General features: G+C 46.4%; 2 protein-coding genes across 3 annotated transcripts in view; one reads left to right on the top strand and one right to left on the bottom strand.

The window, feature by feature from the left end:
- Window positions 1–3,164: 3,164 nt before the first annotated feature.
- Window positions 3,165–25,832, top strand: TNFRSF13B (TNF receptor superfamily member 13B). The gene is made up of 5 exons (XM_066640877.1): window positions 3,165–3,201; window positions 19,358–19,501; window positions 22,096–22,212; window positions 24,410–24,646; window positions 25,561–25,832. Exons 1-5 carry the CDS (start codon window positions 3,165–3,167, stop codon window positions 25,830–25,832), a joined length of 807 nt encoding a protein of 268 aa, XP_066496974.1.
- Window positions 25,833–34,157: 8,325 nt separating this feature from the next.
- The window catches only part of USP22 (ubiquitin specific peptidase 22), a 91,725-nt gene continuing 64,934 nt past the window's right edge, over window positions 34,158–60,948 (bottom strand). For both annotated transcript variants that reach the window (XM_066640485.1, XM_066640486.1), the window contains 8 exons: window positions 54,917–55,064; window positions 49,872–49,977; window positions 47,184–47,342; window positions 44,345–44,471; window positions 42,286–42,377; window positions 38,811–38,873; window positions 36,673–36,822; window positions 34,158–35,200 (listed from right to left, as the gene is read on the bottom strand). In XM_066640485.1, coding sequence (XP_066496582.1) covers window positions 35,158–35,200; window positions 36,673–36,822; window positions 38,811–38,873; window positions 42,286–42,377; window positions 44,345–44,471; window positions 47,184–47,342; window positions 49,872–49,977; window positions 54,917–55,064 — 888 coding nt within the window. In that variant the 3' untranslated portion in view covers window positions 34,158–35,157. The remainder of the gene's footprint in view (window positions 35,201–36,672; window positions 36,823–38,810; window positions 38,874–42,285; window positions 42,378–44,344; window positions 44,472–47,183; window positions 47,343–49,871; window positions 49,978–54,916; window positions 55,065–60,948) is intronic.

Raw genomic sequence — 60,948 nt, 5'->3', positions numbered from 1 at the left:
ATGCCTGCAGTCCTGGGCTGACCCTAACTTGCATGACAGAGACTGCAATTTGTGACCAATCTTGAAAGGCTCTTGATCATCATTCAGTGACCAGAAAACCCCAAATCTGTTAAGGGAGATGGAAAAACCAGGAGGGGACAATATCAGCACAGAAATGCAAATGATAACCTTCTTGTCTCCCCCCCCTCCCCCCGGCACCTGGGCACAGAGTATCATTGCCGGCAGAGCATTAAGGTGAGCCGGGACCAGATTAAGTCCATCCCTGGGATGTCCTCTTTGCAACATTATAGAAAACAGGGCTGGAGGAGTAAAAAGGAACAGACCGGGTTCTTGATTACTGTTGCTCCTTAACACCTAAACCTATTGACCATGAACTGAACACCATGCTTATATCCCACTCCAAAATATTTTTTATTCAGGAGCAAGTTCCACTGATTTTGGTAGAACTCTTTCCAGGACCCTCTTTGGTCAGAGGGTGCCAGTGTTCACTGGTGAGTTCCAATCACAGCAGAGAGGCTTGCAGTGCCTTTCTTTTTTCCCCCATTCACCTTTTTCCCCCCATTCACAGTCCTATCCAGTGCATTCAGCTCTCTGGCCTGCTGTTGACTGAGAATCATTTTCTCAATTATAGACACAGGACCTTTTCACTGATGGCATCACATCTTTGGAATGCCCTCTGTAAAGGAAGACAGAGGGAAGGTGGACATAGCACCTAGGAGTTAGTGGCTGGCAACCACCTCCCTGTGTCGCCTTTTTTTTTTTAAACTGGATAAACTGGGATTGGACTGGGGAAAGGTCACTTTCTCTGCCACCATACAGAGCTAGAGAGTCCAGGCAAGAGAAGGAAGAGAAGGATGCAGGGGATGGAAAACAAGGCACTAATCCCCTAGCAAAAAGAGGGGGAAAAGCCAAGGACCCACAAAGATTGCCAAGGATGTGAAAAGGCAAGTAGCAAACAGAATAAACATCTGGACAACTTTCCTACCCATACTTACCAGGCAGTATTGCAGATTAATGGTCCTGGTGTTCACATGCCCAGCAAGGCAAGCAGACAAGCTTTTCCTCGGAAGCACCATTCTCTTCTAATGTCAGACCTGCACAAATGAGCAAAGGAGCCATGCGCAACCCTGCCTTTTATCAGCAGTGGTGTTTGTTTCTGGTGAGTAAGATAGGATGACAGCCTAAGTCTCACTGAACACAATGGGCTTACTTCAGAGAAAGGTAAACACCACCATTTTCAAAAAATACTTCTATGAGCTGTGGGGGTTAACCAGGTTTCACCTGTAGGTACAGGGAAGGGTCACCTGAGTTCCGAATTTCCTGATCTTGAAAATGGGAGGGGGGGAGTCTTCATAGTCCAGTGAGCTGACTCAAAGCCAAGTGTTATATCAGTCAGGGAAGATGATGCTCCAGCAAGGATAATGGATACTGCACCTGGATGACTCAGCAACTCTAAGAACATAAGAACAGCCCCACTGGATCAGGCCAGAGGCCCATCTCGTCCAGCTTCCTGCATCTCACAGCGGCCCACCAAATGCCCAGGGAGCACACCAGATAACAAGAGACCTCATCCTGGTGCCCTCCCTTGCAACTGACATAACCCATTTTTAAAATCAGGAGGTTGTACATACACATCATGGCTTGTAACCCGTAATGGATTTTTCCTCCAGAAACTTGTCCAATCCCCTTTTAAAGGCATCCAGGCCAGACGCCATCACCACATCCTGTGGCAAGGAGTTCCACAGACCAACCACACGCTGAGTAAAGAGATATTTTCTTTTGTCTGTTCTAACTCTCCCAGCACTCAATTTTAGTGGCTGTCCCCTGGTTCTGGTATTATGTGAGAGTGTAAAGAGCATCTCCCTATCCACTCTGTCCATCCCCTGCATAATTTTGTATGTCTCAATCATGTCCCCCCTCAGGCGTCTCTTTTCTAGGCTGAAGAGGCCCAAACGCCGTAGCCTTTCCTCATAAGGAAGGTGCCCCAGCCCAGCAATCATCTTAGTCGCTCTCTTTTGCACCTTTTCCATTTCCACTATGTCTTTTTTGAGATGCGGCGACCAGAACTGGACACAATACTCCATGTGTGGCCTTACCATCGATTTGTACAACAGCATTATAATACTAGCCGTTTTGTTCTCAATACCCTTCCTAATGATCCCAAGCATAGAATTGGCCTTCTTCACTGCCGCCGCACATTGGGTCGACACTTTCATCGACCTGTCCACCACCACCCCAAGATCTCTCTCCTGATCTGTCATAGGCAGCTCAGAACCCATCAGCCTATATGTGAAGTTCTGATTTTTTGCCCCAATGTGCATGACTTTACACTTACTGACACTGAAGTGCATCTGCCATTTTGCTGCCCCTTCTGCCAGTCTGGAGAGATCCTTCAGAATGCCAGAAAATGGTGGAAAAAAAGAGACTAATATGGGGAGGGGGTTGAAATCATGGTTCTTCATCACACTTCCCCATAGAAACACAATAGGCTTCCCTCCTACCCAATTTGTAAGCATTAAAAAATGTTTCTGGGATGGTTGCTGCTTGATCAACTATGGCTGTTGATTCTGAGATCCTGATGTTTTAAATTTGTCAATTGTTTTTCTCCGATTGATTTTATTATCAGCCCCTTGGAATATGTTTTATTCAGGGAAGGCAGGGTGTAAATCTTGGCAATAACATATCAAGAAGCTCAGGCTGCATCTTTGAGCTCCCAAACCACCCCACAAAGGTGTCCTATATGGAGTGGGACTGCAGTGGGAGGGGCTCTCCAGGAGCAGTGAAAAAGACCCAGTGATTCTACCCCGAGCTCCTGGATACAAGAATAGGAATTAAAAATGTAACTGACAATATAGACTACCAGATTTTTTTAAAATTGTATTTGAATTATTGAACCATTTGATTTATTTTACTATGTAAACTGCTTTGTGAACTACACTTGTTCAAAAGCAGTATATAAGTATTCTTAATAAAAATAATATGTTACAATCAATCTGTTCATTTTTAAGGAGTCATCTTGTGCCTTGCCCTCAGGTTATGGTGCCAGTCTTATATGCACTTGCCCAGGAGTAAGTCTCATTGAAGTTGATGGGGCTTACTTCCAAGTAGGCACACCTAGGGCTGTAACACCACTACTATCTCCTCTTCTGGAAATCCCACCGAACATGACTCGACTGGTGGTACCAGTCAACAAACTGGCAGGTGGGCAATCCTAACCACATGTATGAAAAGTGGAAGGACCACCCCACGACTTGTCTACACAGGGCTTTTCCCGTGTCTGCCCATTAATATGTCCACCATCTGGTTCCTGTAAGTAACTCTGGCCATGTGAATCATGTCATATTTGCAGCCATCTTCCCCCCCCCCCCCCCCGCCTGCTTGACTAGGCTGAATTTCAGCCACAGGAGTTTCCATCTCTCTCAGGGGCTGCCTCAATGCTCTGGGGGTTTCAGTCAACATTTTTAGAGCCCCAGCTTCCCTGACACGGCCGATTGCCTTCCGCAGTTGACTCAGAAATCTGTACAGTCTCCTCCTGTCAAAACCTTGGGGCCTCCATGGTGGAAAGGAGCCTGTGAACCGCGCCACGGCTTTTCATGCTTCTCAAAGATGGAGAGAGGTCCGCAGAACAGGCCTGAACCCCATGTCCCCAAATCTGTTTCCAAAACTGGAAATCAGGCTCCAGCACACCCTCTGTCAGGGGTGCTCAATAGGTGGATCGCGATCTACCGGTAGATCGCGAGGCAAAATGAGTAGATCGCGGAGTGCCGAACCCCCCCTTCAGGTGCCTCTGGGAGGAAACGCCAGGAGTAAGGCCCATTATACTCAATGGGGCTCAATCCCAGGTAAGTGTGGCTAGGATTGCAGCCTCACAGCCTAATCCTAGGCATGTCTACTCAGGAGTAAGTCCTGTTATACTCAGTGGGGCTCAAGGTACACCAACATACATTGTAGACATAAATGTTATATGTTATGATGGCGCGAACATTGTAAAAAAAGCTCTGGTAGATCTCCGGGCCTTGCTGGGTTTCAAAGTAGCTCTTGAGCCAAAAAAGTGTGAGCACCCCTGCCCTCTGTGTACTGAATGAACACACTGGAGGGAAGGTGCAACACAGACCTCTCCATGATTTGCAGGGTTGTTTTTTTGTTTGTTTGTTTCTTTGTTTGTGTTTTGCAGTGTGGGGGGCGGGAGGTGGGTGGATTTGAACCTGTGACTCCCCACATGAGACGTAACAAGCCAGAATTCTACCACTTCCACGCAATGTGAATAGTGCCGTTTGGTTCTCATAGTCCCAAACAATCATAATATCTGGTATTCACAGGCATACAGTCTCCACAGCAAAGACAAAATTGTCAAGTCCTTGTTAAAAGCTAGGAAGGCTTATGAACTTTTGGTCCAACAATGGGGGCCATGCCCCCATTTCAGAACGTGACTCCAAAGCTGGGATTTCCCAGCACCCACTGCTCCTTGACAGTGGTGAAAGGGGAACCACCGTCTTGCCAGTGATGCTGTATTCAAGCCTATTTCGGTGTTAAAAGTGACATCCATGCTGGTCATACTCAGAACTGAAAATTCACCTAAAGGACTTTTCATGGCAGATGAAGCTACTGTTCGGAGGAAGGAAGGAAGGGGCAAAGTGGTGCTTACTCTGTGTTGAACCTTTAAAGCTTAGGAAAATGCGACGCTGCCGTACCGAGTCAAGCAGTCAGACCACACAGTTCAGCATTGCCAACACTGGCTGGCAGCTCCAGACCAGTTTTCCAACAGGTTTCACTGAGCCTTGCTGCATGAGCTACAGGCCCTCCTGCCCACAGGAAAGAAGGAATTTCCTGTGCTGCGTAGCCCCTTCCTTCTAGGGTTCATCCTTCCGCCAGGTTTTGTCGATACTAGAAGACAGCTGCCCAAGAGAGCGGGGCGCTTCAAGGTGTCAACTCTCAGCAAAACAACTAACCTGCCAGTTTCAAGTCCGGTGATGCGGTGAAGCTAAACAGAGAAAAGAAATCCTCCGGCCTGCACAGATGATAGTTTCATAACCCCAAAGAAGTGCCTTTTCTCTTCTCTGCCCCCCCACCCCGCTCACTGCTGCACCAGAAACCACTGCCGTAGCCAAAAACAGCAGTGCTGACAGATGCCCAGCAGACTCACTGGGTGTGTCGTTCCACCAAGAAAATCTTGGGTGCTTCTTGGAGGGAAAGGCAGAGACAAGAGACCTTTCCTACAAAAGGCCTTCAAAACAAACAGCATGCACTGATAGGGTTAATTATGCATGTCACCGATGCAGGCCCTCCAAGGCAGAGCAGAAAGGTGGCCTTAGGGCAGTGTTATTCAAACTGTGCTCCTTAGGGAGGCGCCAGGAACTCAAAGTGGGATGTCCTCGCCCAGCATACAGTCACACCCCTGGGCAGAATAGAGCCCATCTTCTGTGCTGCTGCCACCCTGCCCTCTTCTCCCTCCACTCTGACTGTGTTCGCTGCATGTTGATTCCAAAGTTCTTCGACTCCAACCCCCATCTGGCCAGTATCGAGCATGCTCAGTTTGCAGTCCTTAACCCTCGCAGATCCTCGTCTGGTTGGGTCCTTGTTCTCAGCCTGGGATCGCTTCTCATCAAAGCGAAATCTCTCTTTTCAACCCGCTCCCTCTTCCACTCTTCCCTTTCAATCTCCAAACCTTCCCGCTTTCCTCCCCCTCCCCAAATAAAACGCTTCTTATTTTACCAGTCACCAGGGGTCTTAAAGTTGTTTCCATGCAGTTGGCAAAGGGGGGGGGGCAGAGAGAGAGAAGCACACACTTTACTTGGCCAGGAGCAGAAAAAGGGGACTGTTTTGAAAGTGATTTATTAACCTTGTTGTTTGACTGAAGAGGAGAGGCTGTATTTTTAAAGTGATGAATCTTGCTATTTGAAGGGAATACTTATCAGCCATTGATGAAGTGATTGCCAGCCCAATCCTATCCACACTTTCCTGGGAGAAAGCCCCATTGACTCTGATGGGATTTACTTCTGAGTAGGCATGCGTAGGATTGGGCTGTGCATCTCCTAGTATAGGAGACAAATCAGCTTCCTAACCAAACCCTTATCAGCTCTGATATATTTTCATGGCCTATTTTTGTTTTCCCCACCAGCTGCTGGAAAAATTTAATTAAACTAAATTAATAAAGGGTTCAATCCTCTCCACGGAGAATGGGAGAAATGACTAGTTGGATTGGGGTCCACAGGGGTGTGTGTGTGTGTAATGTTGGTCAGACTAGTTGTTCACAAAGTTCATTTGATAAAACAATTCTATTGGTATGCTTACAAAGTTAAAAAAAATGAGTCTTCCTGGACCAGACAAAATCTACCTACTGCAGCCTCCTGTCTCCAACAATGATCAGCAGCTGATCATTTATAAAGCATGTATATTGCTGTGTATTAATAATATATTTTTAAGATCTGCATTTAATTAATGATATGATTGATATAATTAATATTAATACAGTTAATATTTCTGGCCACTTCCTGTTTAATGACGTCACTTCCAACCCTCAGGAACATGATGGGGAGTCTTGGCCAACAGCCACGGGGGTGTCAAGGGAGCCACTGGCCGGAAATGTTTGAGTACCACTGCCTTAGGGTGTCACCGGTCCTGTGTGCTTGAGTACTCAGTGGTTGTCTTTCATGCAGGTGACCTAAATTTTGATGGAAACGAAGTGAGAGAAAGCCCACAGTAGGCATAGAAAGGGAGAACCCTAAAACATCTTCAGTTGTGGCACAGGGACCAAGATCCAGCTGGTGGGCACAAGACAGACGGGGCCTTCTCAGTGGTGGCCCTGCTGTTGTGGAACTCTCTTTCTTGGAGAGACCTGCAACTGCTCCCCTACCCTGCAATTTTAGGGAGAATCTGAAACTGTTTTAATTTGGCAAGGACTTTCCAACTCTGTTAACCGTTGTTGGTTTTAACGCTGTTCTTAGTCTTTATAGATACTGATGGTTTCTGGTCATTATTGTTCTCAACGTTCTGTAAACTGCTTTGGTTGCTTGGAAAAGCTGTCTAACAATTGAGTAAAACAAAAGAAAAGGAACTCTAAAGGCTTACTTCCTCTGAAACCAAGTTCCCGGGGTCAGAGTATACAACAGAATGAGGGCACAAGCCTATCCATGTCTACTCAAAAGTACGTTCTATTGTGTTCAACAGGGCTTACGCCCAAGAAAGTGTTGATAGGATTGCAGCCAAAGAATAATACTCCTACCATGAATTGGGCTTCTTGTGGTTGTTTGGGAGGGTGAGGGCTAAAAGGAACACTTCCAGCTCAGCTCCCTTCTGGTTTTAAGCCCACTAACAGGTTTAAAGCAACATGAAGTTTATCTGATCAGTTAGGCTGCCACAAGTTGGCAGTCCAAGACTTTTGGGTTTTGGAGGGCGGGAGGCTTACATTAGAGGGGGGACGACCCTCCATTGCCTCCCCCTTCCATTCAAAATGTATTGTGCACTGCTCCATCTCTTCCTGTTGACTTGGACAATGCTCCACTGTTGACCTGCTACAATGCTCCTGGGCTAAAACCAGGCAACTCTGGCTTTTGGGAAATGAGTCCTTCATTGCAGCTCTTCTTGCTAATGAACATAAGAACAGCCCCACTGGATCAGGCCATAGGCCCATCTAGTCCAGCTTCCTGTATCTCACAGCGGCCCACCAAATGCCCCGGGGAGCACACCAGATAACAAGAGACCTGCAAGGCCTCCTGGGAATTGTAGTTGAGAACATAAGAACAGCCCCACTGGATCAGGCCATAGGCCCATCTAGTCCAGCTTCCTGTATCTCACAGCGGCCCACCAAATGCCCCGGGGAGCACACCAGATAACAAGAGACCTGCAAGGCCTCCTGGGAATTGTAGTTGAGAACATAAGAACAGCCCCACTGGATCAGGCCATAGGCCCATCTAGTCCAGCTTCCTGTATCTCACAGCGGCCCACCAAATGCCCCAGGGAGCACACCAGATAACAAGAGACCTGCAAGGCCTCCTGGGAATTGTAGTTAAGAACATAAGAACAGCCCCACTGGATCACGCCATAGGCCCATCTAGTCCAGCTTCCTGTATCTTGCAGCGGCCCACCAAACGCCCCAGGGAGCACACCAGATAACAAGAGACCTCATCCTGGTGCCCTCCCCTACATCTGGCATTCTGACTTAACCCATTTCTAAAATCAGGAGGTTGCGCATACACATCATGGCTTGTACCCCATAATGGATTTTTCCTCCAGAAACTCGTCCAATCCCCTTTTAAAGGTGTCTAGGCTAGACGCCAGCACCACATCCTGTGGCAAGGAGTTCCACAGACCAACCACACGCTGAGTAAAGAAATATTTTCTTTTGTCTGTCCTAACCCGCCCAACACTCAATTTTAGTGGATGTCCCCTGGTTCTGGTATTATGTGAGAGTGTAAAGAGCATCTCCCTATCCACTCTGTCCATTCCCTGCATAATTTTGTATGTCTCAATCATGTCCCCCCTCAGGCGTCTCTTTTCTAGGCTGAAGAGGCCCAAACACCGCAGCCTTTCCTCATAAGGAAGGTGCCCCAGCCCCGTAATCATCTTAGTCGCTCTCTTTTGCACCTTTTCCATTTCCACTATGTCTTTTTTGAGATGTGGCGACCAGAACTGGACACAGTACTCCAGGTGTGGCCTTACCATCGATTTGTACAACGGCATTATAATACTAGCCGTTTTGTTCTCAATACCCTTCCTGATGATCCCAAGCATAGAATTGGCCTTCTTCACTGCCGCCGCACATTGGGTCGACACTTTCATCGACCTGTCCACCACCACCCCAAGATCTCTCTCCTGATCTGTCACAGACAGCTCAGAACCCATCAGCCTATATCTAAAGTTTTGATTTTTTGCCCCAATGTGCATGACTTTACACTTACTGACATTGAAGCGCATCTGCCATTTTGCTGCCCATTCTTCCAGTCTGGAGAGATCCTTCTGGAGCTCCTCACAATCACTTCTGGTCTTTACCACTCGGAAAAGTTTGGTGTCGTCTGCAAACTTAGCCACTTCACTGCTCAACCCTGTCTCCAGGTCATTTATGAAGAGGTTGAAAAGCACCGGTCCCAGGACAGATCCTTGGGGCACACCGCTTTTCACCTCTCTCCATTGTGAAAATTGCCCATTGACACCCACTCTCTGCTTCCTGGCCTCCAACCAGTTCTCAATCCACGAGAGGACCTGTCCTCTAATTCCCTGACTGTGGAGTTTTTTCAGTAGCCTTTGGTGAGGGACCGTGTCAAACGCCTTCTGAAAGTCCAGATATATAATGTCCACGGGTTCTCCCGCATCCACATGCCTGTTGATCTTTTCAAAGAATTCTATAAGGTTCATGAGGCAAGACTTACCCTTACAGAAGCCATGCTGACTCTCCCTCAGCAAGGCCTGTTCGTCTATGTGTTTTGAGATCCTATCTTTGATGAGGCATTCCACCATCTTACCCGGTATGGATGTTAGGCTGACCGGCCTATAGTTTCCCGGGTCCCCCCTCTTTCCCTTTTTAAAAATAGGCGTGACATTTGCTATCCTCCAATCTTCTGGCACCGTGGCCGTTTTGAGGGACAAGTTGCATACCTTAGTCAAGAGATCTGCAACTTCATTCTTCAATTCCTTAATAACCCTTGGGTGGATGCCATCAGGGCCCGGTGACTTATTGATCTTTAATTTATCAATGAGGTCTGAAACATCTTCTCTTTTAACCTCTATCTGACTTAACTCCTCGGTCAGGAGGGGCCGTTCGGGCAGCGGTATCTGCCCGAGGTCTTCTGCCGTGAAGACAGATGCAAAGAACTCATTTAATTTCTCTGCCATCTCTAAGTCTCCTTTTATCTCCCCTTTTATCTTAATGGAACTTCCTTACTCAGAAAGGGAAACTCAGGGCTCCCGCGGATTATACTGCTGCCTGAATTAAGCATTTAATCCGTCTGTTCCAGAGATCTCAGTCTGTCCCCCAGTCCTGTCCTGTCCCCCCGCCACAAGGTTTCCTGCTGTTTCAGTGGCCATCTCACTTGGACCGGAAAGACAGCAAGCTCCACTCTTACGGCCTGGCTGGGTCCACCAACCGCCACTTGCCTCTTCCAGCAAGCCCCATCCTTCCATCTGGCTGTTCTGTAACTTCACTATATCACAGTGCAAAATACGCAATACCCTAATTTGCTTATTTTCCTCTAGCCTCCCTTCTTTTTTCCACCCTTTGTAAAGTTTTTCTTAGACTCTGTGGTTGTCTGTAATGACAAACCGCCTTAGGTGCTTCGGAAGACAGACAGCAGATAACGGACCCTCCACCTGTTTATTTATACCAGAGGCAGCCCTTGTTTTTGGATACCTGCTCCCAATAAATCACTGACCTCATTTGGCCTTTTCCAGGTGCCTGGTTCAAAAGTTTTCAGTGCAATTTGCCGGAGATGTTGTTGGGCAGGAGGTCTGGTCTAGAGGGTAGAGCCTCCGTTTGCCTGAAGATAACATCCGAAGGTCGCCAGTTCGAGGCCACCGGCACTGTGAACGGTGAGACCTTGAAGCAGCTGACAAGCCAAGCCGAGTTATTCCACCTGCTGTTTGGCCGCCCTTCAAGTGAGATTGAAGGATTGTCAGCCTGTGTGGGAGGAAATTGGAGGCCAGAATGTGATACCAGATCATAAAAGGATCCATCTGAAATGTTGTAGTTCTTGAAAGACAGAACCTTCTTCAATTGTAAAAATCCCTTTAGGGATTTATTATAGCCTGCCTATGTAAAGCATCTTGAATTAAAGTCTGAGGAGAAATCTGACGACCAAGAAAGGTGGTATAAAAATACCTGAATTATTATTATTATTATTATTGTCCTTTATGGTTCCGTCCCCTCTTCAGGTTAAATTTTGGTGTGGTGAGTAGCTGCAGCTCCTTGAGCATCAACGCCATGTGCAGGGACTTTAAGGCATCCTGCAGTGCTCAGTTTCTAGATACAAATAATTTGATTATAAGATAATTCTGTTTTACTAGTCAGTCTTCGGCCAAAAGAATATGCACGTCCCTGGCTTTTAAGAGCAGTGGGAGATGAGACCTTCGCTCTGCCAGGGCCTAACCACATCATGAAGTGCTACTTTGGCTCAAGTTTTTTTCCTTAAAAAAAAAATAGCATAAAGTACAAAACGCTGCATAGTGAAGTGGGGACTTAGGAGGGTTTTAGCACTTAGTCCCCTTTGCCCCATGCGTTATTTACAGTTATAAAAAAACCCAAACTAACCCAAAGCTTCAACTGAAAAGGAAATGGAGGATGAGAGGAAGTGCGAAGAGAACAGAGGCCTAGATCAAGGTGTCGCTTTGCGGCAGAAGCAGCACTGCTGAAAGGGCAGCCCCTGTGATCATTGTCTCTCCGATATCTTGAAAACACAACTAAGATTTGCACATTTTCTATTCTGTCATTTGCAGCTAATGAGTTTCTAGGAGTGCTTCTTTCTGGTCATCACCTGCTTAATGATGTCACTTCCTACTTAATGACATCACTTCCAGTCCTCAGCGGGCATCATGAATGCTATTCGACCCACTATATGATGCAAGTGTGACAACCCTGCTCTAGGGAATTGGAGATAGTTTCCTCTACCTCTCCCACCACATTTACTTCTCTCTTCTTAATTCAGGGGACAGGAAGAGAAGGGCATCCCTTCTGCCACTTGCAGCAACTGCCTCTCAGTCTGTCTCACAGTTTAGGCCGGCCCCAAAAAGAAATAAGGAAGAGGCAGGATAGTGCGGGGAGAGGCCCCCTTGGAAAGCATTGCCCCTTCTAAACACATCTTGAGTGTCCAAGAGCCCTCACTTGGTTTAAGCTGGGCAGCTCTACCTTAGGACATTTACAAACCAAATTGGACATGATGCTTTTTAGAAGAAGCTCTACAAAAGATGAATCAGGAGAAGTTTCTGTGTCCCTCTGGGGGCAGCTCAGGAAAGGACCTCCCCTCTAGTTCAAGAGTTTGTTCTGTGAGGTTCATTTGCATCAAAAGAATGCAAGGGGAAACCCCCAGGAAACACAAGGTGAAGGCTCTAATCAAATCGAGGACTAATAATACACCACTCGAGTCAGGACAAGAGTGCGCAAGGCTCAAAGGGAGATGCTCCACTGTAGGGTGAGATGAGCTGCGACCGCGGGAGAGGAAGGCGTAAGTAGAACAGCCGTCTCTTTTCTTAGAGGGGTCAGGTTTGGATGAGAAAGTTGGCGGGGACTGAATTATATGTTGCTATTCACTTGAACCCCCTAGAAGGAGTGCGAGGATCAGAACTGAAAGTGCTTGCACCTTTGGGAGTTGCACAGATGTGGGAATGTCATTCAGCCTGGCTTTTCCTATTATGTTCTAAGCATCCCTGTGCAGCTTTCCCAAATGCGACAAAAAGTTTTTTTTAACAAAAAGCATGACTTAATCAAGGGGTATCAAGCAACTATATTTGAAAGATGCAGGTCTCTGGTTCCTTCAAAAGCTACATGGAAGGCAGAAGTCCCACAGGGGTGGCTGTTTTGGTTGCTGTGATGGGAAAGACGGAGTCCAATCCATGCTGAACTTTTGTCAAAAAGAAGTCATTTCAAGGGGGAAGGACTCAGACCAACAGCCAACTCCAGATCCTTCAAAACACCCCCCCCCCCCGCCACAATCCCAGGCATGTGATTTAGCAGCACGAGGCCACCTTTTTTCCTGACAGGGCTTCTGTGCATCTTTAAAAACGACAGTGTAACAGGCAGGAATTCAACAGGGCACCACTTTCTCATAGCTGCCTGGAAGCCCTATTGATTTTGCCTGCCATCTGACTGACCTGAAACAACCCCCACCCCCTCAAACCCCAAAGTGATAAGGTTGTACTTTTTAGGCTGGGGTTAAGTCATAGGAAAGACATCGTCATTTCTTTCAGGGTACATCTCATGTTTCTATCTCATGCAATTTCAATGGCACCCAACCTCCCCACCACCAGGCACTGGAATCAGGACCACAGCACAGGAGGACGGGGGAATTTTTGTGGAGAACTTGGGCTGGTGTAAAAGGTTATTATTATTATTATTAACAGTATTTATATACCGCTTTTCAACTAAAAGTTCACAAAGCGGTTTACAGCGAAAAATCAAATAACTAAATGGCTCAACATTTAACTAACATTTAACCTTTTAATCAACTAAAAGGTTCAACATTGCATTGTAGTCTTAATAGCAGGGGGTGAAAATTTTTGTGAAGGGCTGAAGGAGGTTAACCCCATCTCCCCTTACTGGGTTCCTCCCCCCCCCGGCCTGGTTTCAAGCTTTAACCTATTTCTGCCCAGCCCACAGGTGTACACATTTGATCCACATATTTGGTGCATATATGCAACTTCAGGCAGAAATGGCTTAGAGAGACAGAGATGGAAAGGTGATAAAACACATTTCACATCAAACTGAGCGACAGAAAAATGACCGAAAACCCCACTGAAATAGCCACACAGTACAACATTTTGTATTTTTGCTGAGTGCCTTACAATTCTTAAGAGTTCTCAGGTCCTCTTTCAAACTACAATGCTCAGGATTCTCTGCGGGGAAGCTGCCAAGTTTACAGCGGGATAAAACTATAAAGCATGACTTTTGCAACCATGTCCACACAGCTTCCATGTGGCAGGGGAAGAACGACAGTCTTGCCACAAAGGTGACAAAAAGTCAGTGAGAACAAGGGGGTGCTGTGCAGGAACCAGGAAATACAAAGTTGCAATGTTAGAGAATTCAACAGACAAGGAGAGACACACAAGGCTCTGAAAACCATGTGAAAAGTCCAAGTTTAACAGGGGTAGAGGGTTTTCCCCCCCAAAAGCCCCATAGCCCTGTCAGGTTGCAGGTCAATGAGGGTAACTGGGTTTAGCCCTGTTAGAGACCATCCAGCTATGAGGGCAACACCACATAAATTTCAAACCCCCCAACTCCCCAAAATCGCCTCATATTCTACTTTTTTGGTTTTGACCAAAACCTAATTTGGAGAGACCAAGATAATAAGAGATTTTTCCAGTCCACAGTGGGACCAGGCAGTCAAACATTGCATATTCGAGAAGGCCAGTGTCTCCCATTAACCCAAGGATTCGCTTTCCTTTCCCCTCTTGACACAGCTCCAAGACTCGACACGCGATTCAGCCTGCCCCCCCTCAGCAAATATGCATGCAGAACTGGGGTTCATTGGCTACGTGCGAGGTGGCCTGATCCACCAATGACGCAGCGTCGGGCCGACATCCTCCTAGAGGAGATTTTTACCATTATTTGTTTTGCATGGTGAATATGACAACACCGCCTTTAGTCAAAATGGCCACCCTTGAGGAAATTCTTCCATTCTCCATTTTATCATGCCGTGTCATCTCTGTATGTGGCACTCGGCTCAGAGCGAGAGCTCAGGGCCCTGCCCCAAAGGGCTCGCCGTCTGTTGGTTTATCCAAGGAATTTCCATCAGGCCTTTCAGTTTTGAAAGGGGTGCGGGACAATGTGGCGCCCCAAACACATTTGCAAGACACGCATGTACACACAAGAGACAAGAGAGGAAGGAATGGAGGCAGAGAATAGATAAGGTGGAGGGATGCTCTTTATCCTCTGACACAACACCAGACCCAGGGGACATCCACTAAAATTGAATGTCGAGAGAGTTAGGACAAAAGGAAATATTTGTTTACCCAGCATGTAATAGATCTGTGGAACTCCTTGCCACAAGATGTCACGATGGCACCTGAAGGCCTGGATGCCTTTAAAAAGGGTTTGGACACATTTATGGAGGAAAAGCCCATCGCGGGTTAGAAGCCATGAAGTTTATGTGCAACCTCCTGGTCCTAGAAGTAGGCTACCTCAGAATGTCAGGTGCAAGGAGGTGGCATCAGGATGTAGGTGTCTTGAGTGCTCCCCTGAGGCAACTAGTGGGCCACAGGGGGATCCAGGAAGCTGGACCCTTGGCCTGATCCAGCAGGGGTCTTCTTATGGCTGGGGGAGCACGAGACTGTCACACAGCTGAAGGGCATGGCACTCGAACTCACGGGGGGAGCAATGGGGCAATGAGGGGTCTGGAGGGGGTGGTCATGGAAAGCTTTGGAGGTCAGGAACAGAAGCTGTGATTTTTCTCCTCATTGTCTTGTTCACTGAGGATCCCCCTTGTGTTGCAGAAGACTGGGGGGAGCATTATTTTATGATGCACACAGTTAGTGTACCTTTATCCCTGCAACCATTCCGAGTGTACCATTTCTAAGGAGCTCAACGGCTCCCCGGAAAAGAAGCCATGATATGACCCAAGATGTAAGCAGGCTGCGTGGCGCAGAGTCAGACCCCTGGCCCATCTCAAGGCGGCTGGTAGCAGCTTTTCAGGGAGTTTTTCCTCCCATTCCCTGGAGGTGCTAGAAACTTGCGCAACCACTGAGTTCACAGTGCCTTTCCCAAGCTGTGCCCACACGAGGGCGCACCCCCCTCCAAAATTATCACTGCAGAATCAGGTCATCAAATGTTATCCCCATAGGGGGGAAAGAAGTCGAAAGTGACCAGGTTCGAGAGAGTTCAGCACCGATGATGCCTGCTGCTTGATGGCAACCTGGCAACTCTGAATTAAAGGTAGCAGCCCTGAGAACAGGTTTCATTTTTTCCTAAGAGATCTGCAGAACAAACCTCTAGAAGGTGGATCTAGAGAACTGCAGAACCTCCTTGGACAACAGGAAGGCAGATCTCCAAATATTTTGTATTTTTTGCTTCTTTTTTTTTAATACCACCCTTCCTAAGGAGCTCAGGGCAGTATACACGGTTTCTCCCTGCCTTTTGTCTTCACAACCACCCTGTGAGGTAGGCGAGGCTGATAGAGACTGGCCTGAAGTCACCCAGCTTTGTGGCTGGGCAGGGATTTGAACCTGGACCTAAGTCCAACTCCCAAACCACTACGCCATCCTGGCAAAACATGTTACACTTTCTCTTTCCTCAAGGACCTGACATGCAGGGGGCCTACCCTAGACAAAATGAGGCAAGAGTCTGTCAAGAGTCTTGCCTCCTCTCATGTAGAAGCTGTTCATATTCTGACCATCTGGGGAGGCCCCTTTGTAAGTCTCACCCTGGGAAGAGGGAGTCACAGCTCAGTGACAGAACAGTCTCATACATGCAAGAAAATATCAAGCACACACATAGCGCTGTCTCAATGCCCGAAGCTTTGCCTTATCCTTACAATAACTCTGCACTGGGAAATAAGTATTCTTATTCCCATTTTGCAGATGGGCAAGACTGAGGCACAGAGCAGCTGTTTTGCATGCAGAAAGTTTGACAGGGCAAAGCCCAAACCCATGTAAGCCTTGAATAGCAGTTGGCTCTCAGCTGGTGTTGCATAATAGCTCTCTGAAGTCAAGCAGGTCTTCTCTGGGGTGTCCCCACTAACAGCAGTTTTTTGTTTGCCTGTTTAAACCAAGCCTTCTTGATGCCTTCCTTTTTGCTGACTTCTGCTTTTGGATTTTAAATTTTTGATGCCAAAGTGCCTTTTACTCACAGCTACTGTTGTGGTTTCATTTTTGCTGTTTTGCTTTGTTAAATTTCTTTTTTAAAAGCTGCCTGGAGATGTTCGGCTTTTAAACAAGAAATTTATCAAAGCAAAACAGTAAAATACGCACCAGTTAAATTACCTTTTTTTCTTTTTTTTTTTTAAAGGTTCAGGATCACAAATGCTGCATTTTTGGCTGTCTTGTGTTGAATGACAGGTTTAAGGCTTGTTTTTCTTCAAATGTGTTTCTGTGATCAGGTCAGGCAGCTGCAGGTGGCTTCAGGTTGAGGCCAAGACCAGCATGGAGGGAGGTGGAAAAAGGGGGGGCTGTTTCACTCCTTCCTTCCCAGCTGTTTGTTACCCTCCCCACCTTTTTCTCATCTTGAGAGATGGGGACTTGCATTTTTTTCCACCTCTGGGGGAGGAAAAAAAAATGAAGGCGGAGCCATTTGGGCTGCATAGGCAAGGGTTAAACACACAGCTCCACTCCCAGAATACAGGCACATCACACCTGCTGTACATAATCAAAGAATGCGCTCCCAGCAAAGAGGTAGGGGGAACATGAGCTCCCCAAGTCAGTCAAACACTTGACATCTCCTCCACTAAGCCACTGCAGAAAACTCTGGGCTGGGGTTTGGGGGCATGTGCAATAGTTTCCTAAGCATGTGCAGAATGTATGTCCTTCAACATTTAGCAGCTACAGAAGAAAAAGTCTCAAAAATGTTCTGACTCTGCTTAGCTTCTAAGATCATGGTATAAGCCTACAGCACCCGGTATTCCCAGGCGGTCTCCCATCCAAGTACTAACCAGGCCCGACCCTGCTTAGCTTCCGAGATCATGGTAGAAGCCTACAGCACCTGGTATTCCCAGGCGGTCTCCCATCCAAGTACTAACCAGGCCCGACCCTGCTTAGCTTCCGAGATCATGGCATAAGCCTACAGCACCCGGTTTTCCCAGGCGGTCTCCCATCCAAGTACTAACCAGGCCCGACCCTGCTTAGCTTCCGAGATCATGGTGGAAGCCTACAGCACCCGGTATTCCAGGCGGTCTCCCATCCAAGTACTAACCAGGCCTGACCATGCTTAGCTTCCGAGATCATGGTAGAAGCCTACAGCACCCGGTATTCCCAGGCGGTCTCCCATCCAAGAACTAACCAGGCCCGACCCTGCTTAGCTTCCGAGATCATGGCATAAGCCTACAGCACCCGGTTTTCCCAGGCGGTCTCCCACCCAAGTACTAACCAGGCCCGACCCTGCTTAGCTTCCGAGATCATGGCATAAGCCTACAGCACCCGGTATTCCCAGGCGGTCTCCCATCCAAGTACTAACCAGGCCCGACCCTGCTTAGCTTCCGAGATCATGGCATAAGCCTACAGCACCCGGTATTCCCAGGCGGTCTCCCATCCAAGTACTAACCAGGCCCGACCCTGCTTAGCTTCCGAGATCATGGCATAAGCCTACAGCACCCGGTATTCCAGGCGGTCTCCCATCCAAGTACTAACCAGGCCCGACCCTGCTTAGCTTCCGAGATCATGGCATAAGCCTACAGCACCCGGTTTTCCCAGGCGGTCTCCCATCCAAGTACTAACCAGGCCCGACCCTGCTTAGCTTCCGAGATCATGGCATAAGCCTACAGCACCCGGTTTTCCCAGGCGGTCTCCCATCCAAGTACTAACCAGGCCCGACCCTGCTTAGCTTCCGAGATCATGGTGGAAGCCTACAGCACCCGGTATTCCAGGCGGTCTCCCATCCAAGTACTAACCAGGCCTGACCATGCTTAGCTTCCGAGATCATGGTAGAAGCCTACAGCACCCGGTATTCCCAGGCGGTCTCCCATCCAAGTACTAACCAGGCCTGACTCTGCTTAGCTTCCGAGATCATGGTAGAAGCCTACAGCACCTGGTATTCCAGGCGGTCTCCCATCCAAGAACTAACCAGGCCTGACTCTGCTTAGCTTCCGAGATCATGGTAGAAGCCTACAGCACCCGGTATTCCCAGGCGGTCTCCCATCCAAGAACTAACCAGGCCTGACTCTGCTTAGCTTCCGAGATCATGGCATAAGCCTACAGCACCCGGTATTCCCAGGCGGTCTCCCATCCAAGAACTAACCAGGCCCGACCCTGCTTAGCTTCTGAGAAGCAGACAAGATCAGGCAGGTGCAGGGTAACCCCAAAGTATGGGAGCTGCACCCCCCTCCCACTCTGGGGTGGTTGCCTAACCGGCTGGGATGCAGGCAAGCCTAACTGGAAGTCAGGATCGGTTTTAAGTCAATTGGACCAACCACTTGCCTAACTGCCCCCCCCTCCCGCGCTAGGGTAAAATACAATATTTTTCAAAACCAATTCACAGTCACTAAAACAAGTGGTTTTGTAGCCATTTACTTTCAGCGCTAATGGCACATTTTTGTTTGTTTACTTGAAGGCTTGCATGCATGCAATTTTATGTTCAATCTGCTTAGATCCATTTGGCCCACTGACTCACATGCACTTTTTAAGTGCATATTTTGACAGCTTTCCATTCTACGTTAAGAGTTAGAAAGCCTATCATGAATTTTATTGAAAGGAAAGGAATGAATAAACCTTTATTAGGCGTAGATAAAGCATAGATAATTTTATTTATACCTCTAAGATTCTACAGACCTTGCGTGTGAACCTGGAACCCTGCAAAAATGTTTCCAGTTGGGCCCCACAGCTGTTAAGACCCTGCCCAAATGAAGGGCCTGAGTCACCCTTGGGGGTGGGATTGTGACTCAGTCTTTCTGAGAACTGCTAACAAGGGGATGCCCAAGTGCCAGGGAATGGCCTTGACAGATTTGCAGTTCCTCTGCCCAAAAGAGTGAGCTTGGCATCACGCCCCTTGGTTTACCTTAATTCTGTTTTGCAGACCTCCCTCAGCCAGCACCAGTGCCTCCAGCAACCATGCAGTGCCCAAAGGAAAAGTACTGGGACAAGCTCCTGAATGCGTGCATGTCCTGCAAGTTCACATGGTGTCAGCCCCCCAAGTTCAAGCAATGCGTCGACTACTGTAGTGAGTGTACATAAAGATGTCTGTGTGCATGCGTTTGTCTTAGCCTGGCATAAGAGACAGGCAGTTGTTTCTCTTTGCAAATGCTGAAGGTGGTATATTAAGGGGCATCATCACCAGGAACCCCCTCATTTTTGCCCTACTGCCCTCACTTAGTAAATAGGTGTGGCAGGTTTCCACTCAGGTTCCAAAAACCTGTAAAAACCTGTTACTGCAAGTTATCGAACCTGCAAAACTAGTCATCACAGTAGGACAGACTCCGGCATACTGACTTCAATGCTCAGGCATTGTCTCGGGTACAAATGCATGTTGGTCTTTAACTAATCTAGTGTGTTCCATTAGATTAGTTCCATTAGATTAGATTAGTTCAAGTTTAGTGTCAGTAGCTGCAATTCTATCCACTCCTACTTGGGAGTAAGCTCAATTGACTGTAACGACACTTTTGCATAGACATGCATAGGATTGGGTTCAATGTTACATCGAACAGATGGAGACCCCAAGTGCATGGTGTGTTTGCCACTTAACCCTGTAGCTTGGGCAGTGGTGCAAAGCACTAAGTCTTGCAGGGAGTTCAAGGGGCCCCTCCCTCTCAGAGTCATTCTGGGCAGTGGGTGCAAAATGGAGGTGTACACCCGACACTGAAGGGAAGGGCCTGCTTGTATGCTGCAGTGGGGGCTCCCTGCAAAACTTAATGGTGAAACTAGAGGGGGTACAAAGCACTGAGTTTGGGTGTTGCCTTTACTGCTGTGTTGGAGGGTACACTTAATCCTTACCCTCCTGTTTTGCCAAAAGCCCTTTCCAAACTTGGTCTAGGAAACTTATGCCCACTTTAAGCTAATTAGTCCCCCTGGCTCAAACATGGTTCTAGCATGTTCTAGCAGTTCTAGCAGTTCTAGCAACTGCTGCTGAACTCCAGCACCAACAGGAAGGAAACCAGTAAGTAGCTGGCCTGTGGGGCTGCAGGGTCCCTCCCTCCTCAACGCAGCAGCTCTTCTAGGTCCAGCAGTGCCCCCTTAGCTCTCCACCACCATCTGTCCTCCTTCCTTCAACCTTTACTCCACCTGCTACCCACAAACTCGCCCTCCTGCAGGTGGTGCTTCTATCCCTGAGGGCCTCCTTGCCTCCAAGTGGCTGCGGCTGTGCAGCACACTCACTGCAACCTATGGCCTGGTGTTTACTTCATGCTTCCCAGAATTGTCAGGGCCACTGTCCACACCACACCCTGTCTCCTCAAGGGATCTTGCCTGACTCTACTACCCCTCCATGCTATCTTCCTGCTGGAACCCGTGTCCCTAAAGCGGTCAGTGGACACTTAAAGTGCTACTGTAGCAAATGGTACTTTTAAAAGGTTAGAGAGCCCCTTTGTGGGGGTGCGATTGTCAGCAGGAACACAGTGCAGAGGAAAAAAGCCTAACAACATGCTCCACCACCACCTCAATTCAAACCACAGCTTCTACCCAGAGGTAAAAGTGTGACTCAGGCTACAAGGCACTCCAGAGTTCAACACACCTTAATAGACATACGGTTGGTTTTCCTAATCCACACACCCACGGATCTGACTCAACACAGGTGCCAAACCTGTGTCTGGAGGGCCTCAAAGATCTCCTGGACACATCCAGAAGGCACGTTTGGTTTTTGGTGAACATGCAAAATGCCTTTCGGAGGCCTCCAGGAGTCCTTCTGTGGCATGGGGAGGTCACGTGCAGCCTCCCCAAGCCTCAGAATACCTCCCAGATGTGACCAAAAGACACTTCTGGTTGCATCTGGGATGTCCTATGAGGCCCTTCTGCAGATCTCATTATCTGTGGAAATCAGTATCCGTGAGTGGTCCTGGAATGCATCTGCTGAAGATACAGAGGGCTGACTGTAGTTATCTATTACCAATCCCCCCCTACATTTTTATACCACCCTTCCTCCAAGGAGCTCAGGGTGGTAGAAATGGTTCTTTCCCTCCTTTTGTCCTCGTAATAACCTTATGAGGTCGGTGAGGCTGAGAGTGACTGACTCAAGGTCACCCGGGAAACTTTGTCGCCGAGCAGGGATTTGAATCTGGACCTTCCAGCTCTAACTCCTGAACCACTACCCCACCCTGGCATTTATATACGTTAATCAAAGATCAGCGAGAATTAGAATTCAGTGGAATTATTGTGTATCACCAAGCTGAGGCAGATGGACCACCAGGATCACTCAAAAGCCAATAATGTCTTTATTCCCATCTGCTTTAACGGAGTCCCCTTTTGGAGAAAATGCCGTTTGCGACGACATCTGAAGAGTCACCATGTTCTGCGGGTAAAAAGCTGTTCAGCAGCTGGGGAGGAGGGCTAAAGTCCCCACTAAGCAGAGCAAGCTGGTCGACAAGCCAGCTGCTGGAGCAGCATCCAAAGGAGAGCAATTCCTCCTCCAACTTTCGCCACATTGAAGGATGCTGCTGTTCCCATGGCAACGCAACTGGGTAGCCAATGAGCGACAGGCTACCAAAGATTGGATGGAGCCTTTGGGAAAAGTGCTGACTCGCAACTGAAACAGCCTCTTCGTTATTTATTTAATGCAATGGATGCAACTCTCTCCCCTCCCCCCCCTTCATCTTCTCCCTACAGGCTCCCAGGACTGCAGCAAGCGAGGGGGATTCTACTACGACCATCTCCTGAGGAAGTGCATCAACTGCTCTGCCATCTGTGGGCAACACCCACAGGAATGCCAGTCTTTCTGCAGAAGTAAGAGCATGGGCTGGACCTTGCGTAGTCTGGGGCATGCAATGCGGTCACAGCACAGTTTGGCCACACCTGTTGCTTTTTTTCTCCCCCTTTCTAACCTAAAGCATGTGTATCTTTTGCATATCAACCGTAATCAAACCCATTTAATTGTGGGTGACAATATTTAGGGGTAGAACCAGCAAGTTGGCCAGGGATACAAGAGTGCCTTCAAAAAAGCAATGTACGGAGGAAGGCAGATTGGTCAGTGTGCTAAAAAGTATTGTGATGTAGGAAACTGCCTTCCGAGTTAGAGCCCTGGTCCATCAGCTGCTCTCCAGGGTTTCAGACAAATCTCCCCCCCCCCCCGTCTTCCTAAAGATGTCACACTTTGAACCTGGGACCCTCTACATGCAAAGCAGGAATCTACCGGGGAACAGCAGCTCTACACTAGAGGCATCTGAATTAGCTCAGGTTTGGGTAGAAACAGGCACTCCCCCATATGGTGTCATTGCTTTTTAAGCACAGAGTCAGTGACCTGAAGTCCTGGAGAGCTGTTGCCCACCAACAGGGACAATATACTGACCTAACGATGGGCTTTGTTTCATATGTGTTTCAAAAATGTACCCAGATCTATTGGCTGCTGCACACATTGAAGGCTGTGTGAGAGGTAGCTGGACAAGGAGAGCACTGGTGAAAGGGGCAAGGGTGTGTTGTTGAATCAACCCAAAAGCCAAACCAGTAATTTTTAAACGCCACAACGCAAACACAAAATCAGGGACCGCAGCAGATGCTAATTGTTGCATCTCTGCTTGATTTGTTACTCCAGCCTCACTTCCTTCCAACCCACTTCTGCTCAGGGGTCAGCCATTCAGTGACATCGCTGTGCGCCCGGGTCATTTCCCCTCTCCCAGAGCAGTGACTCAGCAAAGTTACCTGCTCTCAGAGGAAGATGCCTCCTGCATAGGAGCACAAGATGTTTCTGGGCTTGTGGCCAGGTGCTGTTCAGGAGGACAGTCACAACACTGACTCATACAAGGAGCAGGCTTCTTTGAGGGCAGGCACCCTTCAAAAAAGTAAAACTTGCTGGTAATTGCAAACTGCAGAACTTCTTAAAGTTCAGGAAATGCAGAACCCAACTATAGTAATAACGGACTCCGATCAGCGACGCTTGCTGAAACACGACTTCTAAGCCCAGTTCAGTGTTGGGGCAGAGGTCTGAACCAAGACCCAATTCACAGCTCAGTCACTTAACCACTGTGCTACAGCAGCAATGTGTGAACCTCAGGTATGCAGGGAGAACCTTCTTTGCAATCCACCAGCATGATTCAAACAGGCTGGGGTGGGCGAAAGGGCTCCTGCCATGGTCTCAGTGCTCTCCACCAGGAAAATTTGCTTTGTCCTCTCACCCACCCCCAAGAAGAACGTGCTGAGTAACTGAAGCTTTATACCCGTTTTAATTTCCTTTTCATTATTGATGGCTGTTTTGTTTTGCTTTATCGAGTTGTGATTTTACTGTGTGTTTGTGAGCTGCCTTAGAAGTTGCTTACACAGGGGAAAGGCAAGCTGAAAGTATCAATAATAAATAGAAAGTGTGGGCAAGGCAGGGCCGTGTCTCACAGCCACCACCCCTGGGCAGCTCCAGTTCCCACCTCCCTGGCTAAGCTGGAGAGCTGTTCAGCGGAGTCAGGGGGCCAGGTCTCCGCAAGAACGTTGGAGCTGTCCGGTTAAGGAGCTAAGAGCCGGTGTGGATGCAGTGTGGCCAAGCCCCACTTAAGCAGTTCTATAGCTAGCCCTGCTGCTCCAATTCTTTCTGAATCAGCAGCAGGATCCAGCTCTGGAATGTGCGCCCTTTCTGGCCACTTCCTCCTCCTGAGTAGCACGCAGGGCTGGAATATGCGGGCACTGCACCACCTGGTCTGGTCTTTCACTTGGGTTCACTCCTGCTCCCAAAATCCAAGGGGTGACACTGGAATATTTTATTACAGTATTTATATTCACTTTCCATAGGGTTCAAGACATTTTCCTCGTCAGCTGTCAGTTTCACGATCCAATGCACCAACAATCAGGTCGTGACCCACAGTTTGGGAACCACTGCCCTAACTTATTTCATTTGTATTCACTGTGTGCATTGCCAGCACAAAATCCAGAGTTGCTTCCAGACCTACACTGCTGCCTGGCAATATACAAATCAGCTGCTAACACTCTTTTCTCCCCAAAGGCCTTTCAGATTTTCCTGTAGCCACTTTGCCTATGCCAGCTGCTCTCCAGAGCGCCCAGTGCAAACTGGACGGGACATGCGACCAGCAACTGGTAGTCTACATGGTCCTGGGACTCTGCCTGTGTGTTCTGCTCTTCTCCTTGCTGTTAATGTGGCTCTACTTTCGAAAGCAGGAGGAGGTGGGAGCCTGCCAGCCCAGCCCTGTCACCTGCCATAAAATGCGGAACAGTCCCAAAGGTAAACAACTTGACATAGTTTTGGACAAGTCAAGAACGTTCTAATCACAGAATGGTCTGCGTGTGCAGCAAAGTGAGGCAAGGGATGAGGAGGGCAGAATGAATGGCAACATTTTAAACTAGGGGGGCAGGGGTTGTATTTTTGAATGCTCCTCTATGGGGGGGAAAGTCTGGAAGCAGAGAAGAGGCAAGCAGGAAGTGGGCTGGGCTAGAACACCTTATTTTCAATGCAGCGGAGTTTGCTTTTTAAGTAGGAGGCAATTGGATGGTGTCAGGCTGCCAAAATGTACACTGGGTTCTCCACGGGAACCCTAATGCAGTGGTTTGGGAACTGCATCCCAAAGGAGCACAGTGCAGCCTCTTCTTCCCAGTCCATTGGGCTGAGATCCTGCAAAATCTCATGAGATTTAATGCAATGGCACTGTGGCAAGTTTGGGAACTGTGTGGCAAGCCATGATGTGTATGCGCAACCTCCTGATTTTAGAAATGGGCTATGTCAGAATGCCAGATGCAAGGGAGGGCACCAGGATGAGGTCTCTTGTTATCTGGTGTGCTCCCTGGGGCATTTGGTGGGCCGCTGCGAGATACAGGAAGCTGGACTAGATGGGCCTATGACCTGATCCAGTGGGGCTGCTCTTATGCTGCCCTAATGGCATGCTGGGCACTGCCACTGAGAGGTCAGGGCCTGCCGTACTATGGGCTCTTGGCCAATTCCTAACTGGACCAATGCCTGAATGATACGGTCCCCTCCGCTCACACCCCCTTGAGTCTGACACAACACATCTCCATTTCAACTTCCTACCACCTTCCTAGCTTTCATGCGTAGATCAGAGTGGGCTCAAAGAGCTGTCGTTCAAGGCTCAGAGGAGACGCTGGGGCTACTTCGGTTCCAACACCCACAGATTTGTTTTTCAGATCGCCTCGTGGAAGCTGGAAGCGTAGGAAGTGGCTCCAGCGGCAGCCAGACCCCAGAGCCTGTTGAAACCTGTGGATTCTGTTTCCCCGAACAAAGCCCTGCTGTTCAAGAGACCAGGGCTGGTTATAGGACTTACCAGCTTGGAGCCCAGGGAGAAGCAGACATGGCTGGGATACCTGGCTCAGGTAGCGCGGGAACTATCCCTACCCCTGAAGATAGCCACTTCCAAATCATATGCTCTCCCTCGCAAGAAAAGATGCAAATGGCTTGAGCAGTACTACAGTAGGTAAACGAGATACGTCACGAGTGCCTTCCAGCCCCAGAACACCACACACTTATTAAGAAAGCTGCTTGAATTTTTCAGATCTTTATACCACAACCACTGCAGATATGCCTCACCTTAAGAAGCAGTTCGTTTCACCTGCAGAAGCCATCTCTGAGAACGTACCACTTCCAGAGGGGAGGTTTTCACATTTCTCCCCCCCCCCGCCAGAAATAACTCTCTGCACACAGAAAGTCGCCTTATCATGGGGGGAAAAGCCTAGCTTCCTCCTCAACGCACAAGCTACTCACGTCCACATTGTCACTGCCTCTTCTGCCCATATTCCCATAGAATGCGAACAGCTAGTAGGCCAGGATGAAAGCTCTGCCCTTTTTGTTTCCTTCTGTTTTTTAAACCACTGATGTGTTAAATGATGGATGTTAAAGAGGATGTTTGTTCACAGGAATTGAAAATTTTACGTGCACCTGAGTACTTGAATGAAGTTAAGTTGAAGTTAAAAATAAGTGGAGCCCCACATTTCTAGGGTTGAGAATCTATAATAAAAACGCCCATTTTCTGCAATGTGTTGCCATGAATCTGTTCGCAGATCACTCCCTCACCCACCCACACAAGGTGTTAATAAGGAGACAAGCTTCCCGTCCTAAACATGTTCGCAGAAGAGGCCTGCTGAATCAAGGGATGATTTACTGCAGCATCCTGAGTGCTACAGGGGCTTCAGGGAAGGTGTCACCAAAACACCAGCCCTGGCAAGACTCTAGTATATTGTCCCTGCAACCCTTTCTGCCATTTGAAACCCTTGCAGAGGGGAAGCAAGAACAGCCAGGGGGAATTCTTAGATCAGGCCTGTCTGTACCTTATCCATTTCCAAGTTTTTCTTGTAACTATTTTATTTATTCTTCACATTTCTATACTGCCCTTCCTCCAAGGAGCTCAGGGTGGTGTACACTCTTCCTTCCCTCCTCCTATCCTCACAACAACCCTGTGAGGTAGGCAAGGCTGAGAGATGTTGACCGGCCCAAGGTCACCCAGGAAGCGTCATGGGTGAGCAGGGATTTGAAGTTGGATTTTCCAAATCTAATTCCTGAACCACTACACTATCCTGGTTCTCCCCTCTATTTTGACGGGAAGGAGCTCTTGGGAGGATGAGGAATTAGCAGATGTAAACTGGTATTCCCATTTTGAAAATCCTTCAGGGGCAAGGGAGGGATAATACAGGCAATACTTTGTGTTACCTTAAAGTGAGTCCTATTCTTCTGTATACTTGGGGAGCTGAATCCAAACATGGCATCGGTTTCACTCGATTGGCTCTAGTTTTGGGGGTACAGCATAGCCACCTTATATGCCGATTCAAGCAGCTTCCTCATGAGGAAACAGTGGGGTCCTCTTCCTCACAAGGAAATTTCTTGAATCGGCACATAGAGTAGCTATGCTGTAACCCCAAAACTATGGTTGGCAACCTTCAGTCTCGAAAGACTATGGTATAAGCCTACAATACACCGGTATTCCCAGGCGGTCTTCCATCCAAGTACTAACCAGGCCTGACCCTGCTTAGCTTCCGAGATCAGACAAGATCAGGCATGTGCAGGGAGCCAATCGGATAAAACCAATGCCATTTTTGAATTCGGAACCCCCAAAATATCCTAAATTAGTTCAAACATCCTTGGCAACTTAAAAAATGGGGTTTTTTTTTGTTTTTGTTTTGGTAGGCCTGTGTAATCGATGCCCCCGTCTTAAATTATTTGTTTTGAAACGACTTGGACACCCACATGGGCAGAGAGGCAGAACTTTTACAATAAAAACAGAGCTGCGCACGCACACACGGCATGGAACTTGGCTCCAGTATACACAAAGTGTGCTGAACGTTTGAAAGTGTTTTATAATAGCAGCACATAAGCCTTATTATGTATTAAGGACAGACCACACCCCACTTCCTACGTTCTCATCCCATCAACCTTGCTCAGCGAAGAGAAGCGCTTCTGGTGCAACAAAGGGACAATTACAGATATCCAAACCTCCTCAGCCCCCTCCCAAAACACATTCAGCCTGTCCCCAGCAGCAAGCGGGAAGTAGTGTTAAGATGACTGGGGATGCTACTTAATTCAGAGTCCGCTCACCCTTGGGCAGGCCTCCATCTGGTTACCAAGCAACCAATGGAGACGTAGCGCCCATGCGTACAAGCGCTGGTTAAACGAGGACCGCCTTCAGCCCTCACTGCGATGAGGAAGAGGCAGAATCCTGGGATGCTCCAGGACACAATGAAGTCTTGCACTGTCCAACTTCCAAACGTATTTGACTTGTCAGGACAGCTTTGAAAATAAATGATGAATTGGAACAAACCAAAAAAAGGAGGAGGAGGAGAGAGGCTAACTCAAGCTCATCTCTTCCTTCTCCTCTGCCACCTTGCATTAGAACGGCAATTAAAAAAACACAGAACATTTAGAATATATAAAAGAAAAATAAAGGTAACCTGATCTAGCCAAGTTTAGGGTTTAAAAGGAACTAGTACCTTGAGGAATGGCCCTGCAGGGTGAGTTTTATTTTGCTGTTGCACTGGGGTGATCAAAGAGAGGATTAGAAAATTGTCTCACCTCCCTCTGAATTTGGTTGACAATCTTCTGTGCAAACACACACACACACACACACACACACACACGTGTTATGGTCTTCAGCTGTTGTGCTAAGAAAGGAATGTTTCTGCTTACCTCTAAATGACTGCAAGTTTAGTGGCATTGCAGATAGATGCCTTGCATGCAGAAGTCCCTGGTTTAACCTCCAGTTAGGGCTAAAAAAGACCCACTTGGAGAGATGCTTCCAGTTCAGCATCAACCAAACTAGTTGGACCAAGGGCCTGGCTCCTCATTTGTTCACAGCTCATCGCTCTGGGGATAAATAGCAGCTTCCCTAGCTCTGGGCAGCATCTTGCCAACCCTGTGATGCCAGGGATTGAATTTAGAACCTTCTGCATACAAACAGCTGCTCTGCCAATTTGCTAAGGCCGGTGAAAAGCCTAGACAAGTCTGTCTCTCCAGCTCCAACCTTTCCTGATGCTTAAGAGAAAAACCAGAGAGATTTCTGCTTATCCCAACTGCCCTAAAGCTTAAGGAACAGCCAAGACGGACCTCACCCTCTTCACTGAGCTCTCTCAGTGCACAGCTTGCAAGCAAAAGCTCAGGAATCAGAAGCATCCAGTTCCCACTGGAGACCACAGAATAATAGATTTTTAAGGGACCAACAGTGTTATCTAGTCCAACCTCCTGCCTGTAGCAGGAACTCCTTCTAGAGCATCTCCAGCAGATGCTGCACTTGAAGATCTCCAGTGAGGGAGAATTCACCACCTCCCTTGGCAATCTGTTTCACTGCTAAACTGCCCTGACAGTCAAGAATTTATATATTTGATGTCCAGCCAGAACCTCCTCTCGTGCAGGTTGTACCCACTGGATCTGGTTCTACTCTCAGAGGCAGTTGAGAACAAAAGTGTTCCTTCTTCCATATGACAGCCATTCAGGTATTTGAAGAGCGCCATCATATCCCCTCTCAGCCTTCTCCAGCCTAAACGGACCAAGTCCCCTCAACACCTCCATGCAGGGCTTGTTTTCCAGTCCTCCGATCACCCTCACGGCTCTTCCCCTCTCTGTGGATCCCTCCCCTTATGGCCACAAAAAGATTTTGAAAGGGAAGGAACACAGTGTTGAAAGAATCAATATGCAGGTAGTAAACAGACTCTCCCCTTGTACAGCAATATCATTCCCTGCTATCTGTGGTAGCAACAAGATAATAAGTACAGACTTGTACATTATGGCACAAGCTGATCCTTAACAGCTGTCAATATGCAGCTTCAAGACAGCTCCTACACTCATCAGTGCCAAAAATTCATGCCAATCTTTCTGCACTCCAACATCTCAGATCAATCAATTTCTCTGTTCCACACCCCTCCCTGCCTTCAGAAATGAACATGCGCTGTGAGTGTGGCACTTCTCAAAGATGCACACCAGAATTAAAAACTGCATCAAATTCCATGCTAGTAGACCAAATAAATAAACATATAATGTATATTTTACATCTCACTATAAAAAAAAAAAAAAGGATCGAAGGCAGTCAGAAATAGAGCCAAAATAGTCATTGTGGCTCTTGCGGCCATTCAGCCGCAAGAGGGCGCCAGAACTCCATTTCAGAGCTTCTGCTGCAGGAGAGCCAAGCCAGGAAGTATTAAGAGGGCAACTCCTCTCACACTGCAAGCTTTGCTGCATTATTTAAAAAAGGAAGCAGGAAGACAGCACTGCAACAGCCAGCTCACGCTGTGGGGTGGGTCTTCAAGATCTCTACCTTAGCTGCAGCCAGCAATCACTGCGTTCGTTTTAAGTTGGCCAAAACACCACACTGATGTGCAGTAGGGTGATCATACACATGCAATACCATAGAAGCATGAGAAACCTTGCAGGTATTTAAAACTCAGGGAAAAAACCATGCTGCCTGGCCACTCCCAGCTGTGAAAACTAAGATTTTTTGACATCCAAATTCAGTGACAACACTGCAGCATGGCTGCTGGTCCCCCAAGATCCTTGCTTCTTCCAGACTCATCAGGACAGGGATGTTCAACAGTCCACATCCAGTTGTCTACCATCTATACCATGTGCATTGCAGAGGATTCTGAAGCATGTTCTAGGCCAGGGGTGCCCAAACCCCGGCCCTGGGGCCACTTGCGGCCCTCGAGGCCTCTCAATGCAGCCCTCAGGGAGCCCCCCGTCTCCAATGGGCCTCTGGCCCTCCAGAGATTTGTTGGAGCCCACACTGGCCCGAAGCAACTGCTCTCAGCGTGAGGGCAACTGTTTGACCTCTCATGTGAGCTGTGGGATGAGGGCTCCCTCCACTGCTTGTTGTTTCACGTCTGTGATGCAGCAGCGGCAGCAAAAGAAAGGTCAGCCTTGCTTTGTGAAAGGCCTTTTATAGGCCTTGAGCTATTGCAAGACCTTCATTCATTCATATAAGTTCATCTTTAATATATCCATTTATGTAAACTTATGTAAATTTAATCAAATTTTAAATGTAAATCAATTCTTTTTTTCCCTGGCCCCCGACAGTCTCAGAGAGATGATGTGGCCCTCCTGCCAAAAACTTTGGACACCCCTGTGACCTAGGCCATGCCCTCACAGCACTGGGATAACCTCTTGTTATCTGGTGTGCTCCCTGGGGCATTTGGTGGGCCGCTGTGAGATACAGGAAGCTGGACTAGATGGGCCTATGGCCTGATCCAGTGGGGCTGTTCTTATGTTCTTATGTTGGGATGGGTTTTCAGGCCTCCAACACACCATGTAAAGGAAGAATGTAGCCCACCACATTTCTGTATGTCGCAGGAGAAATCTGACAGCGATGAGCAGGCCATCTTGCATGGAAACCTGTGTACAGTTTCTTAACAGGTCCCCAATAAGCTTTCAAGGAAGATTGGGGCTCCTTCAAATAGTTTGAAAACACAGGATTTCTTCCTATACTTACCTGTTCTGGAGGAAAACCAGGACATTCAATATCCTTTGTGATATTCCTGCCCCCTCATCAGTAGGTCACAGACTCCTCCTTGGAGGGGATCTTCCATCTTTCTCAGACCAGACTAATAAAATAGAAGTGTAAACCATGAAATTATAAACGCAGCAAACGTAAGAGGACAGAAAAACATGGATGACAGGAAGAATATGCCATCAAGAAAACAGGAACCCTACCTACTTCCCCAGGTGTAGCCTATCACCCGTGACAAGATGGTCCCAACTTCCTGAGATGGTGGTGCAATATACCTGGTTATCCATTAGCAGCTATCACCCTAGAATAGCCATTTTCAGCCACTATGCTACAGCATATTGGTGTGCCACAAGAGTTTGGGGGGGGGTCATTAATTCGTAGGACCATCGGGGGTGTGAGTCCCCCTCCACTGGCAGTGCTGCGTGCCTTATCAATTTTCAAAAAACTGACAGTATGCCTTGACCATCTTAGCGCTTTGCTCTACACACCTTACCTCATTTGCCTCAGGTGCTTCTCTTGTACTTGGATGTCCACGAGGCATTACTTCGGACCCACTCCAGGCGCCAGATGCTCAGCAGCTGTCAATCTAGACCCTGAGAAACCCATGGCAGTGTGCTCCACTCCTGAGCTCCTGGCCTGGAGAACACTCCCCGTTTGCCTACCTTCTGTGTTTTTGGATACAAAAATGACACAGACTGCTTCTTGGCCAAACCCAGCCCTGAGGATAAGGTTTGGCCAGGAGGCATTTGGGGGCAGAGTCAGAGCCTCTGCTCATGCTCACCTCAGGTGTTGGAGACCTGCCAGGCAGCAGGAGAAAGACTTTGGCACCAAACGAAGGCATGAGCTATTGTTTGCTGAACCATGGCCTGGCTGAGGAAACAACCAGCACAATTCATGGTCTTTGCTCTTGCCAGAGACAGTTGCACTGCCAGAGGTTATGGCTTGGATAGTGAAGACCAACCGTGACCTGAACTTAGGGATGACCTCCTTCTGACCTCTGGCATGGGGAACAGCAGTGTCATGTGGGCTGCCCAGGCCCCTTGGGAAAGGGGAAAGTCTCCCCCTCCTCTTTGTTGCCAGGAGAAACAGAGGAGGGACAAGATGGTTGCTATTCCTCCCTGTCCCTGCCCAGTAAAAAAAGCAAGCCGTGAGTGCAGACAAATTGTCACGGTCTGCTTCCCAAGGCAAGCACAAGGGAGGAGGGGTTCCCAAGGAGAATCTCTTACCCCAACCTTCCCTCCTGCAGCCAGTAGGCCCACAGGGTGAACTCACATGGCAAATAGGTCCTTCTGTACCTTAACAGCTGCAGGAATAGGGAGAAAAGGACAGATAAGGAAGCAGCCAAAGGAATGAAGGCGTCAAACACATTTCCTAGCCAGACACAGAAAATCACTGTGGCAGGCAAGGCTGATCTGAGGAATATGGGGATCTTTCCTAATGAGGAACCAATCAGCAGCTGACCCTGCCTCCTGGGCGGGGATGAAATATACTAAAGAATATTGAACGCCCTCCTGCCTTTCCTCAGAGAATCCCTGCATTCCAGTTTACCATAATCTGTTTGAAAAATATGGGTTTCTATATCAGGAAGAAACAGAATTTCCAGAGCGCACTTAGGCAGCAAGCTTTTAACCATGCTTGATTTCTATGGATATAAGTTGCCTTTGTGCCATTCCTTTTATCTCCACTGCAAGCTAGAGTTTGCCAGCACAGACCTGAAGTTAATGGTCAGGTGAAACTGAGCACAGAAGCCAAGTATCTGTATTTTGGCTGAACCCACCCAAATTGCACCCATAGCCACAAATGCAGGGCTTTGCATATACCAAGGTGAGACAAAAGTCCTGTTCTCCTCACCCATGTGGTTTACCGTGCACAACAGGATCCCATTTTGAGTAGAATGCAGAGCAAATGAAAGGCAGATCTTCTACCTTCCCCCCTCTGCACACAGAAAGAGTTTATGTCTGCCTGGACCCACAGAACACCAGCTCTTCATGTTTTAAGAGACTGCTCAATCGCAGAAACTTTCTCAAAATGTCTGAGAGGGTGTTTAAAATACAAATAAGGACTTGCAGAAGTTATGGGATTAAGATGTTTAGAAGAAGGGCATATCCTTTGAGATAGAACTAGCTACAAAAAATGTAACAGAAAGACAGCTGGCACTCTCTAGCATAAATTTCGTAACGGCCCATTCAACAACAAAATGCTAGAACTGGTTGTAAATAGAAAACGGGTTACAAAAACCAAATATTGTTATTGTGTACACATTTTCTTCTCTTTTCTTAAAGAACAATGCACATTCTGAAGTGTTTAGAAGGCAAGTAATCCTTTTCCCCATAAGCTGCAAGTCAAACATGGCCCCGCCTCTCGTTTATAAAATATACAGCCCATGTGGACTCCCAGCCAGTGTCTAGACAGCAAGGAGGGGGGAGTAGGAGGGGGAAAGGAACATAAAAACACATTTGTGACAAAGCACAAGCTTCCAAAAGCTTGTGGCACAGCTGAGAGTTGGGCTTTGTATACAGAACAGGAGTGATGTAGGAGACCATTTATATACATATATTGGAGAGATAAGGGACTAATAAAAGCAGAACAAGTGGTAAATGTTCTGTTTACTTTAGTGTCTGGTGTTAAGGCAGAGGTGCCCAACAGTTGAAAATTAATTGCAACAATGGCACCCAGTTGCCACAGTTAGCAGATGGCAGATTTTTTTCCCCCCAATTCCAAGTATCTCATATGATATTTCTTTGGAGAGGAAGGGTGGGAAGAAACCACCCCCAGCAAACAGCACCACCCATAGAGACAGAGAAATCAGGCTTATTCACAGTAATTCTTTTTTTCAAAAAATAAAACAATCAAGACCACTTTTACAGTATAAACACGCCAATTCATTCATTTTACTGATGGTTGCAGTTATGAATTCCATTCTTGTGGAGAAAAAAGGGTGAACAAAGGGAGGGGGAAATTAAGAAAATAGCTATTTATAGAAAAAAAAATACGAGGGGCTCAAACAGAAAATGACTCTGAGCAGACGCTTTTGACGAGCAGTCCCAAGGTATCCGGAGCTACCTGTACAACAGCAGCAGCAACAGCTGCCAGAAGAGGCAAGCCGAGACCCCTCGCTCAGAATCACGGCTTCAGTCCCACAAATCCAGACGTCTTAAAACGCTTGCCGAGAAACAAAGAGCCTAATAATTTCATACTGTATTTATTTAATAACTAAAATTCACAAATAAAAAGGTACTTGCAAAGTCCATTTCGTTGCGTTGTCTCGATTTCTCCTCCATTTGTACTGCTTTCAGCCCCGTGGGTATTTAAAAAAAAAAAAAAGAATGGGCTTGAATTTCTTTTTTTTTCCTTTTTTTAAACTATAACTGTTGTATGATTGGTCAGTTGGAGCTGAAGCACCAATGGAGAAGATGCTTATGGAGATGAGAGTTACACCCTCCGGCCTTCCCACACACACATTTTTCGGAGGAACGTGGGGAGATGTGGCAGCACCCGGACTCCTCTGCTCCCAGTTTCCCCATCCAGAGCAATCTTTTGCGTTACTATATTTCCTCTCAAAAGTCACTGACTGTAGCCTCCTTTTACATTTTTCCTCCTCTTCTGTCCTTGCAGGACTGCATACACAGTGGACATTGTTCGTTTCTTACTCTCCCAGGCCGTGAGCCAGCAGCAAGCAGGTCCTGTCGCAGCTCAGTGCTAGGTGTCGAATGGGTGTCTTCATTTCAGGTAGGTTTGTGTGTCTTTTCAGAAGGCTGCTGTTCATTTTGCTTCCTTTTACTTCACACTCAAGCGGCGGATAAGGCTACTCGTACTCCAGGAACTGTTTGTGATAGAACAGCAAATATCTGCAAACACACAAAGATCAAAAGAAGAAGAAGAAAAGGAGCTATTTCGATGCTGCTTAACTTCTGCAACTGATCTACATTCCCATCTGGTGCAAACAGCCAAGCTTAAAAAGCAGGATTCTTTCTTATGAGGCTGGAACGATTCTGGGGAGGTGTTTGCTAGCTCTTTCACGGCCATGTTGTGACACTCTAAATAATTTAAAGCCAATGACTCATCATGGTATGTGCCCATCTATTCTGAACCGTCCTTGACTGATTAATGCTTGAAAGCTAAAGCAGAGCTTGGGCTAAAACACTGCCAGGGGAAGACGACCTAAAGGACTGGCCTGACGCTGCAAGAACGGTGGGGATAACCCAGCAGGGGGCACTCGGATAGCTAATTGTCTGAAAAATCAGGTTTCCGATCCACGCAAGGAGCTTCAGCCTCAGCCCACGCTAGTCTACAGCAGTGTTTTAGTGGCAAACGCACTTTTCTTTGAATTGGTACTGGGAGACACACTTCCCCCTCACACCTGTACAGGTAAACTTTTAAAAGTGTGCAAAGTGCAAGGACCCTGGGCCCTCAGCAGAGCCCACCATTTCTGCGTTAGTAGTGTTCTGAGTTTTAAATGAGTTTACACTAGTTTCTGTTGTTTTGTTTAATTCAGCCCACCTTCCCTTTTAACAATCACGGAGTTAAACAAGAAAGGCTTCACCTTCTTGCCACCAGAAGACAGAGCTAGGAATGCCCAAGTCAGGTCTTAAACCTCTTTTGTGCCACGATCCCAATAAATTAAGTAGAAATAAATAAAACAGAGACTGGGAACCCACTGTCAATCCTGCCCCTCCCAGGACCTTATCTACCCATCTCACCCCCATCACTGCCCACTCCCCACCTCATCATGCCCTCCCAGCACTGTTCACTGCAGCCAAATATTTTTGTTAGAGAGAGTTGAAAAAATGACCAGGAAGCCTGGCACTAGTGAAAGCCATTTTAGCACAATTCTAAGAACCTGAGCAGGTGATGCTCTATTCAACGGTATTCAACCGTTTTTGTTCCCATAAGCTGCTGCGACCCCACACCTGAGGCTTTGCGTCTCCACTGGGGTCCTGACCCCAAGGTAGAAGAACACTGCCCAAGTGGATGCAATTCCAGATTTAAACAGAATTCCCCACCAACATTCTTACAGAGGAAATGTTTACACCGAGGGAACCAGTATAACATGAAGATGCTTGAATACCTACTGACTGCCCTTTCTGAGTTTACATTTGCTTTACACATCAGCACCAATAGCTTTTACTATATATTTGTAACGTTTCAGCCTCAGTAAATGGAGGGGGGCAGGCTAGAACCTTATTCGAAGTTCTGCTGGCCTAGACCTGGTTGCATTTTACATTACACCATCATCGTGAAGCCTGAAGAGCAAATGATGAGGACGGCATTCTGATGAGTGGTCAGGATGCTCTCTGTCTCTGTTCTGCTCAAGACGTACCCTTCGCTGTCTAGTACATCCTTAATGCTAGCCTTGGTGATGATGGCATCGTCACATTTGAACCACTGGTCCTTGTGTTGCCGAATGAAGCTGGTATAGTGCCCACTCTCAAGGGTTCCTTGGTGATTAACTACTGCGAACAAGGAATACCTGGCAGGAAGACAAAGTCAGTAGGTCAACAGAAAATTCAACCACTTGAATGAAATGTCCACTCAAGTCCACCTGGTCATTTGTGGCTCTACATGCTATGTTTTACCATTGTTAATGTTTTAAAACCAAAAGTTATGAAAATAATTATTAAAAAGAAAAAGATTAAGTCCACGATATGACAGGTGCTAGAGGATTAAATTTAGCCTGGGAAATGCAAGTCTCAAAGCCTTTCCTTTTAAGAAAACATCATGTCTTGCCCAATGGCAGCGGCTCAGACTTGATCAGCCATTTCTCAATGGCAGCCATATGGTCCCTTGGGGTGCCCTGGCACATCTGAAGGGGGTGACCGACTGAAAACCAAAATAAATGATTTTATGTTTATCTGTTCACGTGGTATCCTTGTTTGATGGGGGGGGGGAGAGTGGAAACTAGGGAACAGCTCATAAGGGGAGTTAAAAAAAGGTTGAGAATAGCTGAACTAAAAAACCAAAGGATGCTAAAATCCAAACGAAGTCCACGGAGCCCAGCACCTGATCTCCTACCTCTGATCAACAAAATAGCTCAGAGAAGCTCGTAAGACAGCACATGGCGGCCATTAGCATCACCTGTTAAGAGTGCTGGAGGGCTTTGACAGTGGGCTCCAACAGCTGGACAGAACCCCCTGATTTTTGACACTACTGCAGCTGTTTGCCAGAAGAGGGAGCTGCTGGTCTGCTCTTGGTCACCAGTGCCACCATTTAGGAAGAGGTGACAGGAGGGCCCAAGAGATTTTTGACTGAACCTGAAGACTCTAGTCTGGTTCCTCAATCCAAGTAAACAATCTACTGAAGATCAAGCTGCTTGTCAGACTCATCTATTTGCCCTTTTGCAGGGTTTCACATCCTCCCCTCCCGCCATGGCAATCTTCTGGGCTGGGGGGGATCAGTCTTCTGCTTGCCTGATTGTGCCTTGGCAGCCAGCCATTGGATCCTGTTTGTTTCCAGAATGTACTCATCAGGTATACTGGCCCTCTGGCTACCTTTGAGAGCCACAGGCTTGCATGAGGAGCAGAGAGAAAAAAAGCACTTTTGCTCTGAACAAAACCATAGTTCATGTTACATGTAAACTCAAAGAAACGTAGTTTATTTCAAAAGCCAGTTACCCATAGTCCGATCCTGGTTTGGTTTCCCTAACTATGGTCTGAAGCGAGCCAAGTTATCAGAGATCATTAGTTAACACAGGATTTTAAAACCCAAAACAAAAGCTCTTTGTCTCTCTTGCTTGCACACAAAGAGAGGGGGGCAGGAAGAAGCCTGTGAGTCACAGGGCTTCACATACCACTAAGCCAAGTAATGGTTTCCCATTACAACTGACCCAGGTCGCTGTCAGCACTCTATTATGGGAGCACTTAACAGCCTTGGTCTTCCCCACATCCCTAAACCGAGGGCTTTCATCTCCTTCCTGTATCATAAGTGTGGAATTAAAATGAGTAAAACATATATACCCAGGTGAACACACAAGACGAGCTTCATTTAGCAGAGAGAAAGCAGAATGCGACCACTCGACCTTCTCACCTGCAGTTGCCTCCATCTTCTGCTGTCACCTGCCTATTCTGCCCTGCCTCCCACTGTGTCAGTCCTCTATCACCCCTGCTAGCTGAGTTCACAGCTATACTCACAGCTCTCTGAGAGCTGCCAGGGTCAGTCCTAGTATTTGAAGGTGCTGCAATAGGGCTAGCAGGTAGGCACAGCGCACGAGGACATTACCTGCCGAAGCCTGCAAGAGGAAGAGGTTAGCAACTGGTCGTGGAGGGGAGGGGGAGGAACACACTGCTGGCTGAGCTGCTACCCCCACCTGGCTCCTGGACCACTGTTTTCAAGGCTGGTCAATGATGCAGCTCCCCCCACAAAATGACCACCAGTATCTACACACAAGCTGAGCTCTGCAGGACACAGAACAGGTTTCTACTCCGCTTGAGCCCACCCTCCCCAACAAAGAGAGCCACTTACTTATTATCATTGTTTAGAGTATCCGCAGGCTGCTGGTACTGCCCATTCATCCTGCTCTCTTTACTACAAAACACACACAGGGAAAGATGCAGCGTCATTTCAAAGACAAAGAAGGCAACAGGTTATACAAAGAGCCCCTTCTTGCTATTTTTGTTTTCAAACATCAAGTCGGTTTTTTTAAAAGGTAATTTGCATTTCTAAAAGGTGTAAATTTAACAAGGGTTAAAAGCTCCTCACTTATGTTCCTCAAGATGTTTCCCAGCATGAAAAAATCTTCATTTAAGCAGAGATTCAAGAGTGACGGTCACCCACCCTCCTATCAACAGAACTAGCAAAATAGAGGCGTGTTGCAACCTGCACTTGGCCTTTACTCATAAAATCCCTGTTGGCATGACAGGTGGGATGTGAGAGACAGAGTTTCTGAAGCGCAAAGACTCTGGAAGGTGAAGGAGCTGGGGCTGGGTGTGTACACGTGTGCAGCGCATGTCTACATATTCCAAGCGTGGACACATGGCGCTTTTCTGTTAAGTCATCCTCTCCGAGGGATGCTGTCAAGGCTGGGGCGCTGCATTTTTACTACTACCCTACAGCAGTGGTTCGCAAACATTCAGAGGCCCTAGAGGCTGCTGCCCAATTTCTAAATGCCACGGGGTGTGGCTATAACGGTGATTGGGTAGCTGTGCTCCCCCCCCCCCCCAAGTAGCAGCTTGTTTTACCCTTGTTGCACATATCTTCCCTGTTAGTTTTGCGACCCACCAAAAAGTAGATCATAACCCACTGGTGGGTCCTGGACCCCACAGTTTGAGAACCACTGCCCTAGAGGGATGAGCATGAAGCATTCTGTTATTTTAATTGCATGCATTTATACCCTGCCCTTTGGCTCTCACAAGCTATGCGGAAGAAAATACCACACTGGCATGGGAGCGGAATCTGCTTCCTTGCAGATAGCAACCCCAGCCACTCAGAATCAAATCTACAGGGAAGGACTGTTGCTGCTGGCAGAGGACCTGCTCTGTACGCAGAAGGCCCCAGGTTCAATTCCCAGCAACTCCAGGAGGGGCTGAAAACCTGCCCGCTCCTAGTCAGAGTTTACAGTGCTGAGCTTGATGACTGAAGAGTCTGACTCAATAAAAGGCAGCTTCCTAATGAACTAAAAAACCCATATTTTTTAAAAAAATATTTGTATCCCGCCTTTCTCCTGGTTGCTAAGGAATTCAAGACAATTCACAATTAATTAAAACTCTAAAATATAAAGGGACAAAGTTGGGGAGACCCATGGAGGACTATTTAGGTATTTTAAAAAATGATCACAACACACACAGAATGAAGATAGGCTTCAACAGGCCCCCCCAGGTGGTTTCATATAACATAACTTGACTGTATTTTTATAGCATGGCTGGAAACCATGCTATAAAAAGGAAGAAAATATAGCTTTGACATATTACACTTATTTAAGTGGTGATGGGCAAAAGCACTGCAGCAAGGTGGCCAATGGGTAGCTACACTCATTCCAATAGTTTCTGCCCATCACCCCAATCACAATGATGCCCTGTATTTGATGTTTTGTCAAAGAATTGAACCCCGGGAGGCCTTTTGTGTTGAGATCATCCATGACAGATTTCATAACGATCTAAGGACTAAGGAACCCTTTTACATAAATCCTGAAGCCGAAAGGAAAAAGAAAATTAATCCCATTCTTCACTGGGAAAAAAAAAATCTTAATTGCATTATCCTTCTTTACACTACTGGACTACTCTTGCTTTTCGCCTATTAAAATGCTTGATGTTTTTGACCACAGCAATTGGATTACTCTCAATTTCACAGGTTGTTGAAAATGACTGCTGATTTCCCGGTGAACATGAAAAAGCCCAAATCTAGAAGCCGAGTATAGCCGTGTTATTTCTGAAACTCTTTTAAAATTAAATACCCACCTATTGTGGACACAGAAAATTCATCTGCAAAGAGCAGGAGGAATAAGAATGAGTTTCATATTGACCTTCTGAAGTTTCAAAACCTGGATAGTTTTAAAGCATATCTCCCGCTTTCTGTAGGACACGACTACAAACGTGAGACTTCAAAGGTATTTGTTTTGCTCTCGAGTCAAATGTGAGTTGTGACTAAATGTTTCAAACTTTCACTTCCTATGGGCAAGTGTAGCTTGATGCTTTGGCAACTCTGCTCAAAGCCTTGAATTTTTATGCATTTTCTGCATTTGCTACCACTACTTAATGTGAAAGTGAGTCTCCAGGGGAGAAGTCTCAGATCGTACAGATGGACTCCTGGATTGTTTGTTTGCTTGATGTGTATTTGTTTGCTATTCCTCCTCTTGGCAAACAGACTCATCCAAACTGAGAAAACATCTCTCTGATCATCAGCACTCAAGTTAAACCAAGAACTTGTCATGCACAAATGTGCAGGCAATACTTAAAAATGGTGGTTGGCAACCTTCAGTCTCGAAAGACTATGGTATCGCGCTCTGAAAGGTGGTTCTGGAACAGCGTCTAGTGTGGCTGAAAAGGCCGATTTGGGAGTGACAATCCCTTCCACACTGGGAGCAAGTGTAGTCTGTCCCTGGCCTGTCTCCCTGGCTATGGGCCTTCCTTCTTTGCCTCTTAGCCTCAGACTGTTGGCCAAGTGTCTCTTCAAACTGGGAAAGGCCATGTTGCACAGCCTGCCTCCAAGCGGGCCGCTCAGAGGCCAGGGTTTCCCACTTGTTGAGGTCCATCCCTAAGGCCTTCAGATCCCTCTTGCAGATGTCCTTGTATCGCAGCTGTGGTCTACCCGTAGGGCGCTTTCCTTGCACGAGTTCTTCATAGAGGAGATCCTTTGGGATCCGGCCATCATCCATTCTCACGACATGACCGAGACAACGCAGGCGTCTCTGTTTCAGTAGTGCATACACGCAAGGGATTCCAGCACGTTCCAGGACTGTGTTGTTTGGAACTTTGTCCTGCCAGGTGATGCCGAGAATGCGTCAGAGGCAGCGCACGTGGAAAGCGTTCAGTTTCCTCTCCTGTTGTGAGTGAAGAGTCCATGACTCGCTGCAGTACAGAAGTGTACTCAGGACGCAAGCTCTGTAGACCTGGATCTTGGTATGTTCCGTCAGCTTCTTGTTGGACCAGACTCTCTTTGTGAGTCTGGAAAACGTGGTAGCTGCTTTACCGAGATGCGTAATACTTAAAATTACCTGAATGAAATTTGTGCCGTAAGATGTGGGGGCTGGGTTAGTCTCACTTCAGAAATACTTCTGATTACCCAAATTTAGAAACCAACTTGGTTTAGGCACTGGAAAAAAAACCCTGCTGCCAGATCATTTTGAAACTGCTTTCCATCCAGAAAGCTAAATTGCTTCTGTCTCTCTCTCTCTCTCTCTCTGTATGTGTGCGTGCGTGCGTGCGCTGTCCCACAGGACCATCTTTTTAAACAATGCTCTATCCCAGAATGGCTTCTGGCAAGAGCAGACCATTGTACGTACCTGGAGGCCATAAAAGGTGTCATGTCCAGCTCCAGCGGAAAAGAAACATACGTAGTGATCTTTCGCCTTAGTTTGGCAGAGTGTTCAAACCGCTATAGAAAAGAAAACAGGTAGTTCTTGTAGAGAAAAGGTTTAGATATCCTTGGAGCAAAAACACATCTCATTGGTAGATTCAGGTAGGATAAAAGGACATTAGAACTCCTTAACAGGACTACGGTAATGAAATACATGGGAACAAGTGATTGAGCATGTTTTATACACGGTTGGACCATGTCTGTGGGACAACTTCCTATTTCCAGTAGGATTGGCGACAGCACATTAACACCCACAACTTGTAAATGAGCAACAAGGCACCACTAACTGGGTTAAAACATGGACCACAATTTATTGATCAGCACAGATCTGCAACATATAAACAGCTAAGGCACACGTATAACCCTTGGGCTGAAGCAGCAACTGCTACGTAACTACAACAACTAACAACACCTGCTGATTTCCTGGGCTCTAAGTGCATGAGGCAAGCAAGCCCCATAAGGGGTCCAATTCCTACTCCCCCAGATTCCCAAGAGGTCGGTCCAGGGGCAATGCAGCCTGCCACCACATCCCACCACCATTCCTGAGTGGATGCAATGGTGCTCCCCACCACCATACACAGAGCTGAGTGGGAACCAATGGTCCCAACTTCAAGGCTCAGCCCGCATCACAAGAGCTGACAGAACCAATCACTCAGTTAAGCACTCTGTCATCAGACCAGGATGAATCATTCTAAACTATCATTTATACAATTCCACAGTTGGCAAAGAGTCTCGCAAACAAAGTTTCACCCATTTTCTCAGCAAGCCCCGGAGAGAAGTCATTTACTGCAGAGCAAATGGACAGCTCTCTCTTTCTAGATATGCACACCAGGGCAGACAACAGCCGCTTCAGCCTTCTGATGCGCAGCAAAGGAACAGAACAAGCAGTTGCTCTGCCATTCACACATCGATGTACATACTTTTCCCTTTATAAATATTAATCCTTCACAAGGAGGTAGCCTTTGATCTATGGCAGCATCCAGATTTTAACCCAGGGTGCCCATTCTCCCCACTGGATCTATGCTGGTTGATAATAAACACTCACTTTTAGTATGAGAAAAGAGCAAGGTATAAAACAAAAGGCCAACTCAACAGGGTGAACCGAAACCCCTAGAGAAATGCCATATCCTGACAAGAAACAAACTGAAGGGGAAAGAGGGAAGAGATTTATTTCTGAGAGTGGAGAGTGTGCTAAATGTCATCCTTTCGCCGTCATTTCAACGGAACACTGCTGAAGGATGAGAACCAGAAGCCAAATATGAATGAACTGCTCCTTATGACAATGGCATCTCTTCCATTTCTTTGAACTCCTGCCCTATTTACGCTCTCGTTTAATTGTTCTCAGCTTACAGCAGCATAACAATTCCTTAGCAACAGATCAGGGTGCTAAACACACAACACAGAAATCCCACAGACTAAACGTTCTGTTCTTGTTCACAGCACCAGCAGCAGAAGAACATGCCCTTGTCAATGAATTTGATATTAGTTAAGCTTTAAGTAACTCACAGCCCAATCCTACGGGCTGTGAGTGCTGACAGAACGTGCTCTCCAGCAATGCGCACAGTAGTGCTCTGCCAGGACACCAGTGGGAAGGCTAGCACCTTCCTGACCATGTCATCGGCTCTCCTACCGCCTACCAGGAGAGGCGAGGGGGGGGGCAGAACAGGGGCAAAGAGGTGGCATATGAGGGCAAGGAGGCTAAGGAAAGGGGTGAATCCGATGGTGATAGTGCATGCCAAATTCTAACTAGGTCTCTGGACAGCCTAGGCCAAGCACCCCAGAGACCACATACTGCTTACCTATCAGATGGAATGACACTGCAAAAAGCTAGTCCCTCCTGTTTCTGAAGAGGGTTCTGGGCCCTCAGTATGCACAGTTCTGGGTAAGCCTGATCCTAGCCTCGAAGCCCCAGATCCCCCAATGCTCTGAAAGCCTACAGGGCAGGATCTACCTCTGCAAATCCAAACAGCGATTTGATAACTTACTTTGAGATGAAAACAGGCCACAATGGGTAATTTCTTCATAGTGAGTTGTTTGGTAGATTCCTGGTAGCTATGGCAACCGCTACATTTGATTTTGGCACTGCTTCCTAGATGTTCTGGCCTTGTAAACCTGCAAAACATTTTAAGTAAATGTGGATGTACAGCACAGGCAAACACCTCTCTACTGCATAAAGAGTTTTTATTTCATGTTTTCAAAGGTTTCTTGCATAGAGTTTCTTAGCAAATGTTGGCTCACTTCTCAAGTCCACTGTTTCTTAAATGCAACTGTTTCTAGCCTCATACCCTGCTCGTATTTCTGCATTCTACAAAGCACCGGGGGGGGGGGGGAGGGGGCTGATAGCACAGCCACTTGCACAAGCTGTTATAAAAAGTAGGTTATAATCCCTTTGTGGAGACCTGTGCCCACAATGCAGTTGTGATTTCATTTGCAGAGAGGAACAACTCTTAAGAAAAACCCACACGTTTCAATTTAGAATGTGACTGTTTACCGCTATGTGGCCACCATGACAGGAGAGAGGCTGCTAGTTGGTCATCCACAAAAACAGCACGTTGGGTTTCTGCCTAGGCGGCGTACCCGGCTCTTTTTGCTTGTCAAAGCAAGACAAAGATTACAGTAATTGTCAAGCAAAGGCAACTGCTGGCTGAGCCACTGTTCTGTTATATGACCAAACTACAGGATGCTTTCCTAGGTCCCAGCCCTGTTGGATAGAGGGATGTGTTTGAACATGGTTGCTCCTGGAAAAGCAGACAAGGATAACACGCATGGAAGTATGGGGCTTGGTCTCAAGATCCCACCCTAAGCTGCCCTTTCAGACTGCAATCTTCAAACCCAAAATATACCTGCAATTCCGTCTACTTGCTGCCACTTCAATGAGCACACCACACCAATTGGCCTGCAAATACAGGGGCTTCTGCGTTTTATAGATCTCACTATTCCAGAACCTTGACAACACACACATGGAAGCTCAATACATCCATTTTCTCTTTCTCGTTCTGTAAGCGTCTCAGTGTTATCGCATCTATTTAACTGCTACCCAGTTCTCAGCCTCCTTTGCGCAATTTCTGTTATGTTTAATCAGCCTGTAACACACAGGGTAACGGTTCTCTCTTGGAGCCCCCCCCTTTCCAGAAAAATGGTAATTCTCTCTCTCTCTCTCTCTCTCTCTCTCTCTCTCTCTCACTGGAGCTTCTTCACAAAGAAATGCAAGAACAATCTTTTATTCCAGCCTAAACATTTCTACTCCTAACTAACCTGCTAACTGGGCAAAGAGGCACTTTTTAAAGTGGTGCTCCTCTTATCTCTAGCTAAGAGAGAGCAACTTTCCTCTTTACCCCGGCACAGTATCTTTCTTAGTGGCTGTTCGCTGGTGTCTCTTCTGCATCTTTTTAGATTGTGAGGCCCTTTGGAACAGAGAAACATTTAATTATATGGTTTTTGTTTGCAAACCACTTTGTGAATTTTTGGGTTGGAAAGCAGTATACTATATAAATATTCTTAATAATAATAATACTCTTAGGCATATGGTTGAAAACACCAATCTTTGCAATACTGGAACTCTTAAGACACGACCCCAACATAAGCCTACTTCTCACTGAGATGATAAACTTTTCTCTGGATTGCATTACTGCAGACTGCTTATGAGGGCTCATAGATGGAATGTTCCCCCTAGCAACAACAACAAAAAATCCACTGTGGGCTTATCTGCAGCACCCTGCATTGATCTTCTGTACCTCACAAAAGCCCTGCTGGACCAGTCCAAAGGTTCATCCAGTCCAGCTCCTGCTTCCCAGAGTGGCCAACCAGAAGCTTCCAGAATAGCTACAAGGAGGACAAGGCAGCCAACAACCTCCTCCACCGTTGACCCTCAGCAAAGCCAGAGGCATGCTGCTTCTGAACCTGCGAGGTTCCATTTAGTCATCATGGCAAATCACCACCATGAGAAATTCAAAGGAGTATGGGGTGCACTTCCCATCCAAATTATTGGCTGTCACAGCACCTCAAGACAGCAAATTCCATCAATTGATTCTACATTTTGGGGAGTGGCACTTTGACTGCTTTGCTTAGCTGTTCTGCTGACATGCTGAAGCCATTGCCCCTGCCCTCCCACCACACAGCCGGCAACCTTTCAGTTTGGTTTCCTGAGCAGTTTGCAAATACTACCCCACGTCATGCTGTGCATCTTGGTTGTTCCAGGATTGATTTCTATAACATGGAAGAATCAGAGCCACTTTTCAGAGTTACTTGATCCACAGTGACAGCAAGGTGAATTTCTAGTATTTGAACTTGAGATAATCCCTAGCTGAGTGAGTGGAAGGGGGGGGGAGAATAGGGAGGTTGTTTTTAAAAGTTATTACTTCCTATGAAAACTTGCACAAAAGTGTGGTGCAGGGTACAACACGTATAACATACACTTTTTATATTGTTCAATAACATAAACGTTGCAGAAATGTTTTGATGGACAGAAATCAAGCTCTAAATTCTCCTTTCAACCTGGGGTACCAGGAGGGGCAATGTTTTGTGCCAAATGAAAACTGTTTTCTGCTATGTGCACGTACCCCAGTGGGTGCCGAGGCTGACCCAGAGTCATCAGGTGGGGACACTTGTCTTAGCTACCTACCAGTTCCTGGCAGCTTACGTTACAGGCTTAATTTTGTCCTGGTCTCTTTCGGCAACTGAACTGAATTGCTCTGCAGAGTGATTCAGCAGGAACACAGCAGCCAAGGTGCCGCTCTGTTCTTTGGCCGTCTGCCTGCAAACTGCTTGTCTGTGGACAGCAGGAGGGAAGTTAAGGTTCCTCTTTGCTAAATGCAAAGTCTGTACCTTCGCAAGCAGTCTGTAAGCGTGGTGGTTCCCGACACGTGGCTCTCCCCGTTCACCACACTGCCGTCACTCCCTGGGCTCAGAGGCCAGAATGGGGTAGAGGACCCTGGCAAGTCCAAACTGATGTCCCAGAACGGGTCTATCGTTGTGGAAACACCACTGGGGAGAAAAGAGAAAAGAGCGTTTCTAGTACATACACACAACAGCAATTTCACAGAAACAATTCTACTGTGTGGGATGCCTGATGAAAAAGTCCTCTCGTGGTGACAATTTCATCTCCAAAATGAATGTGATAAACAGCCCTCGCTTCAAGTGGACCCAAAACTGGTACTTCACCTCTAGAGGGAGCTCAGGCTACAGGAAGCATCTCAGACAACACATTTACAGTGTCAACCTCTTTAAGAGACTGAGCACACATGAAGGGGTTCAAATTTGGGGGAATCTACAGCAATTATTTACAACCTACTGGAACAACAGCAAGTGCCCCCACTCCCAAGCTTTGGCTACACCGCACTCTATGGAGTCCCAGAACTCATTTAGTTTAAACTAGACATTCAGTCTCCATTTAGAAACAAATACGTTTAGGCCACAGGACTGCCTGATAATAAAGTGAGATTTGCTCCTGAATGAACCTGCCGGAGCCTTTCCATTAGCCTCAGAGGTTGTGCAAGGGGGCTCACCTTTTAAGTGAGACACACTGGTTGAGCAATAGTGGCAGGGACTTCCAAAGGTGGTGCCATATTTCTGGAATGCTCCCCAGGGAGGCAGGCAGGCTCCCTCACTGGCCGGTTTTTAAAATAGTAGTTAAAGATGTTTTATTTTTGCCAGGCCTCTGGAGCACAGACAAAATTTTTTGATGGACGAAACTTATCTGCTTTCAGGCTGCTGCGTTTATATGCTGACTTTGTTCATGCTGCCTTTTAATTCCACAGTTACTGTTTGTAACCATGGTATTATTGCAAGCCGCCTTGTACCTGTTAACAGGGAAAGGCAGGGTAGACGTTAAATAAATACATCCAGCATAAGCTGCATGCTGAACTGTTGTCACATCCAACTTAAAACCCACTAAGCGCCTGTCTGGAGACACCTGGCTGAGTAGGGTTACGGTTTAGGATATACTTCACTTGAAGATAGCATGGCTACAGCAGAGACCAACGACTGAAGAGACAGTCCCAATATTCAGCTATGGAAGATTCAGAGAGAACCCCCATGGACTGCTGAGATAAGGATTCACCCAACTATGCCCCCCCACTGCATACTGAAAAACCAGAGGGGGTGGGAGAAAGCGATCGCTGTTTTGTCCTGAAGGGATGCCTACAGACACTCTCTTTCCACGCTGGGTTTTTCTTACTGTGTACCAGTTTCCCTGGAAGTCGCGGCTGTCCTTTCCTCTCCTCTGTCACACCCCCTTGAACATATTACCACTTACACTCCCCTGGTTTCATTAAGCACAATAATATCAAGGCGCTGGGAGCGGGAGACGTGCACAAAACATGCAAAGCTGGAAATTACCTATTTCGAGTCGCCTGAGTGTTGCGATTCAAACCTTGTGACTTACTTTCTAATTCCATCTCTTGCCTTAATAGGTTCTGAACCTTCGTCATAATGCAGTAATTTACCAGGCAATAACATGCTGCGATGCAGTCAATAAAAAGGTTCTGACAAGGCAAAAATGGCATGCGCTGGGTTTTCTGAGTACTATTTCAAATCAGTGCAGTACAGTTGTGCTTGAAAAACCAGAAGCAGCAACAGCAGGCTTGTGCAGAGAACACTCCTGATTCCTTAAGCCATCATTTATGGATCAGGTTATGAGATCCTGCAATCCCTTACTGCAGTCCATTCCCTTTGGCAGCCTTAACCACGCCTGGCTTCCAGGTCTGATCACAACAAACCCTGGTTCATGTTAAGCATTATTGCTGATGGCAGTGTAAGATCCAGCCAGGGTTAAGCATGGCAAGAGAATTCTCTGTCAAGATAAGATGCTGCAAGAAGACAAGAGTACAAGATCCTACAGCCCTATCCGAATCCTCCAGCTGTGGTTAAGAGATCAGGAGTGCTATGTTCACATTGGCTCAAAGAGAGTGGAAATACCAGATAGATTTAATAGTGCACATGGGAAACCCAAATAGGGTACATCCAAGACTTGTACATTAAAGTGGGAAAATACCATGCTCTAAACCAGCGGTCACCAAACTGGAGACTGCTGTGCACTGCAGACAACCTCCCTGGCATGACCGGAGCTTACTGTTCTGTCGGGGAGGCTGCAGTTGTCACCACCTATCTCCTCCCACGTTTTTCCAACCCTGCTGCATCTGCAAGGAAATCCTGGTGCATAGCCTGCCGAAGCAGCAGAACACAGAAGCAGCAGGGTGGAGCGAATATGGGGGGGAGGGATGGGTGACAACAATGGCAGCCTTCCCTACGTGACGGTAAGCATGCAGGGGAGGGAAAGGACAGGGTGCTGGTCTGGCCCACGGGCTGCAGTTTGAAGCACCCTGCTCTAAACCAAAACATTTGAGGCATCTATGACTGCCGCAGCCATGGAAATCCCCTCTCTACTCCTGTGAAGCTCGCGCTCCTCGCCAAAAAGATCAGCAGAGTAACCTTGTGCATTCTGTGCTCGCCATTCCAACATCAAAAGTGACAAAATCTTGCAGCTTGATCGGAATGAGAATCCGTGACACTTACTGGCAGACTTGACAAGTGACGTCAGACTGTAGTCCACCTGTGAAAATTTGGTCTATGATACAGTTACAGTGGTTGGGGTTGTTGGCTTTCTTCCCATTATCGTCACCTGAAGAAAAGGAAGCAAACAGACTATGTTGCAACGACCTCGAAAAGTATTCAAGCGGCTGCACACAGAAGGGACCCTTGTAGATGACTTGGAGCCAAATCCTATCCAACCTTCCAATGCTGGTGTAGCCGCAATGCAGCCTTGAGGCAAGGGAACAACCGTTCTCTTATCTTTAAGAGATAAAGAGAAATCTTAAAGATAAAAGATCTTTAAGATCTCTTTATGTGGGGCTGCCCCTGAAGACGGTTTGGAAACTGCAATTAGTGCATAATGCGGCAGCCCGTGTGGTCACTGGAGCTAGGTGGTTTGACTGTCAGCCCGCTTCTCCGGGGGCTGCATTGGATGCCCATTCATTTCCGGGCCCAATTCAAGGTGCTGGTTTTGAGCTTTAAAGCCCTGTACTGCTCTGGGCCAGGGTATCTCAGAGATTGCCTACTTCCGTACAATCCGGCTCGTCCTCTTAGGTCATCAGAGAAGGCCTTTTTACAAATGCCGCCGCCTAGGGAGGTACGTGGGGCGGCGACAAGAAACAGGGCCTTCTCAGTAGTGGCACCAACGTTATGGAACTCCCTTCCCCTTGATTTGAGAATGGCTCCCTCTCTTGAGACTTTTCAGCGAGGCCTGAAGACCTTTTTGTTTAAACAAGCCTGCTGACTTCATGGCCTTTTTAAACATTTTTTCTATATCTTTTAGTATTTTTACAGGCCTGATTCCTCAATGATTTGCTGCATTTTGCTCTTTTTATCTGACTTTTTATCTGACTACTGTTTTTATGGGTATCTGTTAATGTGTTTTAATATGCTTTTAATTGCGGTTAAATTACGCTTTTAATCTGTTTTTAATATGTTGTAAGCCGCCCTGGGTCCCTTCGGGGAGAAGGGCGGGATATAAAGTTTATCATCATCTTCAGCAGGCCTCAGTGACTGCCTCCCTAATGCAGGATGCAGCGCATGCCTCATTGGTATGGCTGCATCACTGTGGAAAGTTGGATAGGACTGAGTCCCACCAGTGTGCGCAGGTAGTGCACTTGGGAGCCTTAATTCAGTGCTAGAGTACATGCGCTACATGCAGGAGGGTCCAATTTCAACCCCTTGCATCTTCCAGGCTGCAAGACTGGGCAAGGATGAGACCTGAAAGTGCTATTAACAGAGTAGACAATAGCGGAACGGATGGACCAATGGCCAGATTCAGTAGAACACAACTTTATAGGCTCTTAGGGTGCTGCACACACACTCAAGAAAAACGAAGGAGTTAAGGAAGAAGTGGTAGGCAAGAATACTAAACAGCAAATGATGAATTTACTTCTGTACTGTAGTTCCAATTGCACTGAGGCTTGAACACAAAGTGAAATGTCAACTAATCCAAAAATTTACTCTGACCAAGTCCATGTCACGTGTAGTGTGGAAGGGTTTTTAAAAAGGTTGTTATTCGTATTATAAAAACCAGGAGAATGGCTTTGCTTAGCCTGATCCAAACACCGCTTCCAAAACAGGCAGCGTTGCCACGGTGGGTAATGAAAATGACTACTTAACCCCATTTAAGAGGGCCAGTAAGCACCATGTGTAGTTACAGAAACAACCAGGCTCTGCAAGCAAAATGCATGCAATCGTAAGTGCTGCCTGAATGAAAACTGCTAAAAGCAGGTTAAGCAGAAGAGAGGGCATGAGCTGTTTTTAAACACTTTATAAATTCTGTAAGGCAATCTGGCTACCCTCACATGACCAATAAGTGGGGTAAGTTCTTACATAACAGGCAACATTATGTTCTGAATTCCACCCCTCACCTTGTCCAATCCAAAGAGTCAGGTTAGTACATATATACAAAAAAGGGGCAGTTAAAAGACCAGGACCAAACATACCCTGCCCTCAATGAAGTTCCCTTTTTTGACTTAACAGTGGTTAAGGAATTCATCAGCACTGACTAACTGAAATTAAGGTTACCAGGATTAACAATCCTGGTTAAGTGTAGAACCTGGCTAGCCTTAACTGTGATTAGCATCTGTTCTGAAATATTCTAAACCTCAGTTAAGACGTATGGGGAAACCAGCTCCAAGATGAAAGAATATAATCCTGCAACGCACTCCCAGTTAGGAAAGGCCTTCATTATGGCTGATGTATGTGCAGCAACAGAGCATGATTTGTCATTACGCTGATGAAATTAAGGGCCCCAAGATGAGTGGCACCTTCAACTGGCACATTCTTGTGTGCAATTTCTTATGAGTTGTAAAAAAAAAAATACTAACAACGCATAGGACTGGCTAGAACTTCATTTATTTTTAGTGCTGAAATACTAATCCTGCATGGCCTTTCCTTAGTGAACTAGGTCAGTATGGCCCAATCATCTTTCAAAAAGGGACTTACTCTGGCTACAGTTAAAGAAACACATCGCTAAATTCTTAAAAACACACAATAGACTCTCTGTTCCCTTTCAAGAAGCCATGCAAAGTTAACATTCGGTTGTGGAGTGAAACACATACAAAAGGGAGAAAAAGTATAACCTTACAGCTTTGACTGCCCCCCCTTTATAAAGCTCATTTATTTAAAAAATTTAAAACCCAATTATGACTTCTACTGATTATTTCTAAGTGCTCTTGTTTTGCTTCAGTGAAAAGTTAAAAAAAAAAATTGATTTAATCCCAGCACCTAGCAAATGTTTCTTCTTCAGATTTTGTTCTCTTGGCTTCTATGCAAACAAATGGCCTCTTCGCATTTCCACTGGCCCTCAGGTAATATCCCTGCTGGATACTTCTAATCGACAGCCATTTCTGCCCACAGGAGGACAAGATTGCTCCCTTTTCAATTACCCAAGTCAATTAGGCTCAGTGAGGAAGGGGGGGCGTCTCAAAAGACTCTCCTGAAAGCTTGATCACAGCCACACAGAGAGGTAATACCCTCTCGTTAGGGCTTCCCATGACATCTGGGAGGAAATATGAAATTACCACCTACCTGCTACTGTCAATATGTAAAACAATAGCAGCAGCAAATAATAAGGTGCAGCTGAAAGAGAATTTCTAGCCATTGTGCTGCTGCAGGTGCAGGCAAAAGTAGAGAGCATTTTATAAAGTTTGTAAGTAGCTTATGAGTGCCATATTGTCATTTTGGGGCACACAGGGCAGCATTTTCCCTTAATACATGTTCTAAAGCAATGAATTCAACATAAAACAAACTGGAGGGTTTAAACTGAGCATGGCTGGTCAGCTTTGAAAGCTTTACAGACCCACCCATCTTTGGGTCAGGCTGTAAGCCATGACCAGCATTGGTCTATTTCACTTATTGTTTTGGTGAGGGGGCTGTCTAACCAGCAGAGGTAGTAACTTATTGACAGTTCTGTGCAAAATGCAAGTGTTACTGTTAGAATAGCTGCTCAACCTGCCAATTTTCAAAGGAGTTGGCCATTTCTTTAAATTATTTTAGATGGTCAAGTTGTTACACATGCTATTATTCTAAAAAAAAAAAACAAGTGTTATTCTCCAATCCTCTAGTACGGTTTTTCTCAAATTGTGGGTCAGGATCCATTAGGTAGGTTCCTATTCATTTCAATGTGCATTTTATTTTTAATATATTAGACTTGATGCTACCATGGTATGTGACTGCCTTTGGGGAAAATGTTACAGATCTGTATTTTAAACAGGTTACTATGTATATTCTTTGAACAATGATAGTTAATGGGGCGTACTTACAGGTAAGTGTGGATAGATTGTAGCTTTTGGGATGTTGGGGGAATTTTTGTTTTTAAACAGATCAGAAACTGCTGGAGAGCTTTAGGAGGCTTCTTTATTCTAAATAATTTTTTAAACTTTTTGTAAAAACTTTGGATTTACTAACTGATTTGATTTCAACCTTATGGGAGTGTTAAAAATTACCCTGCTCGATGATGTCATTTCTGGCCATGACATCGCTTCTAGGTTATGACATCACTTCAGGTGGGTCCTGACAGATTGTCATTCTAAAAAGCGGGTACCAGTGCTAAGGTTTGAGAACCACTGGTCTAGTAACTGGTTTATCATTGATCAGCCATTTCATATCTGAGCTCTCCAAGGCATTTAGAGATCTCCCCCTGGGGGCTGGGGATAAGAACAGGCCCTCGGTTTGGCTGTACTTGTCGTAAGAGGCGACTGAACAGCCAACGGGTAGATGGGACTCGTCAGCCTGGGAAGGCAGCTCATCCAAGAGAAGGAAAACTCTGATCCCAAACCTCCACTGCCTTGTGGCTACATCCAGTTATGGAAAAGGCTTCAGGAGTCAACCTCGAGGCAAAATCCGCAGCCGGAGTCCCTGAGTTCAGTTCATGGCTGAACACAGTCATGTTCTGGCAACTCCTGCGACGCCGCTGGAACCAACCGTATCGGCTTCTGCCTTTCCATTGGACCATTTCAGCGACGTGGAGAGGGGGGATTTGCTGCTTGGGTAACAGCCTATCCTCCATACCTACTTTACCCAGGCTTCGCGCACTGGAGAGGACACTCTGTTCCAGAGCCACCATTCAGAGCGTGACACCATGGTCTTCCGAGACTGAAGGATGCCAACATGCAAGGCATTTAGGTAAATGCTATCCAATCAGAGTGACTTAGCTCAGTCTTCGTTTGCTCACTTTGTGTGAACTATTTTCTAACTAATGCACACAGTATCTTATCTTGAGAAGCAGGAAACACTTCACTTATTTAGACCCAACCCTCCTTCCTGGCACAAGCAACCATACCTAGTGGTCAAGCACATCCTCAGTATAAACAGATTGTCACCTGAAATTTAAGCTAGACGTTTCAACATTGGTAAGAAAGTGGAGAGACCAAAGACAAACCCTTTATGTGTACCTAAAATGAAAGCATAACCAAAAAATGTTTTGATATACTGGAAGAGAAAGAAACTTGATTAATGCTGGAATTATCTTGTTTAAGAAAATACCTCTGTGGATAAAGACGTTCAGGACAGGAAAGCCTCACCTTTGCAGTGTCGATGTAGCACATCTAATGCAGCAATGAGGAATTCGTGCGCGTCCTGTTGCTCGTACCCTGCTAAATGCCGTGCATGCGTCCATACCAGGTGCAATAACCTATATGGAATGTGAGGAGATCGGTGCCCAGAGTAGAACTATTCATAAGAAAAAGAAGAACAAAATCGAAACCATGGTCAGATATGTTTTCATTCTCGTAAAAAAAATAAATCTCTTAGCTTGATTTAAACTCTGGTCTATGACTTAGCTAGCAGAGGGCCGTCTGCTCCGAGAACCATCTTGGACTGTCACACGAGGGGAAGCCACCGCAAGGCCAGCCAAGATGATGGATCGCACCCACCACCATCTCTAAGTGTTTGAAGAAATAGAGGCGGCAGCCTTCTCTGTTTCTTCAAACATTTAGAGATGGAAGCAGGTGTGATCCCAGTGCCCCCACTTCTTCTTTGGTAAGAAAGGGGGGATAACACAGTAAGATTGCACTCTACACCGCCTCCAAGTGTTTCTTCAGACATGAGAATATGGATCAGCCACTCAGCCAAGCCACTGACTCATCACTTTCTTGCTGCTCTACACTATCTGAGTCACCAGATTGCAACCCGGAAGTAACTGGCAGTGATGTCATCAAGTCACCATCAATTACTTATATATTTACATGCTTGGCAGGCAACACCAGGAGTCACCACCCTGTGCGACAAACACGGTTGCCTCGACGTTGACTGTGGTACAGATATCTCACAATGAATACTTACCTTTTAACACATTCTTACAAGAGCAGATTTAGAAATGGCACACACTGGGTACATGCCATGCTGAAAACAGCAACCTCATGTTAAGTCTCCCCCCCTTATTGATAATGTGTAGCAATTACAGAAGGGTGGAATGGTGCTCCACACTTTTAGCTGCTAACTGAGGCGAGGGGGAGGAAGAAAAGAATAGGACATCATCATAGCACATGTTTCCAAATCTACATAATGGGAGAGAGAACCTGATCCTTGGGGTGACCATTTTCAGAGGCAAGTCCGCATTCATCATGTATCTGGCCGTGCCCACAGAGCATCTGAACGCAAGAGTGCTCAGGCTCCATTTTGCAATGCCGGTCCAGCAAACTGGCAACCAGGCATCCAGGAGGTGGTTGCATTTTCTCTCAACTTATTGCAGAGCAAACTTGGCTGCACATCACAAGCATGGTTGACAACCTGTTCTGCGCTTCATCCGAACTCGCAAAATAATGAGAACCAGAGGGAGTCTGGTTCCTTCTCCTCATTGATATTCAAAGCAAAAAGTAAAAATGTCAGCCCACCCCAAATCTCTTTGGCTCAAGCTGTTCGTAACACCTACGTCAACAACAAAAAGTTTGCTCTAACCAAACACCTTGCTTTTAGGATGTGTTTTGTTTCTAATGGCCAGGCAAATTCACAATGTAGGTTTTTGTCTCTACTGCAGCTTATTCTACCACACTAATGAAACTTTACAAAGCGATATTAATACTTAGCATTTATACAGAGCACTTTGTAAAATGCTTTGCACATTCATTTTATCTTTATGATGTTCTTACAACAGTCTTGCAAAGGAAGCAACCATTATTTCCCCACATTTGCAGCTGGGGAGCCAAGGCTGCAAGGGCATGAGTTGTCCAAGACCACCTAGCACGTTCTTGGCAGAGGCGAGATTTGATCCAATTCATCCCAATTCACAGCTCAGTTTCTTAGCCACTATGCTACACTAGCTAGACTCGTAGATGGGCTATTTTGGGGCTGACTGATCAATTGCCATAAGAGATGAAAACATAATATACTTTTGTCAGAGCGCTCTGGTCTCTCCTGTTTACTCCTACTCTTTCCCTTTTTGAAGTGTCAGCTTGTGAGGCAAAGTTCATTATTTTTACAACGAACTTTCTAGAATGCCACAGAGAGTCTTACTAAGACCAGAACTAGGTAATACTTAGGGATTGTTCAGATACAGTGCCAGACCATGGTTATGTTAAAAAAAGTACCAAGAAGCCTCAGGCACCCTGATCCCACTGTGGGTGGCAATTCCCTCCTGCTTTGTCATCCTTGTTTGAAGGAAGCACAAATTACAGTTTGGCCATTCTGAGAAGAGAGGGAAGGAATGCATTCAAAGCTCTTTGGTGTCCATTCATGTAATGCCCAACTACACTTTGGTGCTTCTGAACAACTCCTTAGTGGTATATCCACGTCCAGTTCACCACTCTTAGCAATTACTGTATTGCATTGTACAGAAACATTTTATGCTTTTTCTTAATGCCATTTCTTGTTGAGACTCTTTGATACAACTTGCTGAAATACAGTCCTGGATTTTTTTGTTTGTTTGTCAGATCTGTCCTCTTTTCTGAAACAGGCTGTTCATGCAGAGCTGTGTCTGCCATAGGAACTGGGGTTTTCAATACAATTCATCAACAGGCAACAACAGAGTATCATCATTGCTAGGCCAGTGGTTCCCAAACTGTGTGATCCAGCTAACTCAAGGGGGCATGGGCTCTCCCATGTGTGGCCATCTTGGCCAGGCTGAGACTGTGGGTGAAATAATTCTGCACAAGATTTCATGTGATCTCGTGCGATACTGCGCAATCTCAGGGGTGTGCTGGCAGATGTCTCGTCCTCCCATAGTGCAGCGCCACTGGGATAGGGCGCTGTGACAGAATTCCTGTAACACTAAGGGTGCTGTGACCAGGGTAAGTTTGGGAATTGCTCTGCTAGGCCATGCCTGCAGAAATACAACTCTGCAGGGCAAGGAGATCTCAAGTGTGAGACAATGGTCAAATAGGTTTTACAAACTGCATACAGAGCTGGTGGTTCCTACTGCATCAGAGCTCAAGAAAATAACCAGTAAAGTGATAGCAAATTCTGCATGGCATATTGTTTGAACATCCTGAAAGGAGAGGGGGGTAGCCTTCCTAGTTTGTACCTTTGAGATCCGCACATACATAATGTAAAGCTTTTCCTTGCAGAGCTACCAATATTTTTGGCACAAGACTACACTGCAGCAATGCAACAAGACAAAGAACAACAGCAAAAAAAACCACCTCTTTTATGTATAATAGGATCAATAAGTAAGTCTTGGATTCCAACAAAAGTGACATCGAAGGACTAAAGCTGGGGTGTGGTAATTGAAATCTGCTGACACAGCTGCTGTGACAACATAATTCAGGGAACCGCAGCAATAAAACTCCTCTGTACTATCAGGCCTCACAATTAGTCCTGGCACTATCTGGTCACTCTAACCAACAGCACTCTCCATAATTATTCCACTGCAGCTATCCAGCTGGACAGTATTTAATACTTCTTAAGATGCCTTTTCATCCTAATGAAGCAGGTATTTCACAGCAGAAGGTGTCAACAGGCCCAACAAGGCATCCTTGAAGCCATGGCCTGAGCACAAATGATGCTACACATTTAGCAAAGTTACTCCATATCTCATCTAGACTACCCCCCCAAAGGACCTTAGTGCCGTTCTTCATGCACATTATTTTCAACAGATAAGAATAATCAAGCAAAGAGACAGAGCAGATCCTGGAAGGATACAACCAACTCTATCCTTTGATGTGGAAAAAGCAGTACTATGCTAGATGACTTCTACAAAGCGAGGGAGTTATCCCTAAAGATTACACACACAGTACCCCAAGGAACCAGGAGGGAATCTAGTCCACATTCCTGCACCAAGATCAGACATTACATGTCCGGAACCTGCCTGCCAAATGGGCCTACATTCACAATTTTGCAGTGGACAAAGAACTTCTGAGAACCTTGGCTTTCCTAAACACACAAGACTGTGAAGTCTGACTTCTCGCCTTCCAAGCCCACGCTTGATGAAATCTCAGAAGCCAAAAGGAGAAGTTGGGCAGGTTTTCCAATGGCTGTGCACAGAATTGAAGAGTACTGCAGAGCTTGTACTAATTCCAAAGACTAGAAAGAGCAGAATCAATTTTATGCAAAAATAAGCAAATCTATACAGAGGAGCTTAATCTACATAGTCTGCACAGCTCACTGAATTCAGCTGGTTGTGTGCAAAATTTTCATATTCTTTGTAAGCACAGAGAACTCACACCCTTTCTGTCCACAGCCTCCAAATCGGAGCGTGCCAGAGGTCTTCCAAAATTCTTCTGCTAAGCCTCCTTTCATTTTGTCTGGGCAGATCTTTCCTCAAACACAACCGTCACACTCCAGTTTAAGACAAAACAATGGACTTCACTTATGAACGAATCTCTTGGAGCAGGGTTTCTGCAGCTAGGATTTCAGTTTGTACTAAATTGTAAAGCTGATTGAAATCCAGTTTTGTTGTTAATCCAATGTCAAGATAGTGATGCAACAATGAAGGTGCACTCCAGAGGGCAAAACGTCTGTCCCTTTAGCGACCACCCCTTTCTGCCATTTTGGAATTTTGCTTTCCCAATCCTGATGGGTTGGGACGGCTGTACTAGAACACTAAAAGCAGCAAGAACCAAGTGTTGGAGGAGTCTACAAAGAAAAATACAAAGAGGTACAGAAGATGCCCTATTGGAATACAGGCTACCATCCAGAGAGACATAAGCAGAGTTCAGCTCATGGAACAAGGCTCTCCTGACCTCTCTCCTCCATGCTGCAGTCTCCCACAAAAAGTCAATCTTGAACATAAGGAATGCTTAGGAATAGCATTAAGTATGATGCCAGGAGTGGCCAAAGGAAAAAGGGAGGTGGACGAAAAATCACACTCCTCTTTTATGCAAGCAAAAGAACCTTTCAGATCACACAAACCTTCTTTAGATATGAACAAGTTTCGTGTTTTCTATTATCTTGAAAGCTGAAACTTTCAAGTCACAAGATATACTTGCTGCTGCTGCTGCTATTTCCTCTGATATGGATGAGAAATTAGCCAAGTCCTATTTGTATATTTATTACAGTTCATCATACCTCCCACCTTTATTTCAGAGATGAGCTGTCAATCATATCACAAAAGAACAGTAATTTTGAAACTGAATAATCATATCTCAGGAAGCGTGCCACATGGGTAATTTTCTATGGTGACAAGCGGCTGTAGAAAAAGGCCATTTCCTGATTCCTTTAAGTCATTCAACTTGATGAATGATTTCCTTAATATTTTGAATTTTCATTTTAGGCAAAGAAGTAGGAGCAGCTCAATGGTATTAGGAGTTATCACTATTTGCAAGAAGTTTTGTAAAAGTGACCTGATGCAACTGCGGCCATTAATATATACATTAATATATACATTCAAACTTTACAGAACAAAGACACTCACTGATATTATTCCACTAAAGCAGGGGTCTCCAAACCCCGGCCCGGGGGCCAGATGCAGCTTGCGGAGAGACTTTATCCGGCCCACAGCCAGCCTCTGATCCCCTGAGAGCCTCTGGCCCAGTTGACCAAACACAACCGGAGTTGTGCTTGTGGGCTGCGGGAATGGGGGTCCATTTAAGTGTGTGCTTTATTTCTTGGGCTATGTTGGTGCTTGGAGGAATCCTGAACATTTAAGCCCATTCATTTATTCATTATTTTATCTAAGATCTATTTAAATTTTATATTTAATTTTTTTTCCGGCCCTTGACACTGTGCCAGATATTTGATGTGGCCCTTTGGCCGAAAAGTTTAGAGACCCCTGCACTAAAGGGAACACATCTCTGCTGCTCTATGCAGACATAGCCACAGCTGAGCCTCGTGTCTGAACACCCATATGGCTGCCAACTAGGATGTAAAGCTACAGTTTGGATATGAAAACCATGGTTGCAATAAGTAACACATCAGCAACAACTAATCTATGGTTAAGACAACTTCCCTGCCTCCTTAGCTACTCTGCTTACAAGGTCTCATCAATCACTTCTAATAATACACCCCCTAGGCTTAGGATTAAACTTGGCAAGCTAAACCACATGGCTAGGATCTTAACCAGAATTAAAGAAACAAAGCACTGCTATAGCTAACCATGTTTAAGTATTATGCCCTCACTGGACCAAAATATTCTGCATTCTGGAGTGAGATCATGGTCTGCAGGTAGTGGTTTAACTCTTTC

The sequence above is a fragment of the Tiliqua scincoides genome, chromosome 13 (genome assembly GCF_035046505.1).
Source record: "Tiliqua scincoides isolate rTilSci1 chromosome 13, rTilSci1.hap2, whole genome shotgun sequence".
NCBI classification, from domain to species: domain Eukaryota; kingdom Metazoa; phylum Chordata; class Lepidosauria; order Squamata; family Scincidae; genus Tiliqua; species Tiliqua scincoides.
Note: the sequence above shows the minus strand (reverse complement) of the source record. Positions and strands in the feature narration are given on the sequence as shown.

Excerpts from the sequence above, each read along its gene's own strand:
- TNFRSF13B (XM_066640877.1), top strand. The coding sequence starts at position 3,165 with ATGACTCGACTGGTGGTACCAGTCAACAAACTGGCAG. Across the intron at positions 22,213-24,409 it reads ATGCCAGTCTTTCTGCAGAA|GCCTTTCAGATTTTCCTGTA; the intron begins GTAAGAGCATGG and ends TTCTCCCCAAAG. Across the intron at positions 24,647-25,560 it reads AATGCGGAACAGTCCCAAAG|ATCGCCTCGTGGAAGCTGGA; the intron begins GTAAACAACTTG and ends TTTGTTTTTCAG.